This window comes from Paroedura picta, chromosome 3, assembly GCF_049243985.1.
Source record: "Paroedura picta isolate Pp20150507F chromosome 3, Ppicta_v3.0, whole genome shotgun sequence".
Classification (NCBI taxonomy): domain Eukaryota; kingdom Metazoa; phylum Chordata; class Lepidosauria; order Squamata; family Gekkonidae; genus Paroedura; species Paroedura picta.
Window position 1 is genome coordinate 166,198,141 of NC_135371.1, and position 71,191 is coordinate 166,269,331.

Here is a 71,191-nt window from a genome sequence, read left to right on the forward strand (position 1 = left end):
TCAATTTGTTTTATCTGGCCTTCCGGTCTACAGAACTGACTATGGTCCACAGTGTCCTGAGGATATAACCTCCATTTATGTATAGGAGCTAAAAGGTAAAGGTATCCCCTGTGCAAGCACTGGGTCATGTCTGACCCTTGGGGTGATGCCCTCTAGCGTTTTCATGGCAGACTCAATATGGGGTGGTTTGCCAGTGCCTTCCGCAGTCATTACCGTCTACTCCCCAGCAAGCTGGGTACTCATTTTACCGACCTCGGAAGGATGGAAGGCTGAGTCAACCTTGAGCCGGCTGCTGGGATTGAACTCCCAGCCTCATGGGCAAAGCTTTCAGACGGCTGCCTTACCACTCTGCGCCACAAGAGGCTCTGTATAGGAGCTAACTCGGTATAAAACAATCTTTTTAATTCTTGTAATTTATGAATGCTGTTTTTATTTTGTTCCCAACTACTGATCAAGGTGGGAATGCCGAAACACATCCAGTCAGTGAGGCATTGGTATGCATGCATGCGCTGATTTTATTGAGGCGCTGTGATAAACCTTGGGTTTTTCACTTTAATAAATACTAGTACTAAAGATTTAAAACTGCGTTCTACCCAACAGAGGCTGAAATTCATTCCCCTTGTTTTGACCTTGTGGGGTTCTCATAGAACCATAGAATAATACAGTTGGAAGAGACCTCATGGGTCATCTAGTCCAACCCCCTGCACTATGCAGGACTTTCACAACCCTAACACTCATCCACTGTCACCTGCCGCCTCCTTGAACCTTCACAGAATCAGCCTCTCCATCAGATGGCTCTCCAGCCTCTGTTTAAAAATCTCCAAAGATGGAGAACCCACCACCTCCCAAGGAAGCCTGTTCCACTGAGAAACCACTCTGTCAGGAATTTCTTCTGGATGTTGAGACGGAATTTCTTTTGAATTAATTTCATCCCATTGATTCTGGTCCATCCCTCCAGGGCACGAGAGAACAAGAGAGAACTCTCGAGCAGAGTATTGTGACATCACAGAAACAGCTGAGTGGATTGGCTCTGTGGAGAATGTAGGAGCGTCATCATTTCCGTAACGTTCCGTGACCAGTTACTGTTAGTAATGTCACTAAGGCCTTGCATGAGGTGGTTACGTTCTTACCGTCTTAGGGCTGGCTTCTTTATGAAATATGTCTCTTCCGAGAGAGCTAAGAAGACCAACTAGAGACTTGCAGCTGAAAACAAGATCGGGCCAAAGTAGTACATGACTCCCACAGCTGTTGGTCCCTAAGTAAAATAAGGGGAATCCGAATTATGTTTCATGTTTAGACTATTTTAGCTCTGAAATCATTGATTGAAGCTGGTCTGTGAATGTGAAGAAACAGTGTCTTAGAGCTCTCTCTACAGCCGCTCTAGGATTTCCATTTCCCAAGACTCTGTGATATATCAGAGATTTCCATCTATGTGGATCTATGATGTGTTGGGGCTTTTTGAATATGTGTTTTTTATTCATTTTATTTCGTCAGTAGCTCTTGGCAGTTTCCTGGGGAGTCAGTATAAAAATGTTCTCAATGGAACAAAAATGAGCAAAGACAATTATTTTATGTCATGTGCTAGCCACCTGGAGTCTTTTTTATGTCTTAGACCGGGAATATCAAACCTATGCTGGAGAAGACTCTTGCGAGGTTGGCCATGGCCTGCCTCTGCATAGCAACCCTGGACTTCCTTGGGGGTCTCCCATCCACGTACTGGCCAGGGCCAACCTGCTTAGCTTCTGAGATCCGATGACTTCAGGCTATTGACAGAGAGGCTGATTCTGTGAAGGCTCAAGGGGGTGGCAGATTACAGTGGATGAGCGATAGGGATGTGTGTGTCCTGCATAGTGCAGGGGGTTGGACTAGATGACCAAGGAGCTCCCTTCTAACTCTATGATTCTAAATTCCATCTAAATATCTGGAAGAAGTTCCTGACAGAGCAGTTCCTCAGTGGAACAGGCTTCCTCAGGAGGTGGTGGGTTCTCCATCTTTGGAAAATTTTAAACAGAGGCTGGATAGCCATCTGATGGAGAGGCTGATTCTGTGAAGGTTCAGGGGGATGACAGGTCACAGTGGATGAGCGAGAGGGTTGTGGGTGTCCTGCATTGTGCAGGGGGTTGGACTAGATGACCCGGGAGGTACCTTCCAACTCTATGATCCTATAATTCCATTCTCGGCCACCCAGGCCAGGTCTGGGATTAAAAACAAACCAACAAGCCTTGTCAAGTCTCAAAGCACCTTTATTTGGCACGCAATCACTGTATAAACGTAAGGTAAAGGTAAAGGTATCCCCTGTGCATGTGTGACCCTTGGGTGACGCCCTCTAGCGTTTTCATGGCAGGCTGAGTTGACCTTGTGCCGGCTGCTGGGATCGAACTCCCAGCCTCATGGGCAAAGCTTTCAGACAGCTGCCTTACCACTCTGTGCCACAAGAGGCTCTTGTATAAATTTATCAGTGCACTATCACATTTGGCTTTGGAAGCCTAAGAGTCAAACTGGAAGAGACAGTGCCTTTTGGTTTTCATCCTGATGGCTCCACCTGCAGATTTTTCAAGCGATTGGATGCACTGTGTACTTTAATATACTTCGGGACTTGAGGATACAAACAGGGAGCCCATTTATGTAAAATGTTATGACTCCTGCAGGGCACTCTGCTCTGTGGGAATGAATATGCTGAAGGTCCCAGGGCCTCGGGAGGTATGCCTGGACTCAACCAGGGCCAGGGCCTTTTTGGTCCTGGCCCCTACCTGGTGGAATGAGCTCCCGGACGAACTGCGGGCCCTGACGGTACTCTCTGAGTTCCGCAGGGCCTGCAAAACGGAGCGTTGGTATACAAGTTTAAATATAAATGAATAATATTTTTTGCACTGATAAGTTTATACTGTGATTATGTGCCAAAGAGAAGCACTTTGAGATTTGGCGGTGCTTGTTTGACTTTGGTACTCAGTATTTCTCTCCACCATTACACTGTATTTTGGTTCAAGTCTGGAATTAAGCAGAATCAAATCAGACGGTTCTCACACGTTCTTTGCTGCAACTGATCACTACTTTATTGAATTTATTAGGGTGGACAGAGGAAGTCAGGTCATTTCGATAAGAAGAATAATATATTCCAGGCTTCTCAGACCTTCTAACCGGAGAGCAGGCCGCCAAGCAAACGGCCCAAGAGACGAGAGCCTCGCGCTCCGCGGCCCAAGAGACGAGCACCTCGCGCACTGCGGCCCAAGAGACGAGCTTTCTCTTCTTCACCTGGTATGGAAAAAAGAGAAACATTCATGTTAGGTTAACTCGGCAAAGCTGGAGTTGTGGAGACATGAAGGGATGTGGCACCAAACCCAATACAATACAGAATTGTCATGATCGTATGCTATGGGGATTCTGTTTCCAGGACCTACAGAGACCTTGCATGAATTCTGAGTGTCCTGCATAGTGCAGGGGGTTGGACTAGATGACCCAGGAGGTCCCTTCCAACTCTATGATTCTATGATTCTATGAAATTGTGGTTAGGATCTCTCAAAACACACAAATTCTGCACCTTGTGCCATGGGAACCCATGGTCTTTTACCATTATCACCCCCATTTTGCAAGTAAGGGGAAACTCATGTTAAAGTAATAAGAATGAGCCCTTAAGCAAAAATACTTACTACTGGATTGTTCTGATCGTGCCTTGGATTCTAGAGAGGGATACAAGACATAATTCAGAAGGTGTGGTCATTACTGCCAAATGGGGGCCAACTAACTTTTGGGGTTGCTGCTCTGGGCAAGTACCCCTTTCGTTCCACTGGGATTCAAGCCATGATGGGATTAGATAAAAGCCGATTCTCAACTGACTCCCTCCCACACTGAAGGACATACAGTGGATTTGCTTCCTTGTAGTTCATCCTGTGGGTGATTCCATCTTCAGAGGACAGACAATAGATTGTTTCCGGACTGATACCAGTATATGGTATATACTGGCCATTCTCAATTTTTCTTTACCATTGAGAACCCCCTAAAACTTTCGTCATGCTTCGAGAAACTCCAGAACTGGTGTAATCTTGCAGCATATTGTTGGGAAACAAAGCTGTGTACACATCAACCTGCTGCTCCTCCCTTTCCCAGCCCCTCCAGGCTGATCACTGGCCATTTTGGGAAAGGAAGGGTCAACATGAACATATATGGTCATATCACATGATAAATGGTTATGCATTTCTAAAGACAATGAAACGTTTTTGTACATCAGGGACCGAGACACTTACCACTAGATTTCTCTTCACTCTCTGAATGAGATGATCTTGAATCACTTTCTAGAGGAGGACAGAAGAAAATACTCTGAGCTTGAGAACACAACAGCCAACCAGTCACCAGTGGCCATGTGCTGCTTTGAACTAATGCAGTGTTTACCCAAGATTTCTAGTGTTGTTGTGGATTGTTGTGTTTCCCCCCTATGTGTTTTTTTGTGTTTGGTACCACAGAAGTTTCTTATTTCACTATCTCAAGTGTGGGAGTAGTTTCCCTAAAAAAATTATTGCAAATCTCATTGAGAGCAGATTACCCATCTTCTATGTCTCTGCAGGAGAATTTCATTAGAAAGAGAGTCCCAGAAAATCAGGGAACAACCGAGAGAGCCCTTGGGATTCTCACATAGGATATTTCCTCAGGGATGAATGGAAAAGCTGGGGTTGTTATCATCGAGAAAACAATTCTCAACTCCTTGCATGTCTGGAGAATTTGAAATGGAGTCACGTCTGGCTCCCAGAGAATGAGGAATCAGCTCAATTTCAAGCTCTTGAGATTCTCACATGCTGGGACACCTGGAAATTTCCTGTTGGATAACGGGAGAAGCTTGGGATGGGATCGGACTGAAGCTAGTTCTCAATTTTTTTGTATCCAAGTACCACAAAATATAGAATGGGGTTACTTCTTTGGGTAACTCCAGAAAAAAATTTTTTTCACAGTCAGAGTAGTTCAGCAGTGGAATAGGCTGCCTAAGGAGGTGGTGAGCTCCCCCTCACTAGCAGTCTTCAAGCAAAGGTTGGATGCACACTTTTCTTGGATGCTTTAGGATGCTTAGGGCTGATCCTGCGTTGAGCAGGGGGTTGGACTAGATGGCCTGTATGGCCCCTTCCAACTCTATGATTCTATGATTCTATGATTCTATGAACTTAGGGGCGGGGCCAGAGAATGGAACATTTCACAGTTATTCTATGGAATATACTAATTGAACAGATTAATGAAAGATCTGCATTAATATAATTCCATTTCTAAGATGTCTACTAGACTGGTGTTATTGACCTTTCAGCCCATTGAATCCATTTCGTACGTCAGGTGCCACCAAGATACTTACCACTGGAGCTCTCTTTACTCGCTGATCGTAGTACTCTTTCTTTGCTCTCTAGACAGGGACAGAAGAAAAAACACTGAGGCTGAGATCACTGTTGATAACCAGGCCACTTCAGGCTGTGTTGCTGCCCTGGACAAAGGCCATGTCACCCCATTCATTCCACTGGGGTTTTTTTTATGCTATGATAGGAGTAGAGAGAATCCATTTCTCAAATGACTGCCTCCCATATTCAAGGGCATACAATGGATTGGCTTCCTTGGAGTTCATTATTTGAGTCAGCTTCAGAGGCAAGCCAATAGATTGTTTCCAGACTGATGGCCTTTCTATGGCATACACCAGCATTTCTCAGCATTTTTACCATTGAGAGCCACCAGAAACATTCTTCAGGCTTTCTAAAGGTAAAGGTAAAGGTATCCCCTGTGCAAGCATCGGGTCATGCCTGACCCTTGGGGTGACGCCCTCTAGCGTTTTCATGGCAGACTCAATACGGGGTGGTTTGCCAGTGCCTTCCCCAGTCATTACCGTTTACTCCCCAGCAAGCTGGGTACTCAATTTACCGACCTCGGAAGGATGGAAGGCTGAGTCAACCTTGAGCCGGCTGCTGGGATCGAACTCCCAGCCTCATGGGCAGAGCTTTCAGACTGCATGTCTGCTGCCTTACCACCCTGCGCCACAAGAGGCTCTAGAGGGGGATAAAAGAGAAAACACTGAGGCTCAGATCATCATTGACAAACACCTCAGGCTGTGTTGCTGCTCTGTACTAACTCCTCATCACCCCTTCCTTTGCCCTGGACTTTCTATGCTGTGGTGGGATCAGACAGAAGGCACTTCTGATGTGTTTGCCTATGATTCTGGAGGAAACACAATGGATATCCTTTGTTGGATTTTCCCTCTTTGGGAGACTCCATCTTTGGAAACTGAGGAGAACTATCAGAAGCTGGTTTCCAGGCAGATGGGCTTTCTATGCTATACAATATTTGGACACGTTAAGAACACATCACTCTGAATCGAATGGTTGTGCCAAGTTGAGTTCAGGACTCCAGGACAGCTGTCCTCCTCAGCATTATTCATTTCTAAATACAATGAAAAGGTTTCATATCTCAGGTACCAAGACACTTACCACTGGATTTCTCGTCACTCTCTGAACGCGATGATTTTGAGCCACTTTCTAGAGGAGGACAGAAGAGAATAATCTGAGCTTGAGAACACAACGGCCAGCCAGAATCAGCAGTGGCTGTGTTGCTGCTTAGGACAAACTCTGTGTTTTTTGTGTTTCATCTCTGTCTGGTGCCACAGACGTTTCTTATTTCTCACCTCAAAGATGGGAGTATTCCCCCCCCCCCAACCAGAGTCATCAGTGGTTGTGTTGGGGCCTTGGACAAATATAGAAGAAGAAGAGTTGGTTCTTATATGCCGCTTTTCTCTACCCGAAGGAGGCTCAAAGCGGCTTACAGTCGCCTTCCCATTCCTCTCCCCACAACAGACACCCTGTGAGGTGGGTGAGGCTGAGAGAGCCCTGATATCACTGCTCGGTCAGAACAGTTTTATCAGTGCCATGGAGAGCCCAAGGTCACCCAGATGGCTGCATGTGGGGGAGTGCAGAATCGAACCTGGCATGCCAGATTAGAAGTCCACACTCCTAACCACTACACCAAACTGGCTAAATAGTGTTTACTCGAGCTTTCTAGTGTTGTTGTGGATATTTGTGTTTCCTCCCTATGTGTTTTTTGTGTTTGGTACCACAGAAGTTTCTTATTTAACTACCTCAAGGCTGGGAGTAGTTTCCCCAAAATAATTATTGCTAAAGATACTGATCGCTAATCACCCGTCTTCTATGTATTGCTGCTATTCTCTGCCAGAGACTTTCATTTGAAAGTGAGACCCAGAAAATAAGGGATTCTCGCATAGGATATTTCCTCAAGGATGATTGGATAAGCCAGAGTTGTTATCATAGAGAAAACAATTCTCAACCCCTTGCATGTCTGGAGAATTTGAAATGGAGTCTGGCTCCCAGAGATTTAGCTCAATCTCAAGCTTTTGTGATTCTCACACGCTGGGATAACAGGAAATGTCCTGTGGGAAAACGGGGGAAGCTTGGGATGGGATCAGACAGAAACTAGTTCTCAATTGTTTTTCTCCAAACACCCCAAAAGATAGAGCGGGGTTCCTTCTTTATGTGACTCCAGAAACTTATGGGAATGTCTAAAGATTGGACGTCCTACATGGAGACTTCTCAGCCCATTGAATCGATTTCGTACGTCAGGTGCCACCAAGATACTTACCACTGGAACTCTCTTTACTCGCTGATCGTGCTACTCTTTCTTCGCTTTCTCCACTCTCTAGAGAGGGACAGAAGAGAAAACACTGAGGCTGAGATCACTGTTGATAACCAGGCCACTTCAGGCTGTGTTGCTGCTCTGGACAAAGCCCATGTTAACCTTATCATTCCACTGGGCTTTTCATGCAGTGATAGATTTTCTTCTGTTGGCGACTTCAGCCATTGAGGAGACCTCTCAGGACTGATGGGTGTTCTATGCTATACAACATTTGGGCACGTTAGGAATACACCACTGTTATTAGAATGGTTGTTCCAAAATGAATTTTGGACGCCAATACTGCTGTCCTCTGTAGTATTATGCATTTCTAAATAGAATTAAATGTTTTCGAACCTCGGTACCACGGTACTTACCACTGGATTTCTCGTCACTCTCTGAATGTGATGACCTTGAACCGCTTTCTATAGAAGGACAGAAGAAAATACTCTGAACTTGAGAACATAACTACCAACCAGAGTCACCAGCGGCTGTGTTGCTGCTTTGGACAAACTCTGTGTTTTCCCGAGCTTTTCAAGGTTGTCATGGATTGTTTGTGTTTCCTCTCTAAGTGTTTTGTATTTGGTACTACAGAAGGGAACGAATGAATGAGCCCTTGGGATTGTCACATAGGATATTTCCTCAAGGATGAATGGAAAAGCCGGAGTTGTTTTCATGGAGAAAACCATTCTCAACCCCTTGCATGACTGGAGAATATGAAATGGAGTCACGTCGAGCTCTAGAGAATGTGGAATCAGCTTGTTCTCAAAGCTCTTGTGATTCTCACCACCTGAGACAGCAGGACATTTCCTCTGGGATAATGGGAGAAGATTGGGATCGGATCGAAGCCAGTTCTCAATTGTTTGTCTCCAAGTACCCCAAAATACAGAGCAGGGTTCCTTCTTTGAGTGACTCCGGACCCATAGGGGAGTGACTAGATAATGGATCATTTCCACAGTGATGGCCATTCTATGGAATATACTCCTTGGACGGATTAATAAATATCTGTATTGATATGATTTCATAGCTAAGATGTCTACGAGACTCAATCACTGGCATCCTACATAGAGTTACATACTTCTCAGCCCATTGAATCGATTTCATCTCTCATGTGCCAGCAAGATACTAACCACTGGATTGCTCTTCACTCGCTGATCGTAGTACTCTTTCTTTGCTTTCTAGAGAGGGACAGAAGAGAAAACACTGAGGCTGGGAACACTATGGACAAACAGGAATTCACCTCGGGCTGTGTTGCTGCTCTGGACTAACTCCTCATCACCCCTTCCTTTGCCCTGGACTTTCTATGCTGTCATGGGATCAGACAGAAGGCTCTTCTGATCTGTTTGCCTGGAGGACACTCAATGGATTTCCTTTGTGGGATTTCCTTCTGTTGGTGACTTCAGAAATTGAAGAAAACTTGCCGAACATTTTACTAGACTGATGGGCTTTCAACAGTGGTCCGCAATCTTTTTTAGGCTGCCGACCGGTGGGTGTGGGAGTGGGATCTGGCAGCCGCGTATGCACAGCCGCACATGCGCGTTTGCGCAATGCGCGGCTGCACCTGTGTATGCATGGTCGTTCCATGCATGCACGCATGCGCGGTCGCACATGCGCGTTTGCGCAATGCGCGGCTGCACATGTGCATGCATGGTCGTTCCATGCATGCATGCATGCGTGGCCGCACGGCCATAAATGCGCATGTGCGAAAGGGTCACACATGCGGTCATGCATGGCGCAAACGCACATGCATGGCCCGGATGCACATGCGCATTTGCGCATGCGGCCACACTTCCCTCTCCCCCCTCCTCCCGAAAAAAGAAGGTTGCGGCCTGGAGGGGGCGGGGAGAGGGAGCCGCGGCCCGGTGGTTGGGGACCACTGCTATACAACATTTGGACACATTAGGAATACACCACTCTGAATCTATTGTTGTGCCAAACTGAGTTTTGGACACCAATACTGCTGTCCTCTGTAGTATTATGCATTTCTAAATACAATGAAAAGGTTTCGTACCTCAGGTACCAAGAGACTTACCACTGGATTTCTCGTCACTCTCTGAACGTGATGATTTTGAGCCACTTTCTAGAGGAGGACAGAAGAGAATACTCTGAGCTTGAGAACACAACGGCCTACCAGAATCACCAGTGGCTGTGTTGCTGCTTAGGACAAACTCTGTGTTTTTTGTGTTTCATCTCTGTTTGGTGCCACAGAAGTTTCTTATTTCTCGCCTCAAAGATGGGAGTATTCCCCCCCACACCCCCCCCCCCCAAAATTATTGCTAAACTCATTGATAGCTAATCACGTATCTTCTATGAGCTGGTGTTATTCTTGGCAGGAGAATTTCATCAGAAAGAGAGTCCCAGCACATAACGGAACGAATGAATGAGCCCTTGGGATTGTCACACAGGATATTTCCTCAAGAATGAATGGAAAAGCCAAAGTTGTTTTCATGGAGAAAACCATTCTCAACCCCTTGCATGACTGGAGAATATGAAATGGATGATTGTCTGGCCCCAGAGAATGAGGAATGAACTCACTCTCAAGCAGAGGCTGGATTGGCATCTGATGGAGAGGCTGATTCTGTGAAGGTTCAAGGTGACAGTGGATAAGCGATAGTATTTTGAGTGTCCTGCATAGTGCAGGAGGTTGGACTAGATGGCCAAGGAGGTGCCTTCCAACTCTATGATTCTATGATCATATATGAGACTGAATCACTGACATCTTATATGGAGTCCCAGACTTCTGAGCCCATTGAATTGATTTCATGCCTCAAGTGCCAGCAAGATACTTGCCACTGGATTGCTCTTCACTCGCTGATCGTAATACTCTTTCTTCACTTTCTAGAGAGGGACAGAAGAGAAAACACTGAGGCTGAGATCACTGTTGATAACCAGGCCACTTCAGGCTGTGTTGCTGCTCTGGACAAAGGCCATGTTACCCCATTCGTTCCACTGGGGGGTTTTTTATGCTATGATAGGAGTAGAGAGAATCCATTTCTCAAATGACTGCCTCCCATATTCAAGGACATACAATGGATTGGCTTCCTTGGAGGTCATTCTTTGGGTGATTCCAGCCTCAGAGGACAATAGATTGTTTCCAGACTGATGGCCTTTGCTATTTTTAGCATTGAGAATCCCCTGAACTGGTGTGACCTACCAGAACATATTTGGGAAACACATCGACCTGTTGGCCCTCCCCTCCCCACCCCCTCCAGGCTGATCTTTGGCCGTTTAGGAAGAGGAGGGGTCAATACAACTATATATGTTCATGTCACATGATGAATGGTCAGAATCTGTTTGCCTCTGATTCTGGAGGACACTCAGTGGATTTCCTTCATTGGATTTCCTTCTTTTGGTGACACCATCTTCAGGCTGATGGGCTTTCCATGCTATGCAACAGGGGTAGTCAACCCGTGGTCCTCCAGATGTTCATGGACTACAATTCCCACGAGCCCCTGCCAGCAAATGCTGGCAGGGGCTTATGGGAATTGTAGTCCATGGACATCTGGAGGACCACAGGTTTGACTACCCCTCCTATACAACATTTGGACACGTTAGGAATACACCCGTCTTATTCGAATGGTTGTGCCAAACTGAGTTTTGGACTACAAGCCTGCTGTCCTGTAGTGTTCTGCATTTCTAAATACAATGAAAAGGTGTTGTACCTCAGGGACTGAGGCACTTACCACTGGATTCCTCTTCACTCTCTGAACGCGATGATTTTGAGCCACTTTCTAGAGAAGGACAGAGGAAAATAATCTGAGCATCTTTAACTGCTTCTGCGGAGCGGAATAAATAAAAGAGTACGCCCTAAGGGGGAGGAGAAAGGGCGGGCTCTGTCCGGGATAAAAACTTGGAGGGCCCAATCAGGAGCTGCAAAGTGGCTCCTGATTGGGCCCTCTGAGTGTCACTCAAAGCCCGGCTCCCCATTGGCCGCTTGGCCCAGCCTCGCCTTGCCAGGCCGGGGACTCACCACACACAAGGAGAAGCAGCCTTTCCCGATGGTGAGTACTCCCGCTGGCTTCCCCTCGCCCAGACACACACACACACACACACACACAACCCCCCTGGCCGCCCGCCCATCACGCCACCACTGCTTCCCCGCACCCAGACACACACACACACACACAGCCTCACCAGCCAAACCCCCCTGGCCGCCCCCCCAAGATCGCCCCGCCGCCGCTTCCCTGCCCCCACAGACACGCACACACACACAGATGCACACCAACCCCCCCTGGCCGCCCCCCCGCACGATCACACTGCAGCCACTTCACCGCCCCCACAGAGACACACACACACAAAATCCCCCTGGCCGCCCCCCCACATCGTGCAGCCGTCACTTCCCTGCCCCCACAGAGACACTCACACACACACACACAGCCACCCACCCACCCACCGCGCTCTCCCACCCCTTCCCCCACCCAACACACCCACGCACACACTCCTCTCTACCCCCTCTTTTTCTTCGCCACCTCCCCCTCCTGATTCGCCCCCCCTCGCGATTCCCCCCCACCCTTCACACCCCCCTGTCCCCTCCCCTTTCACCTACCTCTCTGCCTGCCTTCCTTTCTTCCTTCTTACTTCCTGACTTCCTCTATTTCTCCATCTCCTTCCTGTCTCTCTGTCTCTCCCTCTCACTTGCTTCCTGTCTTTCTCCTTTACTTCCTTCCTTTCTCCCTTCTCCCCATCCCTTCAACCACCCCTTGCCCTTCGTTCTCCCTCCCCTTCCTCCTTTCCTCTTCTTCCTTCTTCGCCTACTGTCTGCCTCCCAATTCTCTAGCGCCCGCTGTCTTCCTTCTACAGCGGGCTTAATTTCTAGTGAGAATATAATTGCCAACCAGAGTCCCCAGCGGCTGTGTTGCTTCTTTAGACAAACTCTGGGTTTATCCGGGATTTCATACCTCAGGTGCCAGCAAGATACTTACCACTGGATCGCTCTTTACTCGCTGATCGTGCTGCTCTTTCTTTGCTCTCTAGAGAGGGAGAGAAGAGAAAAAAACTGAGGCTGAGATCACCGTTGATAACTACGACCACTTCAAGCTTCGAACAGTTGTGCCAGACTGAGTTTGGGACTCCAAGACAGCTGTCCTCTGTAGTAGTGATGCCCAACCTGTGGGCTGCGGACCACATGTGGTCCTTCGACTAATTGGAGGTGGGCCCCGAAGGACGCCTTCTCCCCCCCCCCCGGCCCTTTACTTCATCCCCCCCAGCCCTTTACAACACACTTCATTGTTGTGGCGTGTCTGTATCTTATTTTGAAGGGAGGTTTAAACATTACCATAGCGATCAGAGTGTTAGGGCAGTGGTTGAGAGTAGGGGAGTAAACTACCCCCCCCCCCCCACCAGGCCTCAGTAAAAGGCGTTGAGTGGTCCCTGGTGATAAAAAGGTTGGGGAGCACTGCTCTGTAGTGTTATGAATTTCTAAATACAAAGAAAAAAATTTGTATCTCAGGGACCGAGACACTTACCACTGGATTCCTCTTCACTCTCCGAATGCGATGATTTTGAACCACTTTCTAGAGGAGGACAGAAGAAAATATTCTGAGCTTGAGAACATAATCGCCAACCAGACTCACCAGTGGCTGTGTTGCTGCTTTGGACAAACACAGTGTATACCTGGGATTTTTAGTGTTGTCCTGGATTGTTTATGTTTCCTGGACAAATGCAATGTATACCTGGGATTTTTAGTGTTGTCCTGGATTGTTTATGTTTCCTGGACAAATGCAATGTATACCTGGGATTTTTAGTGTTGTCCTGGATTGTTTATGTTTCCTGGACAAATGCAATGTATACCTGGGATTTTTAGTGTTGTCCTGGATTGTTTATGTTTCCTGGACAAATGCAATGTATACCTGGGATTTTTAGTGTTGTCCTGGATTGTTTATGTTTCCTGGACAAATGCAATGTATACCTGGGATTTTTAGGGTTGTGGTGGATTGTTTATGTTTCCTGGACAAATGCAATGTATACCTGGGATTTTTAGTGTTGTCCTGGATTGTTTATGTTTCCTGGACAAATGCAATGTATACCTGGGATTTTTAGTGTTGTCCTGGATTGTTTATGTTTCCTGGACAAATGCAATGTATACCTGGGATTTTTAGGGTTGTGGTGGATTGTTGTGTTTCACCCCTAAGTGTTTTGTTTTTAGTACCTCAGAACTTCCTAATTTCACTAACTCAAGGATGGGAGTAGTTTCCCAAATGATGGCCATTCTGTGGAATATACTAATTAGACAGATTCATTAAATATCTGTATAAATATAAAAAGAGCCTCTTGTGGCGCAGAGTGGTAAGGCAGCAGACATGCAGTCTGAAAGCTCTGCCCATGAGGCTGGGAGTTCGATCCCAGCAGCTGGCTCAAGGTTGACTCAGCCTTCCATCCTTCCGAGGTTGGTAAAATGAGGACCCAGCTTGCTGGGGGGTAAACGGTAATGACTGGGGAAGGCCCTGGCAAACCACCCCTTACTGAGTCTGCCATGAAAACGCTAGAGGGCGTCACCCCAAGGGTCAGACATGACCCGGTGCTTGCACAGGGGATACCTTTACCTTTACCTTTATAAATATAAATTCATAGCTAAGATGTCTACGAGACTCAATCACTGAATTCCAGAAAGAGCTACAGACTTCTCAGCAAAACAAATTGAATATGTACCTCAGGTGCCAGCAAGATACTTACCATCGGATGCCTCTTCACTCGCTGATCGTGCTACTCTTTCTTCGCTGTCTTCGCTGTCTTCGCTTTCTAGAGAGGGACAGAAGAGAAAACACTGAGGCTGGGGTCACTGTTGATAACCAGGCCACTTCAGGCTGTGCTGCCACTCTGGACAAAGGCCATTTTACCCCTTTCATTCCACTGGGATTCCAGCCATGATGGGATCAGATAAAAGCCAATTCTCAACTGACTGCCTCCCACGCTGAAGGACATAAAGTCGATTTGCTTCCTTGGAGTTCATCCTTTGGGTGATTCTAACTTCAGAGGCCAGAAAACAGTGATTCCAGAATGATGGCCTTTCTATGGTATACACCACCCTTTCTCACCTGGAGGTATTCTGCATGGAGCCAAATATAACAACCAGTTTAGACCTCTTTATTATATTATAACCGTTGTTCTGCATTGAATATAGTCTGTTGAAAAACTACGTTGCAATGCTCTCTGCATGAAACAATTCATAGCCCTGCCCCCTGTAGTTTTGCCAACTCCGCTTTGTTCTCTAATGCAGTCACTAATCTGCATAACTAAGGAGCTTCTCTGCATGGCTAATAGAGTGTCTTAGGCAGGCAGGAGATAAATGAATTGGTGAAAAGCATCTTTCAGAAACAACGCTTAAAAGACGCTTAAAGCACTGAAGAGGCAGTTCACCATGCAGAGCAAAATCAGTTTTGCGGAGTAAATTAACTTTTCTGTGCAGAGATCAGAAAAACAACGGTATATTTAGGGAGTTTTCATCAGCTTATCCATCATGCAGAAGAGGCCCTGTTTTACCATTGAGAAACCACTAAAACTTTCTTCAGGCTTTGAGAAACCCCAGAACTGGTGTGATCCTGCCGAATATACTTGGGAAACATAGCTGTGTACAACCTGCTGCTCCTACCTGTCCCACCCCTCCAGGCTGATCATTAGCCGTTTTGGGAGAGGGTCATATCACACAATAAATGGTTTACACTTTTTAAATTAACTAACTCCCACCCATCAGGAAACTCTGCCAGGGCCATCAAGAAGCCCCAGGGTTTGATGAGACCCTGGTTTAGAAAGCCTGGCAAAAGCTATTTAGATGTTAACAGTACGGCTGTGGTCAGTACATTAATAGATTACCAAATCTATAGAAATGATTTCGTTCATGGATATCAAGGCACTGAAAACTAGATTGCTCTTCGCTCTGTGATCGTGCTGGGATTGGGGCTGGGATCACCACCGACAAACAGGGTCACCTCAGGCTGTTTTCCTGTTCTGGACAAACTCCTCATAACCCCTTCCATTGAAGAAGAAGAGTTGGTTCTCTACCCAAAGGAGTCTCAAAGTGGCTTACATTCGCCTTCCCTTTCCTCTCCCCACAACAGAAACCCTGTGAGGTGGGTGAAGCTGAGAAAGCCCTGATATTACTGAAGAAGAAGAGTTGGTTCTTATATGCCGCTTTTCTCTACCCAAAGGAGTCTCAAAGTGGCTTACAATCGCCTTCCCTTTCTCTCCCTACAACAGACACCCTGTGAGGGAGGTGAAGCTGAGAGAGCCCTGATATTACTGAAGAAGAAGAGTTGGTTCTTATATGCCGCTTTTCTCTACCCGAAGGAGTCTCAAAGTGGCTTACATTTGCCTTCCCTTTCCTCTCCCCACAACAGACACCCTGTGAGGGAGGTGAGGCTGAGAGAGCCCTGATATCACTGCTCGGTCAGAACAGCTTTCTCAGTGCTGTGGCGGTTCCAAAGCCACCCACCTAGCGTCATGTGAGAGAATGGGAAATCAAACCCAGCTCGCTAGATTAGAAGTCTGCACTACTAACCACTAACTACACCAAGCTGGCTCTGGGCTTTTTATGCTGTGGTAGGATCAGACAGAAAGCACTTCTAATCTGTTAGCCTCTGATTCTGGAGGATACTCAATGGATTTCCTTCACTGGATTGCCTTCTTTTGGTGACCATCTTCAGGAACTTCGGAGAACTGTCACAAGATTTTTTCCAGGCTGATGGCTTTGTATGCTGTACAATATTTGGACACGTTAAGAAAACACCACTCTGATTCGAATGGTTGTGCCAAACTGAGTTTGGGATTCCAAAACAGCTGTCCTCTGTTTTGTTACGTGTATCTAAATACAATGAAACAGTTTTGTAACTCAAGGACCGAGAAACTTACCACTGGATTTCTCTTCACTCTCTGAACGAGATGATTTTGAACCACTTTCTAGAGGAGGACAGAAGAACATATTCTGGGTTTGAGAACAAAATGGCCAACCGGTGTCACCAGCGGCTGTGTTGCTGCTTTGGACAAACTCTGTTTTCCCATCTTTTCAAGGTTGTCATGGATTGTTTGCGTTTCCTAAGTGTTTTATATTTGGTACTACAGAAGTTGTTCACTACCTCAAGGATCAGAGTTTGTTTTCCACCTAAAATTTTATTGCTTATGTCAGTGATAGGTAATCATTCATCTTGGATGCTTAGGGCTAATCTTGTGTTGAGCAGGGGGTTGGTCTAGATGGCCTGTATGGCCCCTTCCAACTCTATGATTCTATGATTCTATGATCTTCTTTGTGTTGCTATTATTCTCTGCTTGAGAATTTCATTAGAAAGAAAGTTGCAGCTCATAAGGGAACAACTGAGAGAGCCCTTTTGATTCTCATGTAGGATATTCCCTCAAGGATGAATGGAGAAGTTGGTGTGTATCATGGAGAAAACAATTCTGAACTACTAGAACATTTTGAGAATATGAAATAGAGTCATGTCTGGCCCTAGAGAATAAGGAATCAGTTAATTCTCAAGGTCTTGTGATTCTCACGTGCTGGGACGGCAGGAAATTTCCTGTGGGATAACGGGGGAAGCTAGGAATGGGATTGGACTGAAGCCAGTTCTCAATTGCTTTTCTCCAAGCCCCCCAAAAATATGGAGTGAGGTTCCTTCTTTGGGCGACTCCAGACACATAGCAGAGTCGCTAGAGAGTGGATCATTTCCACAGTGATGGCCATCCTTTGGAATATACTAATTAGACAGATTAATAAATATCTGTATTGATATCATTCCATAGCTAAGATATCTACGAGACTCTATCACTGACATCCTCCGTGGAGTTATAGACTTCTCATCTCATCGAATCGATCTCATACCTCAGTTCATACTCAGATACTTACCATCAGATTGCTCTTCACTCGCTGATCGTAATAGTCCACTTTCTAGAGAGGGACAGAAGAGAAGACACTGTGGCTCGGGTCACCATGGACAAACATAGTCTTATCAGGCTGTGTTGCCACTCTGGACTAATTCTCATTACCCCTTAATCTTATTGTCATGCCAGGTTGAGTTCTGGATTCCAAGACTGGTTGTCCTCTGTAGAGTTATTTATTTCTAAATCCAACAAAATGATTTTGTACCTCAGATACCAAGACACCATCGGGTCACTCTTGACTCTCTTAAGGGAGAGAGTGAAGGGATGGGGGGGCCCTATGAATGGGGTCACCATTGCTGTCCAGGCCCATCTCAGTTTGTGTTTCTGCTCTGGACAAACCTAGCCTTATTCCTTCCATTCTGTTGGCACTTTTTTTTTAGTGCTGTGGTAGATTTTTCTGAGTAAGGGGTGGGGTAAGAGGTTGACTCTCCCATTAGTATTAGCCCGGGAGTTACTTCATCATAGCACCCATGGAAATTTTGCTATTGAAACACCTATCTTGATTTCATTTCGATGCCAAGGTGGGTTCTAGACTCCTACTAGGCAGCGCTACACAGTTACACCTTTCTGATTCGTTTAAAGCAACTTTGTCGCTTGCATGTAAAAATACTTACCATCAGATCCTTCTGAATGATCAGACAGATCTTCACTCAGTTCTACTGATTCTTCTAGAGGATAAGAACAGACAAAACTCAGAGGCTGTAGCTATCATTGCCCAATTGGAGCAGCTCAAATTTTGTGGCTGGTTTGGGAAAATTAAATTTTTCTCCCCTCGCTGGCATCATTTCTGTATTTCAATGGGTTTTATCGTGTTTCTTCTCAAAGTAGTTTTATTATTGCAATGTTGTATTTAGGTAAGATAGAGGTTTTTTACCTAAAACATCTCTCCTGTAAGTTTCTGTGCCTTTAGGGTTTCCCCCTGTTCTTCATAAGTTTAGCTCCCTCTAGTGGTCAATTTGATGTTACATCGGTTTGGTGTGTATTCAGGTGGATTGGTTTCAAGTATTGTGTGTGTCTCGGGGAGTTTTAATTTGTCAAAAGACACACACACCAAAGTTGCCCACTTCCTCACTTTCTGTTTCTGATATCTTTGGCAAAACGAAACTAGAAATAATCTTAGAATTCATAGCATATGAATTGGAACAATTGCTTTAAAGGTATAATTATATTCAAATTACAACCCTCTTACTTTGATTTACCCCCAAAGAATTTATTCAAGCCTCACGGCAACCTTTCATTTGAGATAATTAAAGCTTCTGGTTAAAAGGTGAATGTGGATCAATCCAAATGGATGGGCAGTTCTATGCCACACTTAAAATGATGCCATGCATGGTGTTTCCTGGGAATTAATTTGGGTAGATTATTAGTTAAAGATCTGGATCCAAGGAGGTTTCCACCAGTTAACCAAAATAAAGCCACCACACATTATTAAGTGAGCAAGAGTAATACCCTTCTTTACTTGATTCTCAACAAACTCCGACAATTAAAATGAATGTTTTTAGCTAAATTAGTCATTCCATTTTTAAGTTCAAAGCATGTTTTTGGAAGCTTGGCTTTTTTTTTTCAGGGCTCGATGAAAGATGAACAGTTGACTGGGAATCCTCAAATATCAATCCTCAAACTATGTTTTGACAGTTTGCCGCTTGAGTGATCATACACTGGGTGGAAAAAATGGTTTCAAAATATTTAAAATAAAATAATAAGAAGTTACCCTGGGCAAATTAATTACTGTTCTCTCCCATATCGTTGTCCTTGAAATGCCCCCCTCCACTACAGTATGGTGTAGTGGTTAGGAGTGCATGCCGAGTTCGATTCTGCACTCCCCCACATGCAGCCAGCTGGGTGACCTTGGGCTCACCACAGCACTGATAAAGCTGTTCTGACCAGGCAGTAATCTCAGGGCTCTCTCAGCCTCACCCACCTCACAGGGTGTCTCTTGTGGGGAGAGGAAAGGGAAGGGGATTGTAAGCCGAGACTTGGGTAGAGAAAAGCGGCATATGAGAACCAAGTCTTCTTCTTTTTCTTCTTCTTTTTCAGTAATATCAGGGCTCTCTCAGCCTCTCCTCCCTCACAGGGTGTCTGTTGTGGGGAGGGGAAAGGGAAGGCAAATGTAAGCTGCTTTGAGACTCCTTCGGGTAGAGAAAAGCGGCATATAAGAACTTATTCTTCTTCATCAGTAATATCAGGGCTCTCTCAGCCTCACCTCCCTTACAGGGTGTCTGTTGTGGGGAGGGGAAAGGGAAGGCAAATGTAAGCTGTTTTGAGACTCTTTGGGGGTAGAGAAAAGCGGCATATAAGAATCAACTCTTATTTTTCTTCTTCTTCTATTATCCCCATCTAAACCTGGGAAGGTGACCTAAATTTTAAATCCCTGAACACTTCAGGAGTAGTGATGGAGCAGGTTTTCAATCTTATTTGTTTTAATAGTAAATGGTTTTCTGATTTTATGTATGGGGCTTTTAATTGGCTGTTTGGCTCCTTGAGGTTATTCTTAGAGAGTGGCAGTTTAAACCTCTAACAAATAAATAAACTAAATAGCAACGTGACAGGGATTTAACAGCAAGTAAAATGAGAATGTAGAGAAGCCCAAGATTAGGATCGGTTGTTTCCACTTCTTGTCGGAAACTGCACTCTCTTTGTGCTCGCGGAAACCCACAACTGGATTTTCCTGTGTGAACAAGAGAATCCAGTTCTGAATGACAGCTAAAACACAAGAATTGAGCAACCTCTGACGGGGTGTGGATGTAGCCGCCGTCAAGCCAGGGCTAGAATGATCTTTCCCCTCACCCCCAAAGGACAGACAACATTAAATGCTATCGGCTTACCTGCCCACACCAAGGCAAAGGTGACGGCCACCAGTAGGAGCAGGACCGAGGTCTTCATGGTGCCTGAAGTTGAGAGAGACTTGCAAAACCTCAGGATTGTTCCAGAGCGGTCAGCAAACCCCTGCTGAGTTTGAGTCCATCTCTCCTTGCCTTATATGAGGCTGGAGCACCAATCAGAGGAGCTGGCCGAGGCGCTGAGAAGGTGGAGCAGAAGGATTACCCAACAGCCAACTCAAGTATAAACAAAGGCATATGGGCTAACCAACACGAGATGCCATGGGCTGTGTGCTGGAAGTTAAGGCTTCTCTGAGTCAATATTTGGTCAAAAAGCTGCCTCTCCATTCCAAGCTGATGGACAGGGCTCCAGAGAGGTAGCCCCAGGCCTCAGGGCAAAAGAAGAAGAGATTTTGTCCCGCGCTTTTCACTACCTGGAGGAATCTCAAAGTGGCCTACAATAGTCTCCCCACAACAGGCACCCTGTGAGGTAGGTGAGGCTGAGAATGCTCTGAGAGAATTGTGCCTCTCCCAAGGTCACCCAGCTGGACTCATGTGTCTCAAAGTGGCTTCCAATGCCCTTCCCCTCCTCTCCCCATGACAGACACCCTGTGAGGTAGGTGGGGCTGAGAGAGCCCTAACAGGACTGTGACTGGCTCATGGTCACCCAGTTGGCTGCATGAAGAGGCATGGAGAGTCAAACCCGGGTATCCAGATCAGAGGCCACCGCTGTTAATAACTCCACCAAGCTGGCTCAAAACGCAAGCATAGAACTCTTGAGTTCTATTTGCAAAAGTTACATTATACCTTTCTGCCTGCTCAAGGGACACCAAGGTAGCCAACAAATTGAAAGCAGAATCATAAAACCACATAGAATCATAGAGTTGGAAGGGGTCTTCTGGGTTATCTAGTCCAACCCCCTGCATTATGCAGGACACTCACAACCCTATCGTCCATCCACTGTCACCTGCCACCCCCTTCATCCTTCACAGAATCAGCCTCTTCGTCAGATGGCTCTCCAGCCTCTGCTTAAAAATCTCCAGAGATGGAGACATCTTTAAACCATTAAATGCAACCCTCTAGTCCAGGGGTAGTCAAACTGCAGCCCTCCAGATGTCCATGGACTACAATTCCCAGAAGCCCCTGCCAGCATTCGCTGGCAGGGGCTTCTGGGAATTGTGGTCCATGGACATCTGGAGGGCTGCAGTTTGACTACCCCTGCACTAGTCCATCATTAAAACACATACAAAGACACCAAAAAAGCCATTAAAACACTGGGCAAGGAAGAGGGATCGCTGAATGAGGACAAAATGAAATGAAAAAGTTTTCACCTGCTGGTGGAAGATGGCAGCAGAAGGGAACAGGTGAGAGAGTAGTCCAGAGTTTTGGCGGCACTACCACGCAGCAACTCTCTTGAGCTGCTACCCACCGAATCTCAGAAAACAGGGAAACTTGATGCAGGCCCTCTGAAGGTGACTGCAGTGATCAGATGGGTTCAAGAAGGAGTACGGTGTTCTTCAGCTATGTTGATACCAAAATATGTTGGACTTCAGAAGTCAACAAGAGCTCCTCGAACTGTATCTGGAAACAAACGGGTGAGTTCCATTGGAATTTAGTCAACTGTTTCTTCTTCTTTCTTGTCTTTGTTGTTCCGACCAAACAGAAGGGTTTCAAAGATTGATCCCAGGATTACTTCATGCATCAGCATGGAAAAAACGATTCATGACCAGATCTTTGTTGTTGTTGTTAGGTGTGAAGTCGTGTCCGACCCATCGTGACCCCATGGACAATGATCCTCCAGGCCTTCCTGTCCTCTACCATTCCCCGGAGTCCATTTAAGCTTGCAGCGACTGCTTCAGTGACTCCATCCAGCCACCTCATTCTCTGTCGTCCCCTTCTTCTTTTGCCCTCAATCACTCCCAGCATTAGGCTCTTCTCCAGGGAGTCCTTCCTTCTCATGAGGTGGCCAAAGTATTTGAGTTTCATCTTCAGGATCTGGCCTTCTAAAGAGCAGTCCGGGCTGATCTCCTCTAGGACTGACCGGTTTGTTCGCCTTGCAGTCCAAGGGACTCGCAAGAGTCTTCTCCAGCACCAGAGTTCAAAAGCCTCAATTCTTTGACGCTCGGCCTTCCTTATGGTCCAACTTTTGCAGCCATACATTGCAACTGGGAAGACCGTAGCCTTGACTAAACGCACTTTTGTTGGCAGGGTGATGTCTCTGCTTTTTAGGATGCTGTCTAGATTTGCCATAGCTTTCCTCCCCAGGAGCAAGCGTCTTTTAATTTCTTTGCTGCACTCCCCATCTGCAGTGATCTTGGAGCCCAGGAAAATAAAATCTGTCACTATCTCCATTTCTTCCCCATCATGACCAGATCTTACGGATTGGTAAAACAAACTGATGGAAAAAGGGTCTATGGCGAAACTTTACCATAGGATGCTCAACTAATCTGCATTGGGATTCAGAAGAAATTGAAGGTCAATCGTTCAGGAGAATTAAGTTGTAACCGAAGAAAGAGGAGCGGCCTTTAGATTGCATATCTTAACGATGGGGTTAATATGGTATCTAGTTAATAACTTCTCGATTATATATAAAAAAGGATATATAGGGTTAATTCCATGCTTTATGAATATTTTGTTTTTCAAATTGTAGTTGTAGTATATAATTGTAATACAATTTTTTTTCACTTTTTTGTTTCCAAATAAATCAAATATATTTATTTTTAAAAATCGGCATTGATGCCCAAACTCTATCCTAAAGATTAAAACCTGAAGCCAAATGCAGACTTCCTCCTTGGAGGTCTTCCATTTAACTAGTAACCAGAGCCAACCCTGCTTAGCTTCAGAGAACTTATGAGATCTGGCTAACCTGGTCCAGCCAGGTGCTTGTTCATAGAGCAACCTCATTTAGACATGACCAGATGAATTAGTAGAATAATAGAATCATAGAGTTGGAAGGGGCCCTACAGGCCATCTAGTCCCACCCCCTGCTCAATGCAGGATCAGCCTCAAGCATCCAGGAAAAGTCTCTGTCCAGCCTCTGCTTAAAATCTTAGAATCCTAGAGTTGGAAGGGGCCGCAAGGAACACCTAGTCCAAAGCAGGATCAACCCAAATCCACGACAAGCATCAATCCATGATAAGCATCTGTCCAGCTGCAACTTGAAGAGGGGTGGGGGATCTCACCACCTCCCTAGGCAGCCTATTCCAGGGGTAGTCAACCTGTGTTCCTCCAGATGTTCATGGACTACAATTCCCATGAGCCCCTGCCAGCATGAGCTGGCAGGGGCTCATGGGAATTGTAGCCCATGAACATCTGGAGGACCACAGGTTGACTACCCCTGGCCTATTCCACCATGGAACCACTCTGACTTTGATTTTCCCCCCTTGATATCTAGCTGATACCATTCCATTCCTTTGAAATGTGGTGTTGATGGAAAATTGTGTGGACACCATGGATAATAAGCAGCTTTTATAAACAAAGGCAACGGATTCATGGAGGATAAGTCTTTCAATGGCTACTAGCCCTGGTCACTGAGCAGAACCTCCAAATTCAGAGGCACTAATCTTCTGAAACACAGAGCCAGGAGGCAACATGAGAGGAAGATCTCAACCTTTTGGGCTGATCCTGCGTTGAGCAGGGGGTTGGACTAGATGGCCTGTATGGCCCCTTCCAACTCTATGATTCTATGATTCTATAACCTCTCTAGCCTATTGCTGGTCATCCAATTGTTGTGGCCGCTGTGTGAGACAGAATACTGGACTAGATGGGCCTCTGGTCTGATCCAGCAGGGATCTTCTTATGGTCTCATGAAGGCCTCAGCCTCTGTGCCCTGATGCTGGTCCTCCAGAGGAACTGGTTGGCCTCTGTGTGAGACAGGAGGCTGGACAAGATGGACCACTGGCCTGATCCAGCAGGCCTCTTCTTGTGTTCTTACAATTAGCAAAAAGACAAATAAATGAGTTCTAGATCAAATCAAGCCTGAACTCTCCCCCGAGAAGCTAAAATTACTAGACTAAATGCAGAGAATGATTTTTTAGTAGCTACGAGTATGGGAGCCATGAGATTTAGTTTATCACCTGCATAAAAGGCAGGATACTGCTACAAAAGGGAAATTCCCCACCAAGGGACCAAGCCCTATGAAGATAGGTTGAGGGACTTGGGAATGTTCAGCCTGGAGAAAAGGAGGCTGAGAGGGGACATGATAGCCCTCTTTAAGTATTTGAAAGGTTGTCACTTGGAGGAGGGCAGGATGCTGTTTCCGTTGGCTGCAGAGGAGAGGACACACAGTAATGGGTTTAAACTACAAGTCCAACGATATAGGCTAGATATCAGGAAAAAATTTTCACAGTCAGAATAGTTCAGCAGTGGAATAGGCTGCCTAAGGAGGTGGTGAGCTCCCCCTCACTGGAAGTCTTCAAGCAAAGGTTGGATACACACTTTTCTTGGATGCTTTAGGATGCTTAGGGCTGATCCTGCGTTGAGCAGGGGGTTGGACTAGATGGCCTGTGTGGCCCCTCCCAACTCTATGATTCTATGATTCTATGATTCATACAGCATTAACCCAAACCCACAGATCTAATTAGTGCAGGAGTTGAGAGGATTTGTTTCCATGCCAGGTGAGGATTAATAATTGCAACCTTCCTTTATACTGACACCGCTTTTTTCCCTAGGCAAATCCTAGTAAACATCCTTATGTCCCTGGCATTATATGCTCAGAAGGCAAGAGGTGCATGTTTTCCCGGATTTACGTCTTTCATTATCAGCTCAGAAGCTCAAGGCCTTATGCCAACCCAAAAACACATAGGGATTTAAAGGGGATTTACCTAGAAGGGGACCAAAGGCACAGGGATGACGGAGCTGTTGCCCAGCTTTACTCCTCTCCTTCATGCATCTTGCATCTTTTCGCAAATGTTTTCTGCCATAGTTCCTCAACTAATAGCTGATCTGGTGAACCAGGTTTGATTCCCTGCTCTTCCTCCACATGCAGCCAGCAGGGTGACCTTGGGGTCCCCACAGCACTGACAGGCTTTTCTAATAGAGCCGTAATATTAGGGCTCTCTCAGCCTCACCTCCCTCACGGGGTGTCTCTTGTGGGGAGAGGGAAGGCGGCTGTAAGCCGCTTTGAGCCTCCTTTGGGTAGAGAAAAGCAGCATATAAGAACCAACTCTTCTTCTCCTTCAGTAATATCAGGGCTCTCTCAGCCTCACCTCCCTCACAGGGTGTCTGTTGTGGGGAGAGGAAGGGAAGCCGCTTTGAGACTCCATCGGGTAGAGAAAAGCGGCATCTAAGAACCAACTCTTCTTCTTATTATTATTTCCTGCTTCTCTCTGGCCAGAATTCCTCAAGCAAGTCTGATCCTGTCAGATCTCTGAAGCTAAGCAGGGCTGGGCCTGGCTAGATAGGTCCCCCAAGGAGTGCTAGGGGTCAGGAAGCAGAGGCAGGGCAGCCACCTCTGAACGAGTCCCTTGTTTCTACAGGAAGGGATAACCTATGTGGAAGACCCCCCCTAGGAATGCTGCAGCCAGGCTACACCTGGAGACTACATTGGTGCACTGAGACGGGTTAATGCTTTTAATGCTTTACTTGAGATGGTTATTGTTTCACGTTTTATGGGTTTTTTTAAATGTTCATTCAAAATTAATGGACTTATTGTTGTTCTTATTGCTGTCGTACACCACCCTGAGCCACTAGGAAAGGTGGCATATGAATTAAATGAATCAATAATAACACTGATAATAAACAATTAACCATAGCAGACATATGAATTAAATGAATCAATAATAACACTGATAATAAACAATTAACCATAGCAGACCTTATCTGGTGAAGAATATGAAACAGAGACCCAATCTGGAATCTCTGCCCCTCGCCTGTTTGCAAGGCCGGTAACTAGAATAAAAGAAGAGGCTATTTCACAAATTTCCCTGTGTGAACTTTTATTTCATGTTTGAAGAGTTGAGTCAACACAGATTCGTGTTTCTGTTGCTTCCTGCAGTGTGTTTTCCAGAATTGCTTGCTGTTGTTACATTACACACCTGCCCTTTGATAAATGAATCTCCTAGTGCTTTCCCTTTGCTCCCTCCTCCTCAGGGTCACTGGAGCCGATCCTGGAGTCCCTGCCCTGGAGCCGATCAGTAAATTGCCATAATACATGCAGCCCAGGTCAACCATTTTGTGTCCCATTTGAATCATAGAATCATAGAATCCTAGAGTTGGAAGGGGCCATACAGGCCATCTAGTCCAACCCCTGCTCAATGGAGGATCATAGAATCATAGAATCATAGAGTTGGAAGGGGCCATACAGGCCATCTAGTCCAACCCCCTGCTCAACGCAGGATCAGCCCAAAGCATCCTAAAGCATGGGAGAGGTCTTTTCTTTGATTTTGTTGCCTCATCAACTCCAAGAATTGTGATGTCTTTGTTCCCTGGCTACCCTTATCAGGGCTGTGACTAGCCCAAGGTCACCCAGCTGGCTGCATGTGGGGGAGTGCAGAATCAAACCCGGCTTGCCAGATTAGAAACCGTCACTCTTAACCACAACACCACGCCGGCACACGTGAAATCAGGTAAAACAGCAGGATCAGATATGATCCTCAATCAGCTTTTCTGCTCTGACCTTTTGGAGTAAGCTGCTTGCATTAGGTTCTGCTACTGTAAATCGGTTAGGCAAAATACCCCAGACCTGGAAGAGTGATAATGAACTGAGCATACAAGAAAGGGAATAGAAAAAAAAATCCATCAGATGATAGACCTTTTCCCCTTTTATCTACATTGGGCAAATCATACACCTTTTGGTTTTTGCAGAGGCTTAAAGAGTGGCCTTCTGGAAATACATGCAGCCAAATGCAACTGAGCTATATTTTGAGGAAAGGGAAGGTGATTGTAAGCCGCTTTGAGACTCCTTCGGGTAGAGAAAAGCGGCATATAAGAACCAACTCTTCTTTTTCTTCTTCTCATGCTACAGACACTACAGACATGAGATCTTCACCTTATTCCAAGCCAAACTCCAAGCAATCGTCCCAGAACTACAGCCACGTATTCATGGGGATTTAATGGGAAGGTCCTCATCTTGCCAGAGTTCAGGATTAGCATGGCTTCCTTCCATAGCTAAATTTGGTAAACATTTGCTAGCCCCCATTACAAATAATATTTGTGTAATATGGCAGGGAGGGCTGGCTGGCTAGCAAAGTCATCAGGATAAGTCTTAGCCATGGGGCATGCAGGGCAGGTGCCCAGATCCCAAGATGGGCAGGGTCCTACTCTCACAGGACTTGACCCCCTACAGATGGGTGCAAAACAGGGAGAGCATGTTTCCTCTGTCATGTAGTGGAGCAGTTTGGTCAACAGGAGCCATGAGAGCCCATTTAGCTTGGTGGGGACCATACAACCCTGCCTACTTGGCATCCATCTCAGTGGGAACCATGTGAACCCATAAAAAGAGGCTTGTTGGATCAAACCAGTGGTGTGTCTAGTCCAGCTTTCTGTCTCACACAGGCACCAACCAACCAGTTCTTCTGGAGGGCCATCAATAGGGCATTGAGGTCAAGGCCTTCATAAGAACATAAGAAGAGTCCAGCTGACCCACCTAATTCAGCATCCTTTCTCACACAGTGGACAACCAGTTCCTCTGGATGGCCAGCATCAGGGCATGGAGGCCAAGGCCTTCAAAAGAACATAAGAAGAGCCCTGCTGGATCAGACCACTGGTCCACCAAGTCCAGTTTCTCTGAAAGGACAACAACAGGGCAAAGAGGCTGAGGCCTGCTGGATCAAACCAATAGTCTGTCTAGTCCAGCCTCCCTTCTCACACAGTAATCAACCAGTTCCTCTGGATGGTCAATAAGAGGGCTTGGAGACCAAGGACTTCCAGTGATGTTGACTCCTGGCTCTGGGATTCAGAGGCTTAGTGCTTCTGAATGTGGAGGTTCTCCATAGTCACCATGGCTAATTCCCCTTTTAAAGCTGTTTATTCTTGTGGCCTTCACTCCACCATGTGGCAGCAAATTCCACATTCAACCCCTAGGAAAATGTGCTTCAGGATTGCTGCCCAAGTCTCTAATGGGGTTGAATCTGTCTCACAGGGTTGTTGTGTGGCCAGATTGGGGAGGAGGAGAAAATTCATGCATGCCATCCCACGTTTCTTGGAGAATCATAGAATCGTGGAATCATAGACTCATAGAGTTGGAAGGGACCTCCTGGGTCATCTAGTCCAACCCCTTGCACTATGCAGGACACTCACAACCCTCTCGCTCATCCGCTGTCACCTGCCACCCCCTTGAGCCTTCACAGAATCAGCCTCTCTGTCAGATGGCTCTCCAGCCTCTGTTTAAACATTTCCAAAGGTGGAGAACCCACCACCTCCTGAGGAAGCCTGTTCCACTGAGAAACCGCTCTGTCAGGAACTTCTTCCGGATATTTAGACGGAATTTCCTTTGAATTAATTTCATCCCATTAGTTCTGGTCTGTCCTTCCGGGGCAAGAGAGAACAACTCTGCTCCATCCTCTACATCAAGGGTAGTCAACCTGTGGTCCTCCAGATGTTCATGGACTACAATTCCCAATGAGCCCCTGCCAGCATCTGTATCTGGAGGACCACAGGTTGACTACCCCTACTCTACATGGCACCCTTTTAATACTTGAAGATGGTTATCAGATCCCTTTTCAGTCGCCTCCTCTCCAAGCTAAACAGACCAAGCTCCCCCAACCTTTCCCTCTACGTGGGACAGAAAGAAACTCACCCCAGACAGAAAAACACAACAGTTTTTATTAGCAAATGCAACTGGTCAGGGAGGATGGAAAGTAATTAAATGCAAAGAACCTTGGCACTGCATGAGGATTTCCTAATCATGACAGCTAACCGTAATAATTCAGTGTAAATAATATTGTCTAATAGGTGCTGATTCAAATGCAATTACCTTTGCATCTCCTGCGCCATCGGACAAGATGGATAGCGTGTGCAATGGGCATTGTGCAGATAAAAAGGTAAAGGTAAAGGTCTCCCCTGTGCAAGCACCGGGTCATGCCTGACCCTTGGGGTGACGCCCTCTAGCCTTTTCATGGCAGACTCAAAACGGGGTGGTTTGCCAGTGCCTTCCCCAGTCATTACCGTTTACCCCCCAGCAGGCTGGGTACTCATTTTACCGACCTCGGAAGGATGGAAGGCTGAGTCAACCATGAGCCGGCTGCTGGGATCGAACTCCCAACCTCATGGGCAGACAGCTTCAGACAGCATGTCGCTGCCTTACCACTCTGCACCACAAGAGGCTCTATTGTGCAGATACTGAATCACAAATCCTTCACTCTTGTGGGCCACCTTATGGACTTGGGCTGAAGTGCATAATTCTAACAGGAGAGCAACTCTGTTTCCTGTTGATGGCTGCCAAAGGTTTTGCCCCTGGATCCCACCACTATGTTAAAACAACATAGGAAAGGGGGGGGGGAACAGAAAAGGAAAACCTCCTTTTTTTTTGAGTGTCATCCTCCTGTCTTGCACCTGGGAAACAGAACCACTCTGCAAGGAATGGAGCTGATTAAGAAAACCTCGCTTGGGGACGGTGGGGGAAATCGAACCCTCTGCCCTCCCTCTGCACCCATTGCTAGAAAGCCCATCTGACAATAGGGGTGGGGTGAGAGAGGAGGGGAGGCAGCACTTTTTCTGGAATAAACCAAGCCGCCACCTTGACCCTGTCCTGCCTGGATGGATCATGCCCACCAGAGACCTCTCCAAGGTCACAGGGCTTTGCACAGCAGGGCCCTTCTCTCCTGCAATGAGGGGAGTAGGCCGTGCTCCTGTTGGGAGTCCAGCATGGAAGCTGGAAAGCCACTTGGTTGAGCAGGTGCCTCCCCTTCTCCCCAAGGGAGGCCACACCAGTCGGCCTATCTTGGCTCTGTCTCTCACCCAGCCACACCTACTGTCTGGTTCAGGGCACCGCGCCACTCCCACCAGGGAATCAGCAGTGCCACATCACTTCCCCAGTGGTCCCGTTGGCGCAAAGCACCATGACAAGAATGCATTTTTGTGAGGCCAGTCCAGTGTCAGGGTCAGTGCAGTGCTGCCCAGCAGAACCAGTGCCAGCCCAACAAGACCAAGTGCATACTGGAGAACGGAGTGGGGAGGGGTATTTCTGCAGGGACTGCAGTGCAATGGGCTGGAGCCCAGCAGCAGAATCCTGTGCCGCCCTAATAGAGCCAACGTGCTAGTGCCCAGCAGCAGAACACGGTGCTCTGCTGCGGCAAATGCCAGCTCAGTGGGCCTGCAGCTCAAAATCACAACGCTGGGCATCAGGAAGAGTGCAACACTGAACTCCTGCTATTGCAATTGGTCTCCAGATATCTCAGACCAGTTCCTCTGGAGAAGAGAATGCCTGCTTTGGAAGGTAGACTCTACCACCTTATATCCTGCTGTGCTCCCTCCCCAAACCCCGCCCTCCCTAAGACTCCGCCCCCCCCAAATCCCCAGGTATTTCTCAACCCAGAGCTAGCAGCAACACTCTTTATAAAGCAACAGAGTTGGGCTCCAGGTCTCTATAAGTCCTGCAGTCCTGTCAGACAGAACGGTGCCCCATCAGCTTCCTGCTCGAATGAAGAGCTGGTTCCTGCTAGTGCTGGCAGGTATGGCCTGTGTCTTGGTCTCTGGAGGTAAGTGCAGCACGACTTTCATCCCTTGTTTCCTATGAGCCTCTTCCTGGGGACGACCCTTTTCCAGTGGCCCAGAGTTCTTGAGCGATCCCCTCCTGGTTTTCAGGGATGCCACCAAACCCTGGTTAAGTTCCATCCAGCATCCTGAACAGGTTATTCAGTTAGAGCAGTTTCTCAGTGGAACAGGCTTCCTCGGGAGGGGGTGGGTTCTCCATCTTTGGAGATTTTAAAACAGAGGCTGGAGAGCCATCCGACAGAGAGGCTGATTCCGTGGAGGTTCAAGGGGGTGGCAGGTTACAGTCGATGAGCAATAGGGATGTGAGTGTCCAGGGGGTTGGACTAGATGACCCAGGAGGTCCCTTCCAACTCTATGAGTATGATTCTAAATTCTGTCTAAACATCCAGAAGAAGTTCCTGACAGCGGTTTCTCAGTGGAACAGGCTTCATCAGGAGGTGGTGGGTTCTCAGTCTTTAGAAATGTAAAACAGAGGCTGGATGGCCATCTGACAGGGAGGCTGATTCTGTGAAGGTTCAAGGGGGTGGCAGGTGACAGTGGATGAGCGATAGCGTTTTTACTGTCCATAGTGCAGGGGTTTGGACTAGATGGCCCAGAAGGTCCCTTCCAACTCTATGAGTATCATGTCAGTTCACATATCATGTGAAAACATGGTTCAATTATATTGTGGTTAGTGTGTTAGTTCATAGGTGGGCCATTCCACAAAACACGACTTCAAGTTAGGATCTATGAAACCAGAATCTGACATCAGGATCTGAGGTTGGTCTGGCTTAACTATGCTTTCATGGGATGGGAGTCTGAGATCAATTCTGGTTTGTCCCTAGAGCTGTCTTTGTGGACTCCCTGATCACAGAGACCCCTTGTGAGAGCAAAACCAATGAAGCCAGCTGTTGTTGAGACAGAGAATAAAAGCTGAACCCTCATTTCACACCGTCACCATAGAGAAGCTTCACCGTGGTTTCATGTTAGATAAAAGGCCAGTTGAGAAAGCCAGCACAAGTGTAGTGGTTAGGAGTGCGGAGTTCTCATCTGGCATGCCGGGTTCGATTCTGCGCTCCCCCACATGCAGCCAGATGGGTGACCTTGGGCTAGTCACAGCACTGATAAAGCTGTTCTGACTGAGCAGTGATATCAGAGCTCTTAGCCTCAACCACCTCACAGGGTGTCTGTTGTGGGGAGAGGAAAGGGAAGGCGCCTGTAAGCCGCTTTGAGCCTCCTTCGGGTAGGGGAAAGCGGCATATAAGAACCAACTCCTCTTCTTCAGTAATCTCAGGGCTCAGCCTCACCTCCCTCACAGGGTGTCTGTTGCAGGGAGAGGAAAGGGAAGGGGAGAGTAAGCCACTGTGAGACTCCTTCGGGTAGAGAAAAGCAGCATATAAGAACCAACTCTCCTCCTCCTCCGTGTCCTCTGAAGCTCATGTGTGTTATACTTGGTGATTGTGGGCCTGAACTATGCTGGGTTTGCTAAAAAAAATCTTTCCTACATGGGTTTCACTCCCTCTAGTGGACACTTCAGTCTTTCCCAGCTGTGTCCCTGGGTATTTTTACGAGGACTGAAATCAGCCTTTTCCAACCTTTTGAACATGGAGGAGCCCCTGGAATAATTTTTCAGGCTTTGAGGAGCCCCAGAAGCAATGTCAGCTGGCTATACCTCCCTGCCATGCCCCCCCCAGAAGTGACACGTCACCGGAAATGACATCACCACCCATGTTAAGAGGCAGACTCAAGGACTTTGGGGGAAGAAAGTGGTTTAAGCCAGGAGTAGGTATGCGGGCTCGTCCCCCCTCCCAGAACTCACATTGGAGAGGGAGGGGTAGCGATTGAAATGGCCAGTTCCCTAGCTTAAGGCAGGAAGGGAAATGCTGTGGATTCCCACTGGAGCTCCCCCAGGCCCCTGGGGGGGTCCACGGACCCCTGGTTGGGTTCCCTGATTTAAATGCTTGTAAAAAGACCTGCTGGAGAAACAGCAGGGAAAGATGAACTGACCAGTAGAGGGAGCAAAACATACGTGGAAAAGATAACCAGATCTGTTTGAGGATTTCATGTTAATTTTTTTCTATGACTTTCCCCCCTAGCTTCAGCTCACAGTGACCATGATGGTGGAGGTAGAGGTGAGTAGCACAAGAGGGAGCTATTGATTGAGTTCAGTTTGATAGTAGCACAAAGCAACAGAACTCTACCTCTTATGGAATAGTGGGAGATCACAGGGGAAGAAGGACTGTAGGGAGCCCCTTCTAGATGCTCTCCGGTGGTGGAGGAACGTGCCACCAAGTAGCAGCTGACTCATGGCTATCCCCCCATTGGGTTTTCAAGGCCAGAGATGGTCAGAGGTGGCTTGCCCTTGCCCAGCTCTGCACAGCAAACCTGGACTTCCTTGGTGGTTGCCCATCTACATGTCAACCAGTGCTGACCCTGCTTAGCTTCTGACATCTGCAGGCTCACCTGAGCTATCCAAGTCAGGGCCAATGTTCTGTAGGAAACTGTCAACTCTTAGGGGCTTAGTGCAGCTCTATCACACCACCTCCCACTGGTCATTGTTTTCAATATGTGATTCTCTGGCATCTGGATAGAGGTTACTGGTCTCAACCACTATACCACGCTGCCTCTGAACACCTTGTAAGATGTGCTAAAGTGAATGATTTAGGGCATGTTTAAGGAAGGAGGGGATCGGATCTGTGCACAGAGACAAATTCAGAGCTCAGAAACTGTTGTATCACTGATTTATCACTTTGTAAGTACTGTACTGAGAGAGATGTATCATATACTCTTCCCTCCACTACATAATCACCTTTAAGGAAAGTAGGAATTATACCAGCATGCAAAGAAGAATTCAGAGCAATGAGACTCAGAAGAGACGACTAATAGGGGATCTGATAACCATCTTCAAGTATTTAAAAGGCTGCCATGGAGAGGATGGAGCAGAGTTGTTCTCTCTTGCCCCGGAGGGACGGACCAGAACCAATAGGATGAAATTAATTCAAAAGAAGTTCCGTCTCAACATCCGGAAGAAGTTCCTGACGGTTAGAGTGGTTCCTCAGTGGAACAGGCTTCCTCGGGAGGGGAGGGGTTCTCCATCTTTGGAGATTTTTAAGCAGGGTCTGGAGAGCCATCTGACGGAGAGGCTGATTCTGTGAAGGCTCAAGGGGGTGGCAGGTGACAGTGGATGAGCAATAGGGTTGTGGGTGTCCTGCATAATGCAGGGGGTTGGACTAGATGACCCAGGAGGTCCCTTCCGACTCTATTATTCTATGATTCTAACTGTGTTTTGTTACTTGATTTCTCATGACCAAGAGCAATGCCATAGAGTCGTATTCTAGTAACCCCCCTCCCCAACACATACACCCGAAGCACACATTTTGAGCTAAGTAAACTCATATACTGCTTTAAAACTGTGCACATGATTTTTCAGGAAATGATCAACATTTTTTGTCATTTATTACTGGAAGGTGTGAAGGAAGTGGCAGGTAGACCGTGCTTTAGCTGAACTCCTGTTACAATGCAACCCAAAGCCTATTTTATTTTGACATTTGCTTTCTTTTTTCTCAGGGCGCCTCTCAGAATTTCTGGATCAAGTTTTCGGGGAGGGTGGTAAGGACTCTCCTTAGCATGCTGGGGTCGAGTGTCGAATGCCATCTAGCCCAGTGGCTCTCAACCTGGGGATCGGGACCCCTTTGGGAGTCAAGCAACCCTTTCATGGGGTCGTGGCAGGGCAAGCAGCTTGGCCCAGGGGAGGGGGGGCCATCTACACAACAGCCTTGCAGGGTAGATCAAGGTAGAGCATTCGTCTGTCTGGAGCAGTGGAAAGAGTGAGATCGGCTTGGTGGGACAAGAGGCAGGATAGAACTGAGAAAAAATCCCAATCTATATACAAATGAACAATGGATCTTCACAATAGATTCAAATGGGGCCGTCTCCTGATGTTATGGATGAGTTACCATCTATTAGGGATGCTACTAATTTCACAGGGAACCTGTTTTTTGGGGAGGAATGTGATATAGTGGATTGGGGTTACTGAAACCTGTATGGATTATAGGTTATTACTGGAAGGTTTGGGGGATGGACTTTGGATTGGTTGCTCTTCTATTGCAATGCAACTGTAAGAGTCAACCACCACAAAAATAATTTTCCTTTTTTTCCTTAGCTCAGGTCTCAGATGTTGTTAATCAACTTTTGGGGGAAAATGGTAAGGACTTTCCTTTCTAAAATGTGGTCAAGAAGCACGTAACGCCTTTATAACCATAGCTGAAACATTTAGCCTCGTGATGTTACAGAATTTACAGATAGATTATCATCTATTCAGAATGGATGGGAGAGGGGGTGAAGAGAAATGGGCTGCTGACCCTGATCAGCTGTAAGTCTGCCTCTGATTTGCTCGAAGAAGAAGAAGAGTTGGTTCTTATATGCTGCTTTTCTCTACCCGAAGGAGGCTTAAAGCAATTTACAGTCACCTTCCCTTTCCTCTCCCCAAAACAGACACCCTGTGAGGAAGGTGAGGCTGAGAGAGCCCTGATATCACTGAAGGAGAGTCGGTTCTTAAACGCCACTTTACCCGAAGGAGTCTCAAAGTGGCTTATAGTCTCCTTCCCTTTCCTCTCCCCAAAACAGACACCCTGTGAGGGAGGTGAGGCTGAGAGACCCTGATATTACAGCTTGGCCAGAACAGCTTTATCAGTACTGTGGCTGCACATGGGGGAGTGGGGAATCAAACCTGGCTCGCCAACACTTAACTGTATACTTGCAGCAAACCAGTGGGCAGTGAATTTTCCAGGGCTGGGCCATGAAAAGCTGACTCTCAGCCGATGGTGCCTTTGTTCCTCGACATGTGATGGAGTGATTGGAGTACTGAAACCTGTCTGGGTCATGGATTATTAGCAGATGTGTGTGAGGTTCAGGTGGACCTTGTTCTGGCTGAATTCCTATTGCATATAATTTAATAAAAAAGAAAGTATGCAATATTACAAAATTTATTTTCATTTTTTTTTCTTAGCTCAGGTCTCAGACGTTGTTGATCAAGTTTTGGGGAAAATGATAAGGATGTTCCTTTTTAAGCTGGGGTCAAATGCCACATACAGTTTTCATAGGTAGCCTTAGCTGAAACTTTCAGTCTCATGATGTTACAGAATTTATGGATAAATTATCAGCTACTTGGAATGGGAGGGAGAGGGGGCAATCAGAAATGGGCTCTTGATCCTGATTAGCTGTGAGTCTTCTTCTGATTTCCTTTACTGTATGCCTCCAGCAAACTGGTGAGCAATGAACTTTCCAGGACTGGGATATAGAATCATCTAAGAAACTGACTCTCAGCTGATGGTGTCTGACAATTTCCCCATGAGTAATGTAGTGATTAGAAGGCTGAAACCTGTATGGGTCATGGATTATGAGCAAAAGGTGTGAGGGAGGGTCAGGTAGGCTTTGCTTTGGCTGAATTCCTGTTGCAATATAACGTAACGCATGCATTATTATAAAATCTATTTTCATTTTTTCCCTTAGCTCCGCTCTCAGACGTTGTTCATCAAGCTTTTGGAGATGGTAAGGACTTTCCTTTCTGAGATGAGGTCAAGTAGAACATACAGCCTTCACAGATAACCTTAGCTGAAACATTCAGTCTTATGATATTACAGAAGTTATGGTAGATTACCATCTATTTGGAAAGGAGGCAATCAGAAATGGGCTCCTGACCCTGATCAGCTGTGAGTCTGCTTCTGATCCACTTTAATGTATAGTTCCAGCAAACTGGCATGCAGTGAACTTTCCAGGGCTGGGACATGAGAAGCTGACTCCGCTGATTATATATGACTTTGTTCCTCTCGTATGTAGTGGTGTGAATGGAATGCTGAAACCTGTATGGGTCATGGATTATTAGCCAAAAGTGTGAGGGAGAATCAGCTGGACCTTGTTTTCTCTAAATTCCTGTTGCAATACAACACAAAACATGCATTATTACAAAATCTATTTTAATTTTTTTTCTCAGCTGAGATCTCAGATGTTGCTAATCAAATTTTGGGGGATGATGGTAAGGACTTCCCTTTCTAAGCTGGGGTCAAATAGATTGTATAACCTTAGCTACAGCATTCAGTCTCATGATGTTATGGCTAGATTATCATTTATCTGGGATACTACGAATTTTGCAGCGAACCTCTTGGGCAGCCAAACATATAGCTTTCTAGACTCATGATCTGATTGTGAACCAAAAAAAGGATTGCTCAGCTCAAGAAGAGTAATACAGCTACCAAACGGAGGCCTTGTATTTTGAAGCTTGTGCTTTGGTCTTTTCTAGTATCAGCATTGGCTGAGGTGGGCCACATGCCAAGGCCCAACCCTGTTGCAAAATTGTAGGATTCCTTTTCCTCAAAACTTGCAAGACTTTATACTTCCCTACATGGGCCTTTCAACTTCATTACTTTATGACAGGTGTGACCAAACTGTGGCTTTCCAGATGTCCATGGACTACAATTACCATGAGCCAGCACCACAGACATCTGAAGAGCCACAGTTTGGCCACGCCTACTTTATGGTGAGGGATTATTTCAGAAGGTGCCTGTATTAAATACCGGTGAGGACTGTCACAAAACAACCACCTGCCACTTAGGCCTTTTTCCTCGGCCTGGAACCAGCCCTCCCAAAAAACACAGCAATTGGAGCAGGGTGGGATGAGAAGCCCACAAAAAGGGGGAGGGGAGATCAGAAGCAGTGTGCTGACTGTGATCAGCTGTGAGTCTGCTTCTAATCCTTTCACAGTAGTGGTCCCCAACCCCCGGTCCGGAGACCAGTACCGGTCCGTGGATCAGTCAGTACCGGGCCGCAGCTCCTCCTCGTCCTCCTCCCTGGCTGCTGCCTCGGGGGCTGCCCTGCCACTCTGCTGCCGGCTTACCTTTGGTGCTTTCCAGTGGCTGCCATGGCTGGGGCTCCCCCTTGGCGTGGCACTGCGCAGCTATTGCTGGCAGTGCCTCCCAGCGGGCGGCGGGAAGTCAGGGGCACCGGCGGGAAAGCAAGTGGAGCAGGGGCTCAGTGGGTAGCAACGTCCCTTGGCAAAAAGTTACCCCCCTGGGTCTCAGTAAAACTGTCAAGCGTTGTACGGTCCCCGGTGATAAAAAGGTTGGGGACCACTGCTTTACTGTATACCTGGTGGGCAGCAAGCTGGTGGACAGCAGACATTCTAGGGCTTTGACATGACATGATTCTCTGCTGACCCCTGCCCCACCCCAGCATCTCTTGGCCCTGTGACCTCTGAAATCAAAAGGAACATACACACACTAAAATCACAAATGTTGAGCAAATCAAATTCAACTGGACCATCTAGAAGTGCTGACCTCACTGTTGCAAGCTGAGAGTAGATCTGCCCTCCCCAGCCCAAACCTGAACTGGTTGAGGGCTACAGAAATGGAATCTCTTATGGTATTTAGATATGATTTTATAATTGTATCGACTTTTGATCCATGTTATTACCCACCCTGAGTGTTTAGGAAGGGCGGGCCTTAAAAATATTTATTTTAGATATTTCAATTCAAATACTATAACATCGAATGGGTCCCCCTATAAAAGGCAATCCCGCAAAAACAGCTTGACCTGGAAAGGTACCTAGAATAACAAATGACCCAGAAACTATTTTGATATTGCTGCTAGTTATAGTGCAGGTTTAATGACATTTTAAGGTATTATCAGTTGATTTTTAAGGTATTTTATTGTTAAAAGGTAAAGGTATCCCCTGTGCAAGCACCGGGTCATGTCTGACTCTTGGGGTGACGCCCTCTAGCGTTTTCATGGCAGACTCAATACAGGGTGGTTTGCCAGTGCCTTCCCCAATTTTATTGTTAGTTATAATTAAAATATTGTACACCGCCCTGAACCAGCGAGCTTAGAGGGCAGTTTAAAAAATATCAAATAAACAAATACAATGCCAATAAAGGTATTCTGAAAAACAAATACAATTACAAACATGATTTTCCAGGAACGTACATTTTTGCACGGCTCCTGATTCCCCCCTCCTCCAGGGAGTGATGTAGCACTGTGGGGCACAGAAATCTTCATGGATCACAGGCCATTCCTGGAAAGCGCATGGAAGGGGCAGGTAGATTTGGCTTGGGCAGAATTTATCCAACAATACAATATCAAGACCCCTTCATTCAAAGCTTCTTTTCCTTTTCCTTAGCTGAGCTCTCAGATGTGCTCGACATGATCAAGGGATGATGGTAAGGACCTTTCTTTCTAAGCTGGGGTCAAGTAGCAAACTTCACACAGCCTGGCCTATATCTGTTAGTCTCACAATGCTATGAACTGATTATCATTTTGGAGGGTGCCAGCACCAGCACTGGATGAGGCTTGCCTCTGCTTGGAAATTACTGGGCTTTTTTCCCCTCAAAATGTGCAAGCTTTACGTTGCTGTAAATGAGTCCTTCGACTTATTCAAAGGAATAAGCTCTTTGGTATCAGTCAAAAGGCCAGATACAGAGACATCCCACCCCTTTGGCCCTTTGACTCTTAGCTAATGGCTTGAAGCCAGTGTCACTCGGATGAATCACGTATGGTGTCCCAACCATCTCCAAGAGTTGTTCTTTTGATTATTTGCTTGTTCTTCTGGTTGTTGCAGGGAGCTACTTTGGGTCCCATCTGGGAGAAAAATGGGTTGTAAGCACTTAAATCAGGGGTAGTCAAACTGCGGCCCTCCAGATGTCCATGGACTACAATTCCCAGGAGCTCCTGCCAGCATTCGCTGGCAGGGGCTCCTGGGAATTGTAGTCCATGGACATCTGGAGGGCCGCAGTTTGACTACCCCTGACTTAAATAAATCAACAGCCAAAAGCTCGTCTTGTTAGTGTGAGTGTAAAAGGTCATCTGTTAATATGAGTGTAAAGAGGCTTGGTTGGCCACCCTTGAATGTGTTCTCCTGTAATAACAGTCCTTTTTCTTCTAATCTCACAGGGCTCTCATCATGAATTGTCGAGTAATCTTGGCAGCGCTCTTTGAGTGTTCCGTGTTAAACATTTATGTCCTGCTTTAGTTTTGAATAAAGCATGCAATACTTTGAGCAGTTTTCAAGGTCATAAGAATATAAGAGGAGCCCTTATATAAGAATCACAGAATCATAATATCATAGAATCATAGAGTTGGAAGGGGCCAGACAGGCCATCTAGTCCAACCCCCTGCTCAATGCAGGATCAGCCCAAAGCATCCTAAAGCATCCAAGAATATAAGAGGAGTCAGAAGAATGTTCCTTCTAGCCTAGCATTTTCTCTCACCCAGTATCCAACTAGCCCTTCTGGAGAACCAGCAACAGGGCATAGAGGCCAAGGCCTTCATGAGATCATAGAATCATAGAGGTGGAAGGGGCCATACAGGCCATCTAGTCCAACCCCCTGCTCAACGCAGGATCAGCCCTAAGCATCCTAAATCACAAGAAGAGCCCTGCTGGGTCAGACCAGTGGTCCATCAAGCCTAGCATTCTCTCTCACACAGTATCTAACCAGCTCCTCTGGAGGGCCAACAACAGGGCAGAAAGGTCAAGCCTCTCCCCTGATACTACTATATTAAGCAATCTACGGAGCCTACTAGGATAACTGACCAAATCAATGTAAGAGGTAAAATCCTTTCAGTTCTGTGGAACTGCTATCATGACATCATGTACCATGAAATAAATAAAATATACTAATTCTCAGCAAAATGTCTCAAGTCCTGTGAGGGGGGATTTTGCAGTGGTCCAAAGACAAGAGGTTCCAATGGAGACACTCGAAAGCTCACGCCTTGAATAAATCTTTGTTGGTCTTAAAGGTACGACTGGACTCTGATTTTATTGTGCTCCCTCACAGGGCGTCTGTTGTGGGGAGAGGAAAGGGAAGGCATTTGTAAGCCACTCTGAGACTCCTGTGGGCAGTGAAAACCAGGGTATAAAACCTTCTTCTACTGGGAAACAGTGCCTCCCCCCCCCCCTCCACATGTCCCCATGGCCTCATGGTGCTTCTGTGCCCCATCTACAGTCTCCCCATCTTTCATGCTATTGGTCTCAAAATTTGCTGTGTAGTGATGGTCTTGGAAAGACTGCAACAAGACCAAGATGGTGTCCATATGGAAAAGGAAAATCTACATCTACCCAGTCCCATCCATGCCAGCATTATTTTTCCCTGCTACAATTGAACTGTGATGATTACCCACAAAATATTTCTCCCTTCTCAGATTAGAAATTGCAAACATCACATGACTTATCCATGAGTAAACATTCCCAGGGCGGGGGCTTCTCCTGGCTGCCCTGGGTCCCAGAGGGCCAGCAGGGGGCTGTTTCTGGGCTTCCTACAGCTCTCCCTCAGAAGACAGGAGACATGTCCTCTGAGTGGAAAGAGGCCAGGAGACCAGGGCAACTTACTAGTAGCAGGGCATGCTCTGAGACCAGCTCCTTTTCCATGCAGCAAACTTCTGAAACTGGCAGGAAGTTGGAGGTGGAGAGCTGTACGACTTATTAGACTTTCCTGGCTGAGAGCTCTGTCCTGATTGGGGCTAAACTACCAGGATGGGCTCCTTTCCAGAGCTTAGTTCTGGAAACGTTTGCTAGCCTCAATGGCAAACACCTGGATTTAAATTTCTGTTGGGCACAGATGGTGTTTCTCTAAGCTAAACTACAAGTCCCCTACTCGGCCCCGGAACACCTAACTAGCAATCCATGTGATGGTCACCTCTAGACTGGACTCCTGCAGCTCATTCTACGAAGGCCTGACCTGGAAACTACAACTGGTCCAGAACGCAGCAAACCCAAAAATGGAATGAAAAGCCAAGCTTAAAAGTCAGGAACTCAGAAGCTGAGCTATAAAACAATATGAAATTTTAACTGTTATTTATTAATGTGCACCAATATTAGGCTAAAAACAAAAAACTACATAAAAATTATACAGATCTAACTGCACATGAACTGACCAACCGTGTTTCGACCCTACTGGGTCTTCCTCAGTGGTCAATAATATTAAATAATGCACTCTTTCTAAAACAATTATGAAGCTTTTTTCCTGACACACGTAAGATGCACTCTCTATGCAGAGTACGACAATATCTGAGAGTGGTGTTCCTAGGTATTATGTATCTGTTGGGCATGGCTAGTGAGGAAAACATTCACCTTTAGTCATTGTAATGACAGGTTTTTATGGGTTTTATTGTGTTTTTATTGTGTGAAACGCCTATACTTAAGAGTGCAATATTTAATACTAGTAATTAAGCCTGCTGTGAAAAGAATACAGCGGGTGCTAGTCATTCCCAGCCACCCTGGCAGTGCCACCCCCGGGGCTTTCACCACCCGCACCCCCCCCCCCCGCTGCAACAGCCATTCCCAGGTGCCTGGGAAACGCTGCCCGGGCCCTGGGAAGGCCGTCCCCCCCCCCCGGAGAAAGGCATTCCCAAGGCCCAGGCAGCACTGTCTCCGGCTCTCCGACACGCCGGACCGCTCCTCTCGCCGCATGGAAGCCAGCCCCTACCCCCCAGTCGCCCCACGGGTACCCACTAGCGGTGAAGGCTCTTCGCTTGTTTACTGAGTCCCCGGCCGGGCCAGGCGAGGCCGGTCCAACCAGCCAACGGGGAGCCGCGCCACTTGACCCTGGATTGACACTCGGAGGGTCTAATCAGGAGCCGCATTGTGGCTTCTGATTGGGCCCTCGAAGTTTTTATCCCAGACAGGGCCCACCAGTTTGGCGTAGTGGTTAGGAGTGCGGACTTCTAATCTGGCATGCCGGGTTCGATTCTGCGCTCCCCCACATGCAGCCAGCTGGGGGACCTTGGGCTAGTCACAGCGCTGATAAAACTATTCTGACCAGGCAGTGATATCAGGGCTCTCTCAGCCTCACTCACCTCACATGGTGTCTGTTGTGGGGAGAGGAAAGGGAAGGCGATTGTAAGCTGCTTTGTGCCTCCTTTGGGTAGAGAAAAGTGGCATATAAGAACTAACTCTTCTTCTTCTTCAGTAATATCAGGGCTCTGTCAGCCTCACCCACCTCACAGGGTGTCTGTTGTGGGGAGAGGAAAGGGAAGGCGATTGTAAGCCGCTTTGTGCCTCCTTTGGGTAGAGAAAAGTGGCATATAAGAACTAACTCTTCTTCTTCTTCAGTAATATCAGGGCTCTGTCAGCCTCACCCACCTCACAGGGTGTCTGTTGTGGGGAGAGGAAAGGGAAGGCGACTGTAAGCCCCTTTGAGACTCCTTCGGGTAGAGAAAAGTGGCATATAAGAACCAGCTTTTTTCTTCTTCAGTAATATCAGGGCTCTCTCAGCCTCAGCTCCCTCACAGGGTGTCTGTTGTGGGGAGAGGAAAGGGAAGGCGACTGTAAGCCGCTTTGAGCCTCCTTCGGGTAGGGAAAAGCATCATATAAGAACCAACTCTTCGTCTTCTTCAGTAATCTCAGGGCTCTCTCAGCCTCACCCACCCCACAGGGTGTCTGTTGTGGGGAGAGGAAAGGGAAGGCGACTGTAAGCCGCTTTGAGCCTCCTTCGGGTAGGGAAAAGCATAATATAAGAACCAACTCTTCGTCTTCTTCAGTAATATCAGGGCTCTCTCAGCCTCACCCACCTCACAGGGTGTCTATTGTGGGGAGAGGAAAGGGAAGGGGATTGTAAGCCGCTTTGAGACTCCTTTGGGTAGAGAAAAGCGGCATATAAGAACCAACTCTTCTTCTTCAGTAATATCACGGCTCTATCAGCCTCACCCACCTCACAGGGTGTCTGTTGTGGGGAGAGGAAAGGGAAGGCGACTGTAAGCCGCTTTGAGCCTCCTTCGGGTAGGGAAAAGCGGCATATAAGAACCAACTCTTCTTCTTCTTTCTCCTTCCACATTGCCCTTACCCTTTTACTACTACAGCTCCCGTGGAGCAGTTTACAGATAATTGACCACAGAGGAAGACCCAGTAGGGTCGAAATGCATTAATAAACAGTTGTATTTTATTCTGACTTTCAGTTTTCTCAGCCTTCAGGTTCCTGTGCCTGATTTTCAGGTGGGTTTTTTCCCCCCGTTTGGTCCCACTTTGGGACACATGAGTCATGCTAGGTTACCTTGGACCAGTCACAGTGCTCTCAGAGCTCTCTCGGCCTCACCTACCTCTGTTATGGGGAGAGCAACAGGTGTAATGGCAACTGTCGGCCGCTATGAGACTCCTTCAGGTAGTGAAAAATGAAAACCAAATCATCTTCCTCTTTATCTTGTTCTCCTCCTTCACATTGATCCACCACCATCCATATTATCTACTGAACCTGGCAGCTCTTCTCCAGGGGCTCAGATGGAGGGCTTTCAAATCACCTACTGGTTTTAACTGGAGATCAGTAAATCGATAGGAAAAACACTCAGGTATTCAATGAGATCTCATAAGATGCAGTTGGAATCAAACCATCTTTAAATATCCCCTCTGGCTGTTGGCACCCAGGTTTGTACTTCTGAAGCAATTAAGGACTGATGTGGCCTTCTCCTTAGGCCAGGGGTAGTCAAACTGCGGCCCTCCAGGTGTCCATGGACTACAATTCCCAGGAGCCCCCTGCCAGCGAATGCTGGCAGGGGGCTCCTGGGAATTGTAGTCCATGGACATCTGGAGGGCCGCAGTTTGACAACCCCTGCCTTAGGCAAATCTGCCGTAGCAAACACACATGGATTAACTTGGAGAGAAGGATCTCAGCATACAAATGGGGAACATCGACCCTTCTTGGATTAAGTCAAGTAAGGCGTCATCACCGATCCACCTTCTTAGTAACGCAATGGCAGGCTCAATACTACATCAACTGGCTTCTCCCGTTCAGTTTCCATCAAAAGCATTCAACAATCTCCTGGAGCAAAAGAAAAACAACGGCTTCTAAAATATTGGAATACTTTATGGTACTGGATTGTCCTTCTGGCAAGCTACTTGCACTTTGGGTCCAAGACAATTGCATGCATTTCTCAATCCCATTTATTCCCTCCCCTCTGCTCTGCTGTTTGTTGGCAACTTCCTTCTTAACCTATGTGGCCATTCATGCCTTCCACACCTCTGCAGCATGCCAGGATGTCTGGCTGGGTCTTGCCAGCTTTATAAAGGAACGGCTTTGGGCTTCTGGTCTGCAGAATTGCAGAATTCCTTGCACGCAGAAAGAGTGCCTGTAAAACCTGCTCAGCCATGATGAAGACCTGGTTCCTACTTGTGCTCCCAGGCGTGGCCTGTATTGTGGTAGCTGGAGGTAAGGGCAGGACCTCCTTCCATCTCTTGTTTCCTATGAGCCTCTTCCTTGATTAGATTCATAGAGGATCTGTTGACTAGCCACGGTGGTAAACAATCTGCCTCTTAACCACTACACCAAGCAGGAAGACAAAATGCAATCTGACGTCGGAGGGAAGAATAAGAGAAAATCATTGCACCCACTTTAAAAAACTTAAATTCACATTTGAATGTGTAGTTCAGGGCAGACTAGTAGGAACTCAACCAATATGTACACAGCATGGACGTTGTCCAGCCATATCACATAGCTGGTACAGCTACAGAATAGGATAGATCTACCTGTACATTTTCTGTACATACCGTTTCCACATTCCGATAAAATGTTTTACAACAACTATTGATTTTGCTTGCGCAAGTGATGTTATCAGTCTATAACTGAATTTAAAATTCAGAACACAGAACACAGAACACAGAAAGACAGCTGCCTCTGAGGAATGGATCCTGGATGCGGGTGCCAATCTTCCTTGTACTATTGAGATTTTATTTGTCAAGGTTGGTGGTATTTATTTTTAATTTCTTTCTTTATTTAAAAACTTTCTTATGTTGCCCTCCCGCCTGACCAGGGTGCCTAAGGCAGTGAGCATCAAAACAATTAAAAATAACAGTGGAAATTAGAAAATAATCCCACATAAACCCATGAACAAACAACCCCAGAACCAGAGAGAAGAGCCAATAGCCGTTATGGGGAGTATTCCAAATGAAAGTATATCCTCAGCTAGGATCATTCTAGATGATCAAGGATCATTCTAGATGATCCTTGACAACGTCTTGAGAAAAATATTGGTTGTGTCTACAAAAGGATTTGTAGGAGTGGGGAAACAAACCTTATTCGGTCCTCTAATTCATTAGAACTCTCTATGGGACAGGATTCTTCTGGCACAGCTACCTGCTCTTCCAGGCCAACACAAACTCCTGCAGTTCTTAATCCCATTTCTTTCGTTACCCTCTCTCTTTATTTGTTGACTGCTTCCTCCTCAATTGACTTGGCCACTAATCCCTTGCACACTTATGCAGTTACGCCAAGCCCTTTGCCTGGGTCTCCTCACCTCTATAAAACAAGAGAGCTTGGGCTTCAGGTGTGCTGAACACCTGAGTTCCTCTCCCACACCAAAAGGGTACCTGGAAGCCCCGTTCTGCTATAATGAAGGCCTGGTTCCTCCTTGTGCTCGCAGGCGTGGCCTGTATTTTGATGGCTGGAGGTAAGGGCGGCAGTTCCTGTCATCTCTTCTTTCCTGTAGGCCTCTCCCTTGGTACTGTCCTTATACAACTGTAATGGGATGGAGCTCATGACCTCTCCCCCTCACTCGCTGGGACCAGGAAGAACCTCCTGAGATGCTGATATCAACCAGAAGTGATGGCATGCAGGGGCTTTATCTTCCTTAAGGAAACTTCCTTAAGCCAGTTCTCCAGACATGAAAGACTAAGGTTCTCTTTCTTTTCTTATCACCAAGACCCGAGACAATTCTCCTGAACACAATGCCAGGTCTTTCCCCGACTTTACACCTCCTGCTGTCTCAAGGGAGAATGTGGAAGATGCGTCCAACAACCCCCAACGGCTCTTAGGAATACCTCAAGGACAAATTGAGCTGAAAAATAAACCACAGGTCACAAATAAACACCATTGGGTTTTTAATTTCTTTTTATAAATGCCTTTGTAATGATGGTTGACACATGGAGGATGCTCCCAAATCCTCTTACTCTGCTGTGACCTTTCGAACATGATGAATCCCTGAAATATTGATTAGGCTTGGAGGAGGCCGAGAATGGGGTCATAAGTGTGGCCGAGTCTGTTATGGCAAGATATAGGGCAGGGGTGGCCAAAGGGTGGCTCTCCAGATGTCCATGGGTCACAATCACTCTGGGCTCACCTCCCTGAGCTGGCCCTGGTAGGAGAGCATTCTAAAACTCAAACAAACAAATAATAAAATCAAATTTCCATGGGCTCATGGTAATTGTAGTCCATGGACTTTGGCCACCCCTGATATAGGGGGAAAGCTCGAGAGACCCTGGGAAGGTTTCATGGAGCCCTGGCTAGCAATTCCTGCCATAGAGATCCAAATTTGGATTTCACATTGATTTTTAATGACTTTCCTCCTAGCTTCAGCCAGTGATGAGGATGAGGAGAGTGACGAAGACAGCAACGAAGACAGCGACGAAGACAGCAACGAAGATAGTGACAGTGGTGAGTTGTGACAATGGTGTGATTGGCTAGGGACCATTCTATAGCAACACAAAGCAAGATCTTTCTACAGGTTATGGACCAGAGCGAATAATGCGTGGTTGGTGAATGATAGAGGCACCCCTTCCGGTAATGCCCTTTATAAAATCCTTGTGCAGGTCCATTCCCTGACCTATCATTGGTTATTTTTCCTCCTTGATTCAGAGATTCTCTAATGTCTTGAACTGGTACCCACTTGTCTACTTTCCCTGTGTTTTGGGGTGTACCATCAGAGGTTACCTGCAGGGCAAGTTGGGAAACAATGGCCATAGGTCAATGGGTGAGTTGCCCTACTGGAGATGAAGGTGACTGCAGGGCAAAGGGGGTGAAGAGAAGAGAGTTCAGTAGCTTTACTTTGCTGGGGCTGTGGGCAACTTTCACAGCCATACATTGCAATTGGGAAGACCATAGCCTTGACTAGACGCACTTTCGATTTTGAATTGATCAACTGGAATGCTGTCACCTCCACTAGCTTTATTGTTGCTCAGACTTCCTAAGGCCCATTTGACTTCACATTCCAGGATGTCTGGCTCCATGTCAGTGACTACCCCCTCGTGGTTATCAGGGATGTTAAGCTCGCTCTATCACTGCATCCTCTAGCAATTTATTCCCTATGTTAATCACTCACATTAAATTTTAATGACTTTTTCTCCTAGCTTCATCCAGTGATGAGAGTGAAGACAGTGATGATGAGGATGAGGATGGTGAGTACCAAGGGAACATGTGATTGGTTAGGGGCTGTTCTATAGAATCACTGAGTAATATCTTTATACGAGTTATGGGCCAGAAGAAAGAACGAGGGAGGGATGAATGATACGGAGACCCCTCCCTTTACACCCCTTCAGGAAGACGAGTCAGTGAATGAGCTTGAGATGGTGCCGTTGATGTTATTAGGGCAGTGATTGTGTTGTCTGGGTGGACGGGCAGCACAGTTGGCATCTGGGTTTATCTCTAGTTCTCTTACTGCTGGGTTCCTTATCAAATGTCTAGGTTTGTGAGTTGGTGCTTAAACGCTCTCAGCCATACTTCCAACCCTGTTCCCAGGCTCCTCAAAGCCCGATCAATATTTCAGGGGTTCCTGCATGACCGAAAGGTCATATCGGAATAAGAGGATGACTGAGCATCCTCAATGTGTCAGCCACTATTACAAAAGGATTTATAAAAAGAAATTAAGAAACAAACTACATGTACTTTTGATCTGTGTTTCCCCCCCCCCAGCTCAATTTATCCTTGAGGAATTCCCAAGACCCTTTGGGCACACCTCCCACGTTCTCCCTTGAGGCAGCAGGAGGTGTAAAGTTGGGAAAAGACATAGTATTGTGTTCAGGAGAATTGTCTCTCTCTGCATTCTCTTTGTCCTGACATATCAAATTAAAATTGCTATATTTATGACTTCTAATCTTTTCCACTTAATATTTCTGGTAAGGCCTTGGAGGAGGAGTGTGTCTGATGGCTTAAGTGCCACTCAGCGCTTAGCACCCACTCAGGGCGGCTGTCCCACCGCTAAGTGCTTCCTTCTTTAAATGGCTTGCCTGTCTGTCCAGCAGCCAGCTAATCACCTTCCATCGCCCACCACTGATCACCCCCTCCTCCTTCCACTTCCCTCTGATGCTCGGTGACTACAGATCCCTGCAGCATGAGAGCTGCCCCTGACGGTGAGTTCCCTACCCGGGGGCCTCCACCCTTTCCAAGTCCTGGTGGGAGGTCATCTGCAGAGTTCTTCCACCCCACCCCCTAATCTAGTACCTGTTGTATTCCTGAATGCAATGGGCTTGGCTCCTAATCCATCAATAAAGTGACAAGTTCTTTCTCAGGGATCTATGTACCAGCCAGTAAAACCATTCAAGGACCCTTTTAACAAAACATCTCTCCCCTCTCTGGAATTCTTTTCTTTAGTTAACTGATAACCATGTAAAGGGCACAGCTAAAATTTCTATCATCCTTACCACGTTCCTCTAAATAACTGTAAAAGGGCCATCTGGGCGGTCCTGTCTGGGTGCTTTCCGGCCTGTCCGGGTGGTGTCCGGGCCCTGTTACGGACATGGGAACCACCAGCCCAACCAGATGCAGTCGTCCAATCTGGATCGACCCGGCCCCTGGAGCGCCCGCCTCCAAGAGCCCAGCACTGGCTGCTCGCGCAGCCTCGCAGCCAGAAGGTTCCTGCTTGATGACGGGGCTGCTTGGCTGGCTCGCGCACTTCCCAGAGCCTCACGGCCTCCGCCAACACTCAGCAGGGGTCGACCGCCAGCTCCAGAGGTCTGCCACCCATGGCGGAAGGGGGTCTGGCTTTGCGCCCGTGGCCGCCGCTCCCGAGGACCCCCACCGCTGCGAGGGGGGTTTCCCTCCCCACTTGGCCAGTGAACGGCTCGAGCAGCAGTGGCAGCCCTTCGTGGCCCAAGCCGCACTCCCCGGGAGTGCCGCCGCCGGGAGGGCACTTCCCCTCCCTGCTTCATCCTTCGCGAACCGGGCACCGACTCCCAAAGAGCCCCAGGAGTGCTGCTGCCGGAAGAGTGCTTCCCCTCCCCACTTCACCCGTGGTGGGCTCTCGCCTTGGTGACAGCCATTTGCACTGCAAGCCGCACCTCACAAAGAGCCCCGCAGCCGGGAGGGGGCTTTGCCTCCCCGCTTCCCATCCGCTGACGGTCCGCTGGCCTTCCCACGCCCAATTTTCAAAATGGGCTTTCCTGCTAGTATTTAATAAAATGATATTATAGATGGCAAATCCATTGATGCTTCTTCCTATGGATGGCAGTTCCACACCACGCACAATGCTTGATCTAACTGCGTTAGATCTTATTTGCCTGATAGGTTTATGAATGTTGCTCTGAAAATACTTGGTAGATGCTGCCTTTTTAATGGGGATGAGACCTCGCTTGATCTTCACCTCCTAAAGCTTGAGAACCAGGTCTCGTAGTTTTATAAGAGCAAAAACTGATGTCAAAAGATCAAATAATATTTTATTGTTAGATTTGGGGGGGGGGTCATTCTCCTGTGTACAGCTGAGAGTTGGGAACTGGGCTTCACCACTTTTTCAACACTAATCTCTTTCTGCTTCCAGATTCTGATGAAGAGTCAGATGAAAGTGGTGGCAACAGCGATCATCTACCAGGTTTACTGTCAAGCCTATTTGGTTCATTGGGCTAACGGGCATGGCCTGGGTAGAAATCTTTCCATATCAGTGCAGCATCAACAGTGACATCATCTATGAATTAGTCAATAAAGTGAACTGATCCAAGTGTTTCACGTTGTCTGTTTGGTTCATGGTTTTCTTGAGCGTGCGGTCCAGTTTGGCAGGAATGGGAATGGGAGAGAATTGTTCCTCATCATTCCAATTCACTAACCAGCTAATTTGCCCTACTTGGTTGATCAGCCAGTGTTGGAAGGGGTTCTAGGTATGTGCACTAAGCAAAAAAATCCAGACTGCTTCGGCTTTGAAGGACTCAGGCTTTGATGTTACCAAACAGAGACATACAAAATATATTGCCAACTCTATCAAGCTTCTAGTAATGTCTGTGAACTTCCATGACAAGTAGGAGTTGAGGACCAAATTGGATTCTTAGGGGGAGATTACATGGCAACCAATTCCTCCCAGTTCAGCATTATTTTGTGAATTAGGCCACAGACACTGAAATGTCCCCCTGCCTTTATACACATGGTGTAGTCGCAGTACACAGGTGACCACAATGTTACTGCTGTCTCCATTTTTTCACTGAAAGTTATATGCCCACATGCTTCTTTCATGGTTGCTCCTTAGAAGAAGAACTGGATTTTTGTACCCTGTTGTTTACTACCCAAAGGAGTCTCAAAGCGGTTTACAAACACCTTTCCCCTTCGTCTCCCCACAATAGACAACCTGTGAGGATGTGGTGCTGTGAGGGGTCTGAGAGAACTGGGAATGGGCCGCAGTGACCCAGCAGGCCTCAGGTGTCTCAAAGAAGTTTCCAATCATCTACCCTTCCTCTCCCCATAGCAGACTCCCCATGAGGGAGGTGGGCTTGAGAGCCTCACAGGGAAGCTGGCAACCCTAAGATGAAGTCTCTCTGTGCACAGCAGTCTTGACCTTAGTAAGGTTTTTTATATAAAATTATATTTTATAAATATTCTTTATTTAGATCTTCCTGCACTTTCCAGACTCACAGGACTGATGTTGGTCTGTCTGTCCGTGCCCCAAAATACAAACAGTTGCTGGTAATGGCTGGCCAAAGCCCACAGCACGTAGCCCAGAAGGGACACACCTGCACCACTCACTCCCAACTGCAGCCTGCAAACCCCTACCATAGTATCTAGAGTATAACGATCAGTTCTGCTGGCAAAAATGGCTCCATTGAAGGCTGGACTCTGAGGCATTGTAAGATTTTGAAGTCCCACCTCCAAACCTCCAGGAATATTTCCAACCCAGGGGTAGCCAACCTTCAGGTGGGGCCTGGAGAGTTCTGGAATTACAGCTCATCTGCAGAATATAAAGATCAGCTCCCCTGGCAGAAAGGGCTACTTTGGACAGGGTTGTGGTGGAGAAGAAACATTTAAGGCCTCCCACACAGGTTGCTGTTGAATTGAAAGACTTGAGGCCTACTGCTCAGGGTTGTTGTGCAGATGAAACAGGAGACAAAAAAACCCTCCGCAACAGTATCCAGTTTCATCTGCAGAATAACGCTGTGCAGTAGGCCTCAAATCTGCAGAGAGTTGCGAAGAAGAAATACACATGGCTTGGCTGTGTCTATCCTTTGGCCAGCCTGCCTCTAGCCTGCTCTTTGGTCACCTGCAGAACACCCAAGGTACTTTGCCCAGGAGTTCAAAGTGTGCAACAACACTATCAAAAATTTAATAGAACTGATATTTTGAGCTGCATTTTTAATTGAGGAATAACAGTCAAACATGTCTCTACAAAATTTGGAACCACCCTGAAGGGCATCATCTGCAGATGCTTGTTTACTACTTGATTATTAAAGCATATATGGCTGAATGAATGTTATACTTAGAAGGACATTTCTAGTTTGGAGGGAGAAAAATGGGTGAACTCTGGTTATGGGAGATGGATAAACCAGTCAAAGGAGAAAATGCTCAGGGAGGAAATAGCTGTCCCTTTTCTACTTCTTTTCTCATTCTAGATTATCCTTGACAACTTCTTGAGAAAAATATGGGTTGTGTCTACAAAAGGAGGAGTAGGAGTGGGGAAACAAACCTTATTCGGTCCTCTAAATTAGAGGCCACTGCTCTTAGCCACTACACCAATCTGCCTCTTAACCACTACACCAAGCAGGAAGACAAAATGCAATCTGATGTCAGAGTGAAGAATAAAAGAAAATCATTGCACCCACTTTAAAAAACTTAAATTCCCATTTGAATGTGTAGTTCATTGCAGACTAGTAGTAACTCAACTGATATGTACACAGCATGGACGTTATCCAGCCATATCACGTAGCTGGTATAGCTGCAGAATAGGATAGATCTACCTGTACATTTTCTATACATACCATTTCCACATTCCGATAAAATGTTTTACAACAACTATTGATTTTGCTTGCGCAAATGATATTATCAGTCTATAACTGAATTTAAAATGTAGCTGTCCAGGCCAGAACACAAAAAGACAGCTGCCTCTGAGGAATGGATCCTGGATGCGGGTGCCAATCTTCCTTGTACTATTGAGATTTTATTTGTCAAGGTTGGTGGTATTTATTTTTAATTTCTTTCTTTAAAAACTTTTTTATGTTGCCCTCCCGGCTGACCAGGGTGCCTAAGGCAGTGAGCATCAAAACAATTGAACAATTAAAAATAACAGTTGAAATTAGAAAATAATCCCACATAAACCCATGAACAAACAACCCCAGAACCAGAGAGAAGAGCCAATAGCCGTTATGGGGAGTAACATAACAGCTGGTAACAGAAAAAAATATTCACTCACTGGCAGGGGCCACCATTAAGGAGGGTCACACAAATGTCCCTGGAGAGTGAGTTCCAAATTTTTGGTGCCAGGGCCATGTCCTCAAAACAGAAATAAAGACGATGAAACTTTGAAAAGGGACTATTAGACAATATTCATCCAATAACTGTGAAATGTGGGGCGAACTTGGTCCATTTTTACAAGTGCAAAATGTAGCTGGACAGCGCCCGCATGCTGGTCGCATATTCAGCTCCCTCCACATGACGTGAAAAACATCCCAAGGCTGTCCAGTAGCTGGATCGCGACTTCACCATTTTTAACTCGCAATTTCCGCAATCCAGAAAACTGGATTTACCACCCTAAATTGCACAAACCACCAGTGAGCCACCAGTGAGCAACCAGGGATAAGACCATATGGTCTTATCCTGCCCTCCTGCCACTATTTCTGGACATTGTTTCCCATCTTGCACTGCTGGGTGGCCTTGGACTCGCCGCAGCACTGATAAAGCTGTTCTGACCGGGCAGTGATATCAGGGCTCTCTCAGCCTCACCCACCCCACAGGGTATCTGTTGTGGTGAGAGGAAAGGGTAGGTGATTGTAAGCCGCTTTGAGACTTCATATAAGAACCAACTCTTCGGGCCATTCTGCATGACTTTAATGTAGCAGAAGGCTTGCAAATTGTAAACGCTACTAATTTGCAATTCCGCAAGACGTCGCACACAATCTGCCACACTCCTGAAACAGTTCTGTGAAAAGCGCTTTGTTGTATCCCTTAAAAGGAAATCGGGAAAAGTGGAGTCACCCTCCGAAAAGCGCTACACTCTTGCAAACAATCTGCAACACTAGCGAAAAAGACCTGTGCGTTCCCATTGTTGCGGTTCCAACAAAGTCCCTCCCCCTGGCTCTCTCCTCTGAACTTCCGGCAAAGCGATCGCCATTTTTTTTTCTCAGAGCGAGCAGAAAGCAACGAACCAGCGAGGCTTCATTCACCCAGCAAGGCTTCTCCGGCTACAGTCCCTCCACAGAAGTGCTTTAAAGCTCCCCTAAGTCCCAAAGCACAACACAGCCCCATTTGCAAGTTCCCTTTTTTTTCGGCCGAAAATTGCACCCGTGCATGGGGGGGGGTTTCTTTTAACTCGGGGGACCGTGGTAACGATGAATCGCCAGCTCACACGCCAGCTGCCAGGTAGATGGGTCTCTCCATTGCAACGAATTAACACATATTCGTTGCAACGTGTGTGTGTGTTTTTTTAAACCTGTGATTAAAGGAAACGGGGCTTTCCCGGAGCATGATAACAACCGCCCATTGGCTGTTCGTTTGATTGACGGCCAGGAGCGGGACAAAGCACAGAAAAAAATCGCTTCCTGTCTAGCAATTTTTGCGAGACCGGAAACCTGTGGGAAACAAAATGCTACTGGATTCCACTAAAAAAGCAGGTATGCGTAACGCCGAGATTGCACTTTTAAAAATAGCATTTCCGCTTTGTGGAACCGATTGGCAACATTGGTCCTTGTGCGGAAACACCCTTCTTCTTCTTCTTCTTCTTCTTCTTCTTCTTCTTCTTCTTCTTCTTCTTCTTCTTCTTCTTCTTCTTCTTCTTCTTCTTCAGGACACTAAAGTAGGCCCCAGATGAGAAAGAAAGAAGATTCGAAATGTGAAGGGTCTAAATGTGAAGGTTTTTTTTTTACTACCCAAAGGAGTCTCAAAGTAGTTTAAATCCCCAACCCTCCTCTCCCCACCAGAGATAATGATAGCTGAGGAAGAAAGTCTGGAACAGTTTGACCTTTTTCTTATGCAAATCAGCCATCCTGGATGCACACGGATGTTGGCCAGGAATAGCCCCAAGTGAGGGAGCATCCATCCGGGAAATATCAATCCTTCCTGGGCTCAATCAACTAAACAATCATCCCAGCGTCTCCTTCTAAGAAACTCAATCTCAGGTTCGGTACTGAACAACTGAGCCCCCAGGAGCAAGGACAAGAAGGCTTCTAAAACGTTGGAGCTCTCTATGGGACAGGATTCTCCTGGCACAGCTACCTGCTCTTCCAGGCCAACACAAACTCCTGCAGTTCTTAATCCCATTTCTTTCGTTACCCTCTCTCTTTATTTGTTGACTGCTTCCTCCTCTATTGACTTGGCCACTAATCCCTTGCACACTTATGCAGTTACGCCAAGCCCTCTGCCTGGGTCTCCTCACCTCTATAAAACAAGAGAGCTTGGGCTTCAGGAGTGCTGAACACCTGAGTTCTTCTCCCACACCAAAAGGGTACCTGGAAGCCCCGTTCTGCTATAATGAAGGCCTGGTTCCTCCTTGTGCTCGCAGGCGTGGCCTGCATTTTGGAAGCTGGAGGTAAGGGCGGCAGTTCCTGCCATCTCTTCTTTCCTGCAGGTCTCTTCCTAGGTACTGTCCTTTCTCAACGGTAATGGGATGGAGCTCATGACCTCTCCCCCGCACTTGCTGGGGCCAGGAAGAACCTCTTGAGATGCTGATATCAACCAAAAGTGATGGCATGCAGGGGCTTTATCTTCCTTAAGTAATTTCCTTAAGCCAGTTCTCCAGACACGAAAGACTAAGGTTCTCTTTCTTTTCTTATCACCGAGACCCGAGACAATTCTCCTGAACACAATGCCAGGTCTTTTCCCAACTTTACACCTCCTGCTGCCTCAAGGGAGAACGTGGGAGGTGTGCCCAAAGGGTCTTAGGAATTCCTCAAGGATAAATTGAGCTGGGGGGGGGGGGAACACAGATCAAAAGTACATGTAGTTTGTTTCTTAATTTCTTTTTATAAATCCCTTTGTAATAGTGGCTGACACATTGAGGATGCTCAGTCATCCTCTTATTCCGATACGACCTTTCGGTCATGCAGGAACCCCTGAAATATTGATCGGGCTTTGAGGAGCCTGGGAACCGGGTTGGAAGTGTGGCTGAGTCCATTACGATAGGTTACTGGGCAGGGGTGGCCAAAGGGTGACTTTCCAGATGTCCCTGAGCCTGTGTTATGCCAAATGCATGTCTGTAAGGACACGTGTCTAAATTTAGTTGTGGGGAATCACCAAGAGGCAGCGTGGCATAACGTGGGACCTTTAATTGTGCAGTTTACTGGGTAATCATGTCACTGAGCCGGGGCAGACAACAATCTAAACATGGAAGGACTTTATTAACGCACACTAATTGGACAAAAGACAACACATGCACACCTTAGTATAGAATATACATCCCTAGCCACTAGCACACAAGGAGAAGGCTTTATGATTGCTTGTGCCTGGGGATAGTGGTAAGGGGAAGGACAAAGAACAAATCTAATTGTAGTCCATGTATATATACTTTGGCAACCCCTGATATAGGGGGAAATCTGGGGAGCGCATGGGAAGGTCTCATGGAGCCCTGGTTAGGAATTCCTGGCATTAAGATCCAAATTTGGATTTCACATTGATTTTTAATGACTTTTCCTCCTAGCTTCAGCCGGTGATGAGGATGAGGAGAGTTACGAAGACAGCGATGAAGACAGTGACATTTGTGAGTTGTGACAATGGTGTGATTGGCTAGGGACCATTCTATAGCAACACAAAGCCAGATCTTTCTACAGGTTATGGACCAGAGGGAATAATGCGTGGGTGGTGAATGATAGAGGCACCCCTTCCGGTAATGCCCTTTATAAAACCCTTGTGCAGGTCCATTCCCTGACCTATCATTGGTTATTTTCCCTCCTTGATTCAGAGGTTCTCTAATGTCTTGAACTGGTAACCATTTGTCTACTTTCCCTGTGTTTTGGGGTGTACCATCAGAGGTTACCTGCAGGGCAAGTTGGGAAACAATGGCCATAGGCCATTGGGTGAGTTGCCCTATTGCAGATGAAGGTGGCTGCAGGGCAAAGGGGGTGAAGAGAAGAGAGTTCAGTAGCTTTACTTTGCTGGGGCTGTGGGCAACTTTCACAGCCATGCATTGCAACTGGGAAGACCATAGCTTTGACTAGACGCACTTTCGATTTTGAATAGATCAACTGGAATGCTGTCACCTCCACTAGCTTTATTGTTGCTCAAACTTCCTAAGGCCCATTTGACTTTACTTTCCAGGAAGTCTGGCTCCAGGTCAGTGACTAACCCCTTGTGGTTATCAGGGATGTTAAGCTCACTCTATCACTGCATCCTCTGGCAATTCATTCCCTTTGTTAATCACTCACATTAAATTTTAATGACTTTTTCTCCTAGCTTCATCCAGTGATGAGAGTGAAGACAGTGAGGATGACAGTGATGATGAGGATGAGGATGGTGAGTACCAAGGGAACATGTGATTGGTTAGGGGCTGTTCTATAGAAACACTGAGTAACATCTTTATACAAGTTATGGGCCAGAAGGAAGAACAAGGGAGGGATGAATGATATGGAGGCACTTCCCTTTACACCCCTTCAGGAAGATGAGCCAGTGAATGAGCCTGAGATGGTGCCATTGATGTTATTAGGGCAGTGATTCTATTGTCTGGGTGGACTTGCAGCACAGTTGGCATCTGGGTTTATCGCTAGCTCTCACTGCTGGGTTCCTTATCAAATGTCTAGGTTTGTGAGTTGGTGCTTAAACGCTCTCAGTATTCTGACTGACTAATTAACTGATTAACCCATAAGAATATATGTAAGAAGCAAAGATCTTTATTCACCTGCTGAAGAATAAGAGATTTGTGTCAGAATCACCAAACAGAAACCCCCAAAACTAAGACGCCAACCAGTATTTATACATCAACTATGCTCTCCCCCGGGCTTCTTGAACATCATTGACCTCCTTCTCCTCCATCCCCCCTTTTTTAAGGATCGGGGGTAGGAAGGGGATCTTATTATTGTGCCGCCATGTTGTGACATTTTAAAGTCTTTTAATTGGAGTTTTAATGGGGTTTTTAAGACACTGTAACCCGCCACGAGCCATCTGGGAGTGGCGGGAAATAAATCGAAATAATAATAATAATAATAATAATAATAATAATAATAATAATAATAATAATAATAATAATAATAATAATAATAATAATAATATATTCATAATATCATTTCCTTAAAATCTTCCGGATTTTTTTTTAAGCACACCCCAATATCAACATTTTATACATGCTCTCTGCATTCTCTTTGTCCTGAAACATCCAATTAAAATTGCTATATTTATGACTTCTCATCTGTTCCACTTAATGTTTTCGGTAAGGCCTTGGAGGAGGAACATGTCTCATGGCTTAAGTGCCAGGTTGGCTGTCCCGCCCCTGAGTGCCTCCTCCTCTAACTGGCTTGTCTGTCTCTTCAGCTGCCGGCCAATTGCCTTCCATCCCCCCCCTGGCCCCCCCTCCTTTTCCGCTTTCCTCCAAGGCTCGGAGGCTGCAGATCCCTGCTGCATGAGAGCTTCCCCTGCCAGTGAGTTCCGTGCATGGGGGGCCTCCAGCTTGCAGCCTTTTCAGTTCCTGGGGGGGGGGGGAAGAGGTCATATGCAGAGTTCTTCCACCCCATTCCGCCAATCTATCACCCGTTGCATTCCTGAATGAAAAGGGCTTGCCCCTTAGTCCATCAATAAAGTGACAAGTTCTTCATTGTCTACGCACGAGCCAGTAAAACGGTTCAAGGCCCCTTTTAACAAAACGTCTCTAACCTCTCTGGAATTCTTTTCCTCAGTTAACTGATAACAATGTAAGGGGCACCGCCAAATTTTCTATAATATTTTATTAAATGATATTATAGGTAGCAAATCCGTTGATGCTTCTTCCTATGGATGGCAATTCCCCATCCATGCACGATACTTGATTAGTTATAGGTAATGTTTCATGTATAGTGTCTTCAGTTCCATGTAAACCGCCCTGAGCCTTTGGGAAGGGCGATATATAAATGTAAAAAATGAATAAATAAATAAACAAACAAAGAAACAAATCTAATTTCATTCTCCAATACAACGTGATCTTATTTGCCTGATAGGTTTATGAAATTTGCTCTGAAAATACTTGGTAGATGCTCCCTTTTTAATGGAGATGAGACCTTGCTTGATCTTCACCTCCTAAAGGTTGATAACCAGGTCCCATAGTTTGTAAGAGTGAAAACTGACATCAAAAGCTCAAATAATATTTTATTGTCAGATTCTTTTTGGGGCATGGAGGTCATTCTCCTGTGTACAGCTCAGAGTTGGGATTTGGGTTTCACCAGTTTTTCAACACTAATCTCTTCCAGATCATGATGAAGAGTCAGATGAACGTGGTGGCAGGAGCGATCATCTACCAGGTTTACTGTCAGGCGTTTTGGGCACATTGGGCTAACTGGCATGGCCTGGGTAAAAATCTTTCCATATCAGTACAACATCAACGGTGACATCATATATGAATTAGTCAATAAAGTGAACTGATCCAAGTGTTTCACGTTGTCTGTTTGGTTTATGGTCTTCCTGAGTGTGTGGTCCAGTTTGGCAGGAATAGGAATGGGAAGGAATTGTTCCTCATCATTCCAATTTACTAACCAGCTAATTTGCCCTACTTGGTTGATCAGCCAGTGTTGGAAGGGGTACTAGGTATATGCGGTAAGCAAAAAAATCCAGACTGCTTCGGCTTTGAAGGACTCAGGCTTTGATGTTACCAAACAGAGACATACAAAATATAGGGCCAACTCTATCAAGCATCTAGTAATGGCTCTGAACTTCCATGAGAAGTAGGAGTTGAGGTCCAAATTGGATTCTTAGGGGGAGATTACATGGCAACCAATTCCTCCCAGTTCAGCATTATTTTGTGAATTAGGCCACAGACACTGAAATGTCCCCCTGCCCTTATACACATGGTGTAGTCGCAGTACACAGGTGACCACACTGTTACTGATGTCTCCATTTTTTCACTGAAAGTTATATGCCCACATGCTTCTTTCATGGTTGCTCCTTAGAAGAACTGGATTTTTGTATCCTGTGGTTTACTACCCAAAGGAGTCTCAAAGCGGTTTACAAACACCTTTCCCCTTCGTCTCCCCACAATAGACAACCTGTGAGGATGTGGTGCTGTGAGGGGTCTGAGAGAACTGGGAATGGGCTGCAGTGACCCAGCAGGCCTCAGGTGTCTCAAAGAAGTTTCCAATCATCTACCCTTCCTCTCCCCATAGCAGACTCCCCATGAGGGAGGTGGGCTTGAGAGCCTCACATGGAAGCTGGCAACCCTAAGATGAAGTCTCTCTGTGCATAGCAGTCTTGACCTTAGTAAGGTTTTTTATACTGGTTTTTTATTTGCCAGGCCAAGTTTGAAAAAAAGTCACTTTAGTTCCCATGTGTCTCCAGCCATTTACTTGTTCACTATGTACAGTTTCAGTCTGTAAATATTCTTTATTTAGATCTTCCTGCACTTTCTAGACTCACAGGACTAATGTTGGTCTGTCTGTCCGTGCCCCAAAATACAAACAGTTGCTGGTAATGGCTGGCCAAAGCCCATAGCCTATAGGCCAGAAGGGACACACCTGCACCACTCACTCCCAACTGCAGCCTGGAAGCCCCTACCATTCAGGTGGGGCCTGGAGAGCTCCTGGAATTACAGCTCATCTGCAGACTATAAAGATCAGCTCCCCAGGCAGAAAGGGTTACTTTGGACAGGGTTGTGGTGGAGAAGAAACATTTAAGGCCTCCCACACAGGTTGTTGTTGAACTGAAAGATTTGAGGCCTACTGCACAGAGTTGTTTTTCAGATGAAACAGGAGACAAAAGAACCTCCGCAACAGCATCCAGTTTCGTCTGCAGAATAACGCTGTGCAGTAGGCCTCAAATCTGCAGAGAGTTGCGAAGAAGAAATACACACGGCTTGGCTGTGTCTAACCCCTGGCCAGAGCATTATTTAAGTGAGAAGGGGCTTTTCTGTGGCCTCCCTGTCAGCCAACTGTTTGGCAGAAGGGGAAAGTTCCCCAATCTCAAAAGGAATGCCCTCACCCATGCCCTCACACTCCTCTGTGTTGCTCTCAGAAACGCAACCCTCCTCTCAGTCAGGGGCTGTCAGAGGCTCCTTCGCAGCAGGCCTGGAGGGAGGGAGGAGGGGTCAGGGTTCTGAGGCAATCTACAGTTGTACATGACAGTTAGGACAGCCTTGGGGCGAAAAGGGCTGGTGCAGCCTCTCCAAGCCTCTGTTCTCATCCCCCTTGGCAGCCCTACTGATCTCCTCTCCCTGCGGTGGTCAGGAGCAGATTGTCAGTGATGTCTCCAGATTGCTCCTGGGTGGGCGGGCCCTGTCAGAACTTTGGCCCAATGATTGGGCCAAAGTCCTGAGTAGGCGTGACTTGTCTGAGGCAGGGCCCAGTCGGGACACAATTTGCGCATCCCGATTCCCTGCTATGCCCACACTCCGCCCACTTAGCCCTCAGCATTTTATTAATAAACTAGGCTTCAAAGTCCGCTCGTAAGAGCAGGCCTTGAAAGGGGGGCCACGGCGGCAGCCTCTGGACCTTCCTGAGCGGGGTCCCCTGCCCGTCCCCCTCCTCGTCAATTCCTTGGCTTTCCTGCGGGCCTTGGAGCAGGCCTGCCACATCGGGGACGCAGCAGGCCTGCTCCGAGGTCTGCAGGGAAGCCTCTTTGGAGCTTGGTTTAGGCAAGTGTTTAGGCAAATATCTTTCTTTCATATGGGATTCCCAGACTTTAATAGTCAAGTACTAGTTACCACCTATGTCTACATTGTTGAAAAATCTTCTGAAGTATGTTTTGGTATTTTAGCCCAAATTGCAAATCTTTCCTATGGTTTAGGATAAAATAGGCCTTTGAGAGTTTATAGTAATTGGTTTCATGCAAATTGAGGATAGACATTGAAAGTAAATTTGATAACAGTTTAAACGATCCTTGGAATAAGGGTTCTTCAATAGAACTGTTTATTTTAGAAACAGGTCTTCAAGTATAAATATTATACAATTTGGCCAAGTAACTGATTGTTAAATTTGACTTGGGTTTTTATCCCCACCTTCACACAGGAAGATTGTTTGGGCCCCTAAGAGGGGGCAGATTGGGTACTTTCCCTGCGTCTAAACAAGTTAAAGACACTGGAAAAGTTCCAGAGGAGGGACTGATGTATAGGAGAGTGAAATAATATTTTTTAAATTATTGTTCTGTAAAGGAGGATCTCCTAGAGGAGATCAGCCCTGAACAGCCCTGACTGCTCCTTAGAAGGCCAGATCCTGAAGATGAAACTCAAATACTTTTGCCACCTCATGAGAAGGAAGGACTCCCTGGAGAAGAGCCTAATGCTGGGAGCGATTGAGGGCAAAAGAAGAAGGGGACGACAGAGAATGAGGTGGCTGGATGGAGTCACTGAAGCAGTCGGTGCGAGCTTAAATGGACTCCGGGGAATGGTAGAGGACAGGAAGGCCTGGAGGATCATTGTCCATGGGGTCGCGATGGGTCAGACACGACTTCGCACCTAACAACAAGGAAAAGCTTAGTGTACCAAACTGTTTTGTAAAAGAAGAAAACTTATTCCTGTTCTTGATTGTATCTTGGAATGTTAGCAAGGCTGATATGTTCTATTCTCAAGGCCAGAAACAGTTGTTCATATCATGCCATTGCTTATGTTACCGGAGGATTGGGAAAGAATGGGAAAGAATGGGAAATTACCTTTTGTTACCTTTTTCCGGTGACTTAGCATAATGGCAAGGGGTGGTCCTGTGGGATGTGCAAGGGGTGGAGACCCCGGGTTATTGGTTTGACCTGAAAAGCATCATCTTTCCCTGCCTTCAATGGAATATTATAAAATCTCATGTAATCCTATGTTCGGCGCACAGGCTTTTTGGAGACAACCCTGTGTCATTTTCTTCTGCTGCAGCTGAATAAAATCATTAAAAGGTTTTCCAGTCTAGTGGTCGCTCTGTTTGGGTGCTGCACACTAGGCAAATGATTCCAAAATGCCCAGACCAGGCCCTGGGCTATCAAATGAAGTGAAGAAACAAGCAACACGGAACAGTAGAAAAACATGGAACAGGAGGAGGGCCCCAGGGAAGTGAAGACACAGGTCGACCTCAACCAAATGCCTGGCGGAGGAGCTCCCTTTTGCAGGCCCTGCGGAACTGTTCTAGTTCCATCAGGGCCCTGAACTCCTCTGGGAGCTCGTTCCACCAGGTGGGGGCTAGGATGGAGAAAGCTCTGGCCCTGGTTAAGGCCAGGAGAGCTTCCCTGGGGCCAGGGGTCACCAGGAAGTGGGAAGTGCTAGAGTGTAAGTTTATTTGGGATTGTAGAAGAGAAGAAGAAGAGTTGGTTCTTATATGCCGCTTTTCTCTACCGAAGGAGTCCCAAAGCGGCTTACAATCACCTTCCCTTTCCTCTCCCCACAACAGATACCCTGCGAGGTGGGTGAGGCCAAGAGAGCCCTGAGATTACTGAAGAAGAATTGGTTCTTATGTGCTGTTTTTCTCTACCCGAAGGAGTCTCAAAGAGGCTTACATTCACCTTCCCTTTCCTCTCCCCACAACAGACACACTGTGAGGGAGGTGAGGCTGAGAGAGCCCTGATATTATTGAAGAAGAAGAGGAGATTGTTCTTATATGCCGCTTTTCTCCACCCGAAGGAGTCTCAAAGTGGCTTACAGTCGCCTTCCCTTTCCTCTCCCCCCAACAGACACCTTGTGAGGAAGGTGAGTCTGAGAGAGCCCTAATATTCCTGCTCGGTCAGAACAGTTTTATCAGTGCCATGGCGAGCCCAAGTTCACCCAGTTGGCTGCATGTGGGGAAGTGCAGAATCTAACCTGGCTCACCAGATTAGAAGTCCACATTCCTAACTAGGGTTGTGCATTGGGGCCCCGATTCGGACCGTTTCGGATCCGAATCGGCCCGATTCGGAACGATTCGGACCGGTCCGAATCAATTCGGGGGCCGATGCAAATCAATGGAGGCCACTGACTTGCATTGAAAGGCTCCCGAATCGATTCGGAGCTGTCCGAGCCGATTCGGGGCCAATGCAAGTCAATGGAAGCCATTGACTTGCATTAGAGCCTCCCGAATCGTTTCGGACGATTCGGGGCCAATGCAAGTCAATGTCTCCATTGACTTGCATTGGAAAGCCTTCCCCCGCCTTCCCCGGGAGCTGGGAGGGAGGGGGTGCAAGTTGCACCACTGAAACCTCTTGGGGATCTCAGAGAGGGTCTTCCCTGAGTCCCCTGAAAGTTTCAAGAAGATTGGACCAAGGGGTCCAATGCTACGGGCTCCCAAAGAGGGTGCCCCTATCCGCTCCTTTGGTTACAATGGAGTGTCAGATTCTTTAGGCTGAACATGTTTCTCCATAGATTTCTATGGGGAATGTTCCTTGGGAGACCCCAGGATGGGACCCCCTAGTGCAATCTTCCTGAAACTGGCAGGGGACGGAGGGAAGACCCCCCCAGAGCTCCCCTGCAAGTTTCATGAAGATTGGACCAAGGGGTCCCACCCTATGGGCTCCCAAAAGCGTGAGAAAAAAATGATTTCAGAACAAGGAAATTGGCAATTTACCTGCTGAAATCATTTTTGTACGCATCTTGCGCATGACATGACGTCCATATGTCCGACGTGAAGTGTACGGTCCCTGAAGCTCGGGACATCTCTACCTCCACGCGGCACCTGGCTGTCCTATAAAGAGAGGGCGACACTGTCCTGCTAATCGTGGTACGACTAGGAGGCGTGTACCAGGTGGATATGCGACGGCATAGTCGGTGAAAGTACATGTCGTCGGCCAGACGAAAGGGGTACCCACCCACGCAGCTAGGTCATGGTTCGTGGCCCTACACCCTGCCTCAAACCCCCCTTTTGGCATGCTACTGCCAGCCCGGGCAAGCATCTCCACCATGGTCACTTGCCTCCCTCTAACTCCACCCGCCCCCTGAGAAGAACTCTTAGGGAGAGCTCTCGAGGTGGAGGTCCCAGGGAGACTCTCCAGCCCCGTGCTGGTAGGTTGTGCCTGCGCAGGCACCCCACTGCCAGCCTGTCTCTCCCCCTGAAGCAGGACAGCCTGGTGGTGCCTCTTCAGGTGGTTCATGAGGCCGCTAGTCGTGTAGTGGCGCTCCTGCCTTCCACCACTAACCCTCTGCCTACAGAGCTGGCACTCTGCTAGGTGGGTTCCCTCCACTGTCTGGAAGTAATTCCAGACTTTGGAGCCTTTGGACGACGCAGGCTGGCTTGCAGCCTGCGAAGTCCTCTGAGCTGTCTCCTGTGAGGAGCTCGGGCCGGACACACCGTGTCCTGAGGTGGGGACAGAAGGAGGTGAGAGAGGGGGAAGGGGTCGAGATGGCGGGGCAGGGGGTGCCACCTCCGTCTCTCCCTCTTGCTCCACCTCAACCATCTGCTCCTGTTCCCCCCCCCAATTGAAGCCTGCTGGATCCTGGAGGAGAAAGGGGAGTAGACTGGCGGGCCAGTCCCTCACCCATCTCCTCCAGGGCTCTCTGCACCCCCGAGGTGATGCCTGGGGACATGAAGGACAAGCCACTCATGTCCCCAAGGCTCACCCCGCGGGAGAGATCAGGCAACTCCTCCTGAAGCCGCCATGCCTCGCTAGCAAAAGGAGCGGCACGAGGGGCTGCCTGATCAGCAGGCCCCGCAGAAGTGCCAGCAAAGACCCCTGCCTGCTGCACCTTAGAAGGGGTGCCCCGGCAGCCGCCTCAATAAAGAGACCCTTGCGGACACTCTTTATTGCACCTCTCCGGCCAGAGGTCGGAGTGGTGGAAGGTCGACCCAAGACAGGCCTCTTCTCAGGTGAGGGGAAGGACGCTTCCTTCCCCCTCCCACTCCCCTCCACCCCTCTAGTATTCTGTAGGGCCTTTCCCCCAGGGCCCCTAGCCTGACCTTCCTTCTTCCCACTCATGTTCCCTTGGACAAACTTTTCCTACTAACTGTCTGTAATCTAAGAGACAGGGAGATTTGAGGCCCTACCACTAACTGCCCTAACACCTGTTTCTAAGGAAACCTTGAAACTTATAAAACCCTCCCACCAGCTACCTGTTTAGTTTTTTTAGACCGTAAGCTGACCTAACTTCTATGGAGTTTTCCTGTTCTCTCTCTCTCTCTCTCTCTCTCTCTCTCTCTCTCTCTCTCTCTCTTGTTTTTTTTTTTTTTTGTTAAACTAAAGGAACCTGTTTGGTCCTAGCTAAGTTTAACTGGCCCTACCTAACCTACAGCAGGGAAAAATTAGGAAAAAAAACCTTTTTAGACTTTTAAAGTGTTTTAAACTACCTGAGTGTTACTAGCTAGAAGGAAGGCTGGAGCAGATTTGTGCACCAAGCCCCCACCTGATCTGCTAAGAAGAACCCCTAAACCTGTTAGCCTCTAAATCAATTCCTGTTTCTACCAGGAAAGCTGGCCTTCAATAAGGCACAGCCCCTGCTGGTTTAAATGTTTTTTAACTATTAAGAAAATACAATTTTAACCTAAAACGCAAATCAGTGTTCTCTTATAAAAATCCTATCTGGCTACTTAGGAAAGAAACTATTCTAAAAAAAATATTTGCACTTTATAATTTCTCCTAACACTATGGATTTTACTGCCTATTTAAAGGGTCACTAATTGGACACCCCAAGAAGAACGCAGCAATTCCCCCCAGGAAGGAAACAAACAATCTCCAAAACACCAACCAGCTGCCAGCCACCCAGGGCACTCTCCCAAAGGTGGCAACCAAGCAAAAGTGGCCCTGCAAGGCCCAAACTGCCAAATCAAACCAAGCCTAGCCTAGGCCAACCAAGCAGCTTCTGCAAACAACCAGCAGCCACCCAGGGCACTCCCCCAAGGGTGGCCACCAAGAAAAACTTGCCCCGCAGGGCCCTAACCAAACAAGCTAACTCTACCAAAGAAACAGCTCCCAACAAACAAGCAGCAGCCGCCCAGGGCACTCCCCCAAAGGTGGCTGGCAAAAACTGGCCCTGCAAGGCCCTAAGCTAAACCAACCTAAGAACAAACACAACCTAACAAACTAAACTAAATTAAACTAAAGAACAAACTAAACGAAAACTAGCCCCCCACCAAAAAACAAACCTATCAAACAACCAGCTGCCACCCAGGGCACGAAGCCCAAAGGTGGCAACTGAGGAAACCTGTGGGGAAAAACCCAAAACAACCAACCCCCCCCCCCAAAAAAAAAACAACCAGAAACAATGCAACTTTACAATACAAGCCCCAACCCCCACCCCCAAAATACTTTTACAAAAAACAACACAGCAAACTGTTAACACAATGAAAACAGCAAACACAATTCCCCAACCCCCCCAGGCCCCCACCCACAGAAACCCAAAGGCAAAAAACTTTTGAAAAGAGGAGAGAGAGAGAGGGAGAAGAGGGAGGGAAAAAAAGAGAAAAAATAGAAAAGCAGAAGAAACCCCCCCCTAAAACAAACTATTGATGTCTTCTCCAGCGCAGTCCACACAGGCCAGGTCCAGAGAGGTCCACCAGTCCAGAAGGCAGCAGGCAGGCCGGCTGCTCTACCAAGCAGGAGCTTAAGAGCAGCACACAGCCAGCCAGCCAGCCAGAGCTCAAAGTGAGCTGCAGCAAGCAGCCCCTTGCTTTAAGTAGCCTCCTCCTGGGCAGGCTACAAAGCAAGGGGATTTAAAAAATAAAAACCCTTCTGTGAGTGGCCAGAATGCCTGAGCTGAAAAGCTACAGGCATTCTGGTTGGCCACTCACTCCCCCCCTCCCCCCCGCCGCCATTTTAGGCGGCAAAAAATAAAGTAAAAAAAGAAACAAAAAACAGACAGCCAGAGAGGCTTCAGGCAATGGCTGCCTGAAGCCTCCGACTCAGGCCGAATCACCGAATATCGGCGATTCGGACCGCTAGGGGGAGCCAGAGGTCCGATTCGGACCGTTTCTGGCTCGGAAACGCCCGAATCGGCCCCGATTCAGCTGATTCGGGCGTTTCCGAATCCGAATTGCCCATCCCTATATCCTAACCACTACACCAAACTGGCTTTTTCTGTAAGTAGAGAGGCGATCCCTCAGGTATAGTAGGCCCAGACCGTGTATGGCCTTAAACGTGATGATCAGAACCTTAAATCTGATTCAATGCAGAGTAGTAGTAACTCAACAGATATGTTCACAGCATGGACATTATCCAGCCATATCACATAGCTGGTACAGCTGCAGAATAGGATAGATAAACTAGGCATTTCTGTACATACCATTTCCACATTCAGAGAAAATCAATCACTATTAATTTTGCTTTCTCAAGTGATATTGCTTTCTCTAGTGAGATTTTATTTGTCAAGGTTGGTGTTATTTATTTTTAATTTCTTTATTTAAAAAACATCTTTATGTAGCTCTCCCGCCTGATCAGGTTCCCTAATGCAGTGACCATGAACAATTAAAAATAACAGTGGAAATTAGAAAATAATTCAACATAAACCCATGAACAAACAACCCCAGAACCAGAGAGAAGAGCCAATAGCCGTTATGGGGAATATGCAAATGAAACAGAAAAAGTATTTTCTCACCGGTAGGAGCCACCAGCAAGGAGGGTCAAACAAATCTCCATGGGGAGGGAGTTCCAAAGTTTTGGTGCCATGACCATGTCCTTAAAACAGAAATACAGACTATGAAACTTTGAAAAGGGACAATTAGAAGTTTATTCATACAATAACCATGAAATGTGGGAGGAAATTGGGGCATTTTTGCATGTGCAAAATGTAGCTGGATAACGCCCGCATGTTGGTTGCATATTCAGCCCCCTCTACATGACGTGAAAAACATCCCAAGGCTGTCCAGTAGCTGTATCATTTCACCATTTATAACTCGCAATTTCCGGAATCCAGAAAACTGGATTTACCATCCTAAATTGCACAAACCACCGGTGAGCCACCAGTGAGCAACCAGGGATAAGACCATATGGAGGGGGATACATGAGATAGTCTCAGCAGCTTTGTCCCGCCCTTGCTCCTGCCTTCCCCCCTCCTTTTCCAGCCATTGTTTTCCATCTTGCACTGCTGGGTGGCCTTGGGCTCGCCACAGCACTGATAAAGCTGTTCTGACCGAGCAGGAATATCCTTACAGGGTGTCTGTTGTGGGGAGAGGAAAGGGAAGGCAGTAATCTCAAGGTTCTCTCAGCCTCACCCACCTCACAGGGGGTCTGTTGTGGCGAGAGGAAAGGGTAGGTGATTGTAAGCCACTTTGAGACGCCTTCGAACTAACTCTCCTTCTCCTTCTCCTTCTCCTTCTCCTTCTCCTTCTCCTTCTCCTTCTCCTTCTCCTTCTCCTTCTCCTTCTCCTTCTCCTTCTCCTTCTCCTTCTCCTTCTCCTTCTCCTTCTCCTTCTCCTTGTGCGGAAACACCCTTCTTCTTCTTCTTCTTCTTCTTCTTCTTCTTCTTCTTCTTCTTCTTCTTCTTCTTCTTCTTCTTCTTCAGGACACTAAAGTAGGCCCCAGATGAGAAAGAAAGAAGATTCGAAATGTGAAGGGTCTAAATGTGAAGGGGCATTTTTTTACTACCCAAAGGAGTCTCAAAGTAGTTTACTTTTTTTTAAAATAATTTTATTATTTATTATTATATGAAGCATTTACAGAAAAATAAAGATAAAAGCGACCAGCTGATATGGTTTGCCATCCTCTTTTAACATACATATTATTCCTAATCTAGAAGTTTTTACCATTTTTCTTAGCAGTGATTGTTAATACATATGAGAATATGATCTGTTATAAGAATATATTCTGTTATTATCTTAAATGATATAAGGTCAGTCCCCTTCATGAATTGGCCCTGACCTAAGAGTTACTGCTGCCGTCTTGTTAATACCTATGAAGTATAGTTTGTCATCCTCTTTTAGCATACATATTGGCATACATATTCAGTTCCCATCACATATTGATCCTGATCTAGAAGTTATTACCACCTTTCTTAGTAGAATAGTTGTTGATACATATGAGAGTATAATCTATTATAAGAATATATTCTATTATTGTCTTAGATGATATAAAGTCAGTTCCCTTCATATAATGGTCCTGTCTTAAAAGTTACTGCTGCTGTCTTCCCCACAGGAAACCAGGAGAATACTCCACTGTTCAACTCATCCTTCAGGTGGTCGCAGAAAATGAAATTGTGGTTTTTTCCATAGTAGAGTATTTCTGATTGTTCTTCTGTCAGGGCCAGAGAAGTCTCTTACTTGATTCTTGCTTGCAGTCGCCTTTAAGTAGGCTCTGTATACTTTATCAATCTGGATCTCTTCCTCTGGTCACACAGAGATATCTCCTGATAGCTTCCTGGGTGCTGTCGCTTTTGAATAGACTCTTTTTATTTTGCTGATCCAAATCACTTCCTGCTCTAAATAGACTTCCAGGTTTTCGGTGCTTTCCTTCCTTAAATCTGTTTTCCCAAGTTCTTCCAAGGTGCTTTGGATTTTTACATCCCTAGCTCTCTCCCCCTCCTGTTGATTAACTTCCAAACATTGAATTGGCTGAGCTGTGTCATCAGCTGCTCTCTCCAGACCGTCGGCTCCGTCCAAAAGTTCCCCCTTAGTCCCATGGATTTTCTTTTCCACCTCATTGACTGCTTTCAGTATCTTTGAGTTCCCGTCGCATAACAAATGGAAAAGCTGTGCCTTAGTTAATTTTTCCATAGTTCTAGGCAGTCACAGGCTATAAGCAGAAAGTCTCGTAAGGTCTCGCGGGAGCACGAGCGATCCCAAATTATCAGTTTGTCGATCTCCGTTTCAAGTCAGTTTCCCCCACTGAACTCTCTCCAACAAAACTTTAAAGCTCTCTCTTTGTTTGGTTAGTGGGTATAATTAGCTGGGAGTCTCTCACTCGACGAAAGAGGGAATTCACTTGTAAATTGGTTGAGGGGGGGGGGGAAGAGCTTGTGAGAAAAGAAAAGGAAAAGCCAGAAAGCTTTCAATCCTTACTGTTATAAACTTCGGCTCCTGTCAGTCTGGTAAAAGATGGTCTGGGAAGAATGTAGGGTCAGCCGGTCGTTTCAAGCTTAGAAAGTTATTTATGACAAGGGCGCCATCGTGACCTTGAGCA

The 71,191-nt window shown here is 46.8% G+C and overlaps 1 protein-coding gene and 1 long non-coding RNA gene across 6 annotated transcripts; one reads left to right on the top strand and one right to left on the bottom strand.

Moving 5' to 3' along the window:
- Positions 1-3,027: 3,027 nt before the first annotated feature.
- Positions 3,028-21,821, bottom strand: LOC143833436 (uncharacterized). Of its 4 annotated transcripts, XM_077329277.1 has the most exons (19): positions 21,656-21,818; positions 20,331-20,524; positions 18,120-18,173; positions 17,471-17,512; positions 16,483-16,530; positions 14,311-14,376; positions 13,104-13,151; positions 12,561-12,608; positions 11,322-11,369; positions 10,429-10,476; positions 9,671-9,718; positions 8,769-8,816; positions 8,016-8,063; positions 7,609-7,665; positions 6,447-6,494; positions 5,330-5,377; positions 4,242-4,289; positions 3,648-3,677; positions 3,028-3,252 (listed from the first exon to the last, which is right to left on the bottom strand). In XM_077329277.1, exons 2-19 carry the CDS (start codon positions 20,386-20,388, stop codon positions 3,134-3,136), a joined length of 954 nt encoding a protein of 317 aa, XP_077185392.1. In that variant the 5' UTR covers positions 20,389-20,524; positions 21,656-21,818; the 3' UTR covers positions 3,028-3,133. The 4 variants fall into 4 exon arrangements, with proteins under 4 accessions (XP_077185392.1, XP_077185393.1, XP_077185394.1 ...); XM_077329278.1 differs by lacking the exon at positions 16,483-16,530 and having other exon boundaries at positions 21,656-21,821; XM_077329279.1 differs by lacking the exons at positions 9,671-9,718; positions 10,429-10,476 and having other exon boundaries at positions 21,656-21,821.
- An 8,983-nt stretch (positions 21,822-30,804) lies between these two features.
- On the top strand, positions 30,805-40,745 carry LOC143833438 (uncharacterized). Of its 2 annotated transcripts, XR_013229635.1 has the most exons (8): positions 30,805-30,961; positions 33,053-33,088; positions 34,524-34,565; positions 35,119-35,160; positions 36,468-36,506; positions 36,949-36,990; positions 39,127-39,166; positions 39,897-40,745. It is a non-coding gene; the product is annotated as an uncharacterized LOC143833438 (long non-coding RNA). The 2 variants fall into 2 exon arrangements; XR_013229636.1 differs by lacking the exon at positions 36,949-36,990.
- The last annotated feature ends 30,446 nt before the right edge of the window (positions 40,746-71,191 follow it).

What these genes read in the sequence shown, in the direction of transcription:
- LOC143833436 (XM_077329277.1), bottom strand. Translation starts at nt 20,388, where the DNA reads ATGAAGACCTCGGTCCTGCTCCTACTGGTGGCCGTCACCTTTGCCTTG. An exon ending in TCATTCAGAAGGATCTGATG is followed by an intron (nt 17,513 to 18,119) that starts GTAAGTATTTTT and finishes GTCCCTCTCTAG; the next exon opens with AAAGTGGACTATTACGATCA. An exon ending in GAGTGAAGAGAAATCTAGTG is followed by an intron (nt 3,678 to 4,241) that starts GTAAGTGTCTCG and finishes ATCCCTCTCTAG; the next exon opens with AATCCAAGGCACGATCAGAA.